Source organism: Megascapheus bottae, unplaced genomic scaffold (genome assembly GCF_031878675.1).
Source record: "Megascapheus bottae isolate mThoBot1 unplaced genomic scaffold, mThoBot2.hap1 HAP1_SCAFFOLD_45, whole genome shotgun sequence".
Lineage (NCBI taxonomy): Eukaryota > Metazoa > Chordata > Mammalia > Rodentia > Geomyidae > Megascapheus > Megascapheus bottae.
In genome coordinates, this window is record NW_028327483.1 from 1,112,077 (window position 1) to 1,184,165 (window position 72,089).

General features: G+C 43.6%; 1 protein-coding gene across 1 annotated transcript; it reads left to right on the forward strand.

Moving 5' to 3' along the window:
• Nucleotides 1–10,031: 10,031 nt before the first annotated feature.
• Nucleotides 10,032–44,901, forward strand: LOC150039740 (uncharacterized). The gene is given in 6 exon segments (XM_090327604.1): nt 10,032–10,200; nt 11,139–11,322; nt 12,128–12,272; nt 35,670–36,877; nt 36,879–36,895; nt 44,693–44,901. Coding segments are annotated over 6 exon segments (1,932 nt in total).
• Nucleotides 44,902–72,089: the final 27,188 nt, after the last annotated feature.

Sequence of the window (72,089 nt, forward strand, 5' to 3'; positions counted from 1 at the left end):
AACATGCAGAAGCTAACACCACTTGGACCTCTGCCCACTCACCTGCCATCTCCCTCTCCTTGAGCTTGCTAGCACCAGCCTGGCATCCCGGTTTCCCCAGGCATGATCGCTAGCACATTTTAGCACCTGACCTCTCCGCAGCACACAATTTAGATTTGTGAGCAGGACTCTATGCAAGGACAGCACCCCAGGGACAGAGAGTCAGAGAGAGGTGGGGGGGGGAGGCGAAAGCGAGACTGACTTACTACTACTCTTGTGATAACCAAAGAAGTTTTAGCTTCATTTTGTTTCTTAGACTCACCAGGTCAGAGTCCCACTTCAGCCTCTGAGAGCTAGGCCTCTGGATGCAGCCCTTGCTGGCTGTTATATCAGTTCTTTTCAAGGCAAGTGCTCTACCACTTGAGCCACAGCACCAGTTCTGGCTTTCTGGTAGTTAACTGGAGATAATAATCTCACAGACTGTGCTGCCTGTGTGGGCTTTGAACTATGATCCTAAGATCTCAGTCTCCTGAGATTACAGGTGCGAGCCACCAGCTCATACTTTCTGGAGGAGGGGTGCCCAGAGCATTCCAGAAAGAAATGCGATTGGGAGTGGCAAGAATGGAATCTAAATGAATGGGTTTCAGCTCACCATGTAGTGGTTGTGGAGCCTGTGGCCTGGGTACGCACCTGTGTGTGGGAAATTCATGTGTGAATATATGAGAATTGTGTGTGTGTGTGTGTGTGTGTGTGTGTGTATACAAGCTAAGGTGTGTGATATACCCATGCATGTATGTGTCAGGTATCAGTGTGTGAGGGCGTTGGTGGTGTATCGCAGGTGATGTGACTGTGTATTGTTATTACCAAGTCAGAAGATAGAGCATAATTTAGCCATTGGCATGAGTGATAAGTGGTGTGTGTGTGTGTGTGTGTGTGTGTGTGTGTGTGTGTGTGTGTGTAAGCCTGTAGATGATACAACCAAAAGGCTGGACATTAACCTGACAGCCATCCAGAGATGCATGATTTCTGGCAGGAAGCAATTAGATTTATGTTCAGCAGGATCTTCCCAGTTGCCAAGGGAAAGTTGACATGAAGGGCCAGGCCGAGTTAGAGCAGGCTGCTTTCATCACTGGGATGGGAGACACCAGCATGCCCTGTAGGTGCAGAGAAATGCATTCATTGAGTGAAAACACAGAAACCCTGACTTCCTGAAAGAAAGGAAGGTGTCTGTGTCTGCTGTCCTTGCTGAGGTGACCAATGCCACGTTCCTGAGCATTCATAATTCAGCACCCAAGCCCTGCTATGCTGGGTTCTTAGTGTTGCCTCACAGGATTTTTTTGTCAGTACTGGAGCTTGAACTCAGGGCCTGGGCACTGTCCTTAGAAACTTTTTGCTCAAGGATAGTGCTCAGCCACTTGAGCCACAGCACCACTTCTGGCTTTTTCTGTGTATGTGGTTCAGAGGAATCAAACCCAGGCCTTCATGCATGGTAGTTTAGGCTATTTTCCTGGTCCCTCACAGGATATTTATGTAGTCACTTCTTTTCTTTTTGTGGGTCATAACAGAAGAAATAAGTGCCAGGATGCAGACCTTGGTGCTTATGGAGCAGATGGAGGTTAAGCCAAGACAGGATCCAAAGTGCAGGATCCCCTGCTCTTCCCCGCCTGAAATCCAACCAGGCTGTCCCTGCCAGAGAGAGGGCTGGGCTGCCACAGACACCACACAGCCATTTCCCGGAACACAGGCTCATTCCCCTGATGAGCCAGGCCTGCCTTCTCCACACACCCTTCAAGGCAGGGGACAGAGGGGCAGGCAGCAGGTAGTGTGGCACAGGAAACCAGGACAGGTGTCCAGGAGACAAGCTCTCCTGGCAGCAGGGACAGTGCCACCAGTCTCCACCTGTCAGGACGTTGGCCTGCTGTCCATCCTCCCCTCCAACCCTCCCCTCCTCTCCTCCCCTCCCCTCCCCTCCTGCTCTCCTTTTCTCTCCTCCTCTGCTCTCTTATCTTCCTCTCCCCTCCACTCTCCTCTCTCCTCCTCTCCTCACCTACTCTCCTCCCCTCCTCTCCTACTCTCCTCCCCTTTCCTCTCCTGCTCTCCTCTCCTGCTCTATTCTACTGCTCTCCTCCCTACTCTCCTCTCCTTTCCCTTCCCCTCCTTCCATCCTCTACCCTCCCTGTGAAAGCAGTGTTGAGCCTGGGGGGTGGACATGGATTAGAGCAGGAAGTCCATCACCTGAATTTATTCCTCATCCCAGACCTCCGGTGCCCTGGGAGGCATGGCAGCCCTCCCCACGCAGGAGCAGCACCCCAGCAGTGGCTCCAGGCAACACACTAACACCTGGAGTGTCCTCGTGCTTAGCGGTCCCATTAAAGACACCGAGGACACTTCACCACAGCCAGGAGAGTCCTCCTCCAGTTCTCCTCCCTCAGGACCTCCTCCTCCTCCTCCTCAAGACCTCCTCCTCCTCCCCCTCAAGACCTCCTCCTCCTCATGACCTCCTACTCCTCATCAACACCTCTTCCTCCTAAGTACCTCTTCCTTCTCCTCAACACCTGCTCCTCCTCCTCAAGACCTCCTCCTCCTCCTCCTCCTCAAGACCTGCTCCTCCTCAGAACCTCTTCTTCCTCCTCAAGACCTCCTCCTCAGAACCTCTTCCTTCTCCTCCTCCTCCTTCTCCTCCTCCTCAGAACCTCTTCCTTCTCCTCAAGAAATCCTCCTTCTCCTCCTCAGGAACTCTTCCTCCCCCTCCTCAAATTTCCGCTCTAAATTTCACTTGCCAGATCAGAGCCGCCCTCACTCACCGGATTTCCACTCAACTTTGGTCCTCCTCAATGTCTGTCCAGACTGCAGAACTTGCCCTGGAGTTCCTTGAGCCAGCTCTGCCCTGGAGCCCTGCCCCACCGTCTCAGCAAGGGCCCCACCCCGCCCCTGGATCCCTGCCCCTCTGCTTGGCCAGGCCCTGCCATCAGCCTGTCTGCTCCCTCCACCACTAGCAAAGCTCCAGCTTGATGCCTCCTACAGGGCTCTGGCTCAAGTAGTAGAACACCAACCTGGGTGAAAATGTTTAGGGACAATGTGTAGGTCCTGTATCCAAGCCCCACACAGGCAGACAGACACACACAATGTCCTGTGTCCAAGCCCTGGGCAGACAGACAGACAGACAGACAGACAGACAGACAGACAGACACACACACACACACACACACACACACTCACACACACACACACACATAATGTCCTGCATCCAAACCCCACAAAGATAGGCCTGAAATCCCTCAAAGGTAGGCTGGGAGGTTCCTCCTCTCTGGTGACAGGGTAGCCTTTCACTAGAGTTCCCACCCTGAGAAGCATCCCCCCTTCTCAGCCACATATCAGAGCCCCCCGGCGGAGGTGAGGGAGCTCTGGGGACTCTGACAGGGGCTTTGGGACTCCAGAGGCTGTGAAAGCCACAGAGCCCCAGGACGGAGGCACCCCAGAATCACAAAATGCTATCCGAATGCCTGTAACCTCAATTCATGTTTCCTAACATTAACTTTACAGAAAAATAATTCACTGCACATCAAATCTCCCACTTAAAAGATACGCTCTAATGACCTTGAGCATATGTAGATGTGTACAAACATCATCACAAATACCAATCACTTCTGTCACTCCAGAAACAAGCATCATGTTTAGCCCTCACCGCTACCCTCCCAGAATCTCCTGTTTTTGTGAATCCACCTATCATAGGTATTTAAGAATGAAGTATTTTATAACTGAGGTATTTTATGGATGGATTCTTTTCCCCCCTGTTGTGGGGCTTGAACTCTGGTCCTGGACCTGGGTGTTGTCCCTGAGATCTTCAGCTCAATGCTAACACTCAATGCTAACACTTGAGCCTCAGAACCACTACTGGTTTTCTGATGATTCACTGGAGATGAGTCTCACAGTCTCTCATGCCTGGGATGGCCTTGAACTTCGATCCTCAGATCTCAGCCTCCTGAGTAGGTAGGATTCCAGGCATGAGCCACCGTACCTGGCAGGATTCTTTCACTTAGCATCACGTTTTTAAGTATTATGCTAGACCTTGACTCAATATTCTTGGCCAGAGTAGGGAGATCTGGGGGCCTTATATCTGCATAATGTTCCATTCTCAAAGTATTTTTAAAGTTCTGTTGCGATTGTTTTCTTTCTGGTTTAGAAACTAGGGTTTGAACTCAGGGACTTGTGCTTGTTAAACAAGCACTGCCAATCCTCTTTTGCCCATGATTTCAGATACAAGGTCTCATATTTTGCCTAGGGAAAGTATTGGATTACCACACAACCCCTACACATATAGCCCCAACTCTGTCCCCCATACAGCTGGGACTCCAGGCACATGCCACCTCACTCTGCTTGTTCTCTGACATAAGATTTCATAAAAGTTTGGCCTAGGCTGGTCTTGAACTGTGATCCTACTACTTCTGCTTTCCAAGTGCTGGAATTCCAGGCATGAGCCACTGTTTCTGGTTCCTGTTGTGATTTTTCATTTGCATTTTTTTGAGTTCCAGGATCAAAAAAAAATGAGATTTTTATACGTAGAGCTGGTGGTTCACACCTGTAATCCTAGCAAGTCAGGAGGCTGAGATCTGAGGATTTTGCTTCAAGCCAGACAGGACAGGAAAGTCTGTGAGTCTCTCCACGTAACCAGTAGAAAGCACAAAGTGGAGCTCAAAGTGATACAGCGAAAGAGCTCAGGGATAGCCGAGAGTTCAAGCCCCAGACCCACAAAGAAGAAGAAAGGATTTCAGCCTCTCCTGAGTATCTGGGGTTACAGGAATGAGCCACCAGTGCAGCCCTAAGGCAGCTCTGATGAACAACTGCCCCTCCTTGCTGTGCTGAACACTCACTCATCTGTAATGTCCGCTGCCCTGTAGCAATTTTCAATTAACTCTATCTTGTATCTTGGTATGGTTATCCAGCATTCTTTTGGTTCCAATTACATAGAATGTATTTTTGTTCTTTTTTACATCAATCCATGTGTGAATTTGGGTCTAAAACTTATGTCCCCATTCTCTGGGTCATGAGTGATTTTTGTGGGGGATGGTTCTTTAGTTGGTTTTATTTTTTCATTGTGCCTTTTGATTGGAAACTTTCATACACATAAAGGAAAAGAGGACAGAAAAAAAGAAAAAACTCATGTTTGTCCTTTGATTTTGTTTTATGGTGGTGACACTGTGCCCAGCCCCCAATCTTGCCAGGCAGATACTTTGCCACTTGAACCATGCCCAACCTTTTATGTCTTATTTATTTCTCAATTTCTCCTTTGCCATGTGAGCCACACCCTGACCTTGTTTGTTTTATGTCTTATTTATTTTTCAGTTTCTCCTTTATTGTCCCCTGTATTTGGCTGATTTAATTCTGCCTTTCTCTGTGGACTTCTACTTTTCCTGTTGTTGTTTTTGGCCAGTCCTGGCACTTGAATTCAGGGCTGGGCATTGTCATTGGACAGGTTTTGCTCAAGGCTAGCACTCTGCCTCTTAGCCACAGCACTACCTCTGGTTCTTTCTGTGCTTGTGGTTCTGAGGAATGGAACCCAGAGCTTTTCGTGTGCTAATCAAGAACTTTACACTTGGCGTGCTCCTGGCCCCACTACTCTGCCACTAGGCACCACTTCCGGCCTAGTGAGGTAGCACTGAGCCACACTCCCTTCCATTTCCTGATGGTTAATTGGAGATAGCTGCCTCACAACTTTCCTGAGCATGCAGGAATACCTGGGTTGGATTCCTCAGTACCACATACATAGAATACACAGAAGTAGGTGGAGCTGTGGCACATGCAGAGCACTAGCCTTGAGAAAGTACAAGAAGAATGCTCAGGCCCTGAGTTGAAGCCCATGAGTTGCAAAAATAAAAACAACCAAAAAAAAACCAACAAGTCACCTCCTCAGTGTCATTGAAAGACATCACTTGGCAGCTTTTTCTCACCTCAGAAAAACTAGAAACAACCTGCAGCAAAACTTCACTCAACTTAAACAGATCATAACATTTTGTAATCTGCTAAAACTTGAAGTCATCTTTATCTGATTTAGGAACATATTCTTGAAGCTCAATGTGTCTTTCTTTTAAGGCTTGGATACCCTTAGTTTCAAATCATGGAAATGTAAAACCAAGTGAGAAATAAAAATCAACTTATCAGAGAGCCATTCTTTTTTCTTTCTCTTTCTTTCTTTCTTTCTTTCTTTCTTTCTTTCTTTCTTTCTTTCTTTGCTGTTGACAATGAACAGGAGGTTCTGGAAGTATGCCTGCAAAAGAAGGAAAAGGAGGTAGTCAGAATCTGTGATTTTGCCCCAGATTTTCTGCTCTAAACATTATACATAGGCTGGAAAAGCATAAAACCTTCTTATGAGAGAATAATCTTTTGTGTCTCAAATAGACTATTAAACTCTCCTCCGGAAAAGAATCCACAGCCCATTAGTTGGTAGATATATACTATAAAGCAATTCATTTCCACGTTAATATACAAGCAGAATTTTAAAATAATTGAAACAAAAAAATCCCCACATCTTCACTAAAAGTAGTTATGACTGAAATACACTTAAGGATGTATGAACTATTTTTCCATTAATGTAAAGGTATCCTAAGGTTGCATTGAGCATTTGTACTCTACTTCATTTATTTACATATTTAAATACCATGTTATAACAATATTTCTCACCCAAAGTTAATGCAGGAAAAAATAATAATAGTTGTCAAGTGGAACATTTGACAGTATTCAAATATTGAGTGTTCGCTTGTTCAATGACTTGCAATGTGTCATTTAACCTTCTTTGGCCAACGGGATATCAATAAAGAGGATATAAACCCTGGTTTGAGAATTCCCTAATGCTTACATTCTTCAATATTCATATGAAGAATTTGATCATCCTGCTAGAGATACAGAACCACATAAAGATGTAACATAAAAAAAAACTGCTCATAGGAGTGGCACAATCCTAAAAAGACATCCTCAGCCAAGGCACCAGAAGATTAAAATTTTATGTGACTTCAATAATCTTGGCCAGGAGTTTGGCCTAGCAGTAGATTGCTTGCCCATATGCAGAAGACCCACATTCGATTCCTTGCTATCACATACATAGGTAAGACAGAAGTGCTGCTGTGGCTGAAGTGGTAGAGCTCTAGCCTTGAGAAAGTCCAAGGACAGTGCTGAGGCCCTGAGTTCAAGCCCAGGACTGGCAAAAAAAAAATGTTAACACAAAAAATACCAAACTGAGGACAACCCAAAATGTAGATGGGTAAAATTTAAAAAACAAAAATTAAGAAGGGATATCAAGGTTTGTTTCCTTTTACTCTGTAGACTTCAGTTACATTGTGTTGGAAAACCCAAATGGAATCATTTTAAAACAAGGTTAACATATTAGTTGTGGGTTTTTGTACATCACAAGAATGGTTTCTGCCAAGTGCTAAAGGCTCATCTCTGGAATCCTAGCTACTGAGGAGGCTGAGATCAGAGGATCATGGTTCAAAGCCAGCCTGGGCAAAGTCCATGAGACTCTTTATCTCCTATGAACAACTAAAATACCAGATGTGGTGCTATGGCTCAAACTGGTGGAGCACTAGCCTTGAGCTGACGAGCACAGGGATAGCACCCAGGTCAAGAGTTCACTAGCACAAGGATGTTCATTGCAGCACTATTTACTAGAGCAAAGATATGGAATCAACCCAGATGACCCTCCATTGATGAGTAGATCAACAAGATATGGTACTTTTAAAAAATGGAATTTTATGCTGCTATCAGAAAGACTGACATCACCCCATTTGTAAGGAAATGGAAAAACTTAGAAAAAATCATATTAAGTGAAGTAAGCTAGACTCTAAGGAACATAGGTTCAATGGTTTCACTCATTTGTCCTAATCAGTAGAAACCGTGGGCTCTCCTAGAAGAGATATACAACAGAACAAAACCTAGATACATAAGGCCATATAGAATTAAAGGACTTCCAGGACATAGAAACAAGAGCCACATAATGAGTGATGGTTGGGTTTTTTTTTTGTTTTGATAATTATTTATTTATATATATATTTTAAAATCACAGTCTTCAGAATACACAAGAGAATTTAAGAAAAATATTTGTCTTATACTGAAGCGAACATTTCTTTGGTATAGAAATTATATCATATATGCCTTTTAGGCGAAAATAAAACAAAAATAAACCAACCAAACAAACAAAAAACCAAGAATTAGGGCCTAACTTGCTAAATAAAACCATTCTTAACTATTCTTTGCCCATCCATTTGTCCCCTATTGCAGCTCCACTGTGTGGATTTTGAATATAGTTCTTTATGCATCAATAGATCTACAAAGACTTAAAATATCACATCAAAGATGCTCAAAAGTCATAAATATATAATGTCAATGTTGACATGATAGATAGCTAAAATGAAACATGGTCAGTGAGGTCAAATCATACAAAACATTACGTCACTTAATTTGACACATTAGAAACAAAGTCTCTTCTGAAGTTATTAAGAAGCAATAACACAGATAATGTAATTCAAACATGAAAACATCAAATGTGAGAAATATTAAGTGTGAAGGCAATCAACCTTAAAAATAAGTTGGGAGCTGGGCATTGGTTATTCATCCTTCTATTCTTAGAAATTCAAGAGGCTGATCTCAGGATCTCTATTGAAGGCCAGCCCAGGCAGGAAAGTCCAAGAGAATCTTATCAAAAAGGTGGAGCTATGGCTCAAATCGTAGAGCTCTAGCCTTGAGCAAAAAAGCTCAGGAATTATAAGTATGGCCAAGTTTAAGTCTCATGACTATCAGGAAAATAAAATGGGGATAAAGGGCATATTTTCTCTAGACATACTTTTATTCCCTAAAGTAAATGCTTTTTCAAAAAGCATCACACAATGGGAAAATTTACTTATCCATTTCAAAAAGTTATCATTAGCCGGCGCAGTGGCTCATGTCTGTAAACCTACTCAGGAGGCTGTGCTCTGAGGATCACAGTACAAAGCCAGCCTGGACATGGAAGTCTAAGAGAATTATTTCCAATTAACCACCAGAAAAGCAGAAGTAGTGCTGTGGCTCCAGAGGTAGGGCAAAAGCCTTGAACTGAAGAGCTCAGCGACATCCCCCAAGCCCAGAGTTCAAGCCCCAAGAACAACAACAGCAACAAAAAGTTATCAAAATTCAATTCAACCTGCTGGGGATGGTGGTATACACCTGCAATCCCAGCACTCACGAAGGCTAAGGCTGGAGAACCTACAGTATGAGGCTAGCCTTGTCTACATAGTGAGATCCTGTTTCAAAACACACACACACACACACACACACACACACACACACACACACACACACACACCTCAAGTCGCATTGGGAGAATTTTTTCCCTTTAGTTCAGATTCACACATTTTTTTTTAAGAAAATGATCTTAGTCTTCATGCGCAAAAAAGAGGAGGGAAGATTTTAATCATATTTGCCAAGTGTTTTAATCAACAAAAAATTGAGGAATGTCATGTGACAGTGTCAGGTGCTGTAGGCCTGGAAGTCATAAACTTGTCTCTGTTTTCATAGAAGTGGGGAGCTTATTTACATAGGCAAATTTAGTCATATCGCTTGGGTTGTAACATGATCTTCTGACATGCACCATCTTTCAAAACATTTATCTCGTCATACTAAGACACTGTTAAAGTTATCTGTTGAGAGAAATCACTTTTGTAAAGGAATCTCAAAACATTTATAGAACAGAAAGTAAGGATAAACACATCTGTGTTAACATAAAAAAATCACATCAATATGCTTTCACAAAGGTCTAGAAAAAGAAGAAAAATTTCATTCTGAGTACATAGAAATGCTGGAGATTGTCCTATATATGTGGGACATGTGCAAATCCATATGAGAAGGTGAATTATACAGTCATAGTTGTCAGGTTTCAGAGAATCATAGCCTTCTTTCAAGAGGTCTCTCCACATCTTAAGGAAGTGTGCATTTTCTATACATTTAAGGGCAATCTCTTCCACTTGAGCTGATACTGCAGATGTGGCCTCAAGAAGTTTGGTTAATGAAAGTGATGCGTCTCCTATATGCCGAGCCACCTCTTCCAGGGGGTCCACCAGTCCAACTTAGAGCCCTCCAGCCCACACTCACGCAGGAGGAAAATTCCTCCAAAGAGGAAGAATAACACGGAGATGGCAGAGGCAGCAAGCAAACCTGAAGCTCCTCAGCTGAAGCTGTGTGGAAAGGGCTGGCACAGTGGAGCGGGACCTGAGCAGCCAAACCGCCACCAATTGTCTTTCTGATGGTTGTCTTTAATCTACTCTCTTTAATCGCCTCTTTTGCTGTCCCTTGGTTATCTCATATTGTGACAGTATTTCACCTTGTAATCTGATATATTGTATATATGAATATTTGGTTATTTGAAGTCGGATAGGTAAGGGAGGAAAACAAGATGGAGGACAGGGTGGGGAAGGGAAATGGGGACCAAGACTTGAGAAAGGGTATCAATGCCTGTGAATATAATGTAACCCTAACATATGAAAAAAAAGACACCCTGCAGATTGAGAGGAGGCTTTTGCACTTATAAATAAGTAAAACAACTAGTATCCTGAATGTACAAAGAAGACAAGAAATTCAAGAGGCTAACAGTTAACTACCCAGTTAATAAAGCCAAGTAGAGACTACTTTGTGTGTGTGTGTGTGTGTGTGTGTGTGTGTGTGTGTGTGTGTGTGTGTGTGTATGTCGCTCATGGGGCTTGAACTCTGGGCATGGGAGCTGTCCCATAAAAAGCAGCACTATGCTCTCCTGTGCCTAGCAAGCACCCATTGCCTCCCAACAACCATACCAGGGCACTTTGTCACCTGGGGTCAGCTGGGGAGGAGTGGCATGCACCATCGCTGCGCAGAAGGTGGGAGATCTGATGTTTGGAGTCCCCAAATCACACCCAGATAGACTGGAACCTTCCACAAGAAGGAGGATGTATAACTTACTAAGTGGAGAAGAAAGAATCCCTAGCACAGTGACTCCACTCTGCCCAACATTGGCGCTGGCCACGGTGATTCCGCATCCTTCCCCCACCCCGCAGGGAGTTGGTGGTAGCATCCAATTCACTGGAAGTGAGCAGCTGAAGTTCAGCTGAAGTGCCTGGGAGTTGGGGCTTGGCTCCTGCTACTTTCTTCATTGTGTTGACCAGCTCCACCCTGTAGCAAGAAAATGCAAGGCCGGAGGGCCCTGACTCAGCAGAAGGAGAAGCAGCTTCTGCAGCTGGTGGCACTGGGACTGGTGGCCCTGGTTTTCCTGCCCTATGTACTACTGTGGACTCTGCAGCAGCAGCCTGACTGGGATTGGGGGCTGGGCTGGTTCCTGTGGCCAGTTAGGTGAGTGACTTGGGGCAGAGGGGCCAGGGACGCTCCATCCACCTCCCCGGCAATGGTTTTACGACTTCGCCTCCTCATGTCTGTGTACTCAGAGAAGACTCTGGAAGGGTCAGTGCTTCCTCCTCCTCCTCCTCCTATTCCTCCACCTCCTCCTCCTCCTCCTCCTCCTCCTCCTCCTCCTCCTCCTCCTCCTCCTCTTCTTCTTCTTCTTCTTCTTCTTCTTCTTCTTCTTCTTCTTCTTCTTCTTCTTCTTCTGCTTCTTCTTCTTCTGCTTCTTCTTCTTCTTCTTCTTCTTCTTCTTCTTCTTCTTCTTCTTCTTCTTCTTCTTCTGCTTCTGCTTCTGCTTCTGCTTCTGCTTCTGCTTCTGCTTCTGCTTCTTCTGCTTCTTCTGCTTCTTCTTCTTCTTCTTCTTCTTCTTCTTATTATTATTATTATTATTATTATTATTGCTGTTATTATTAATGCCAGATGGGGTAAACTGAGGCACCTAGGACAGAGATTTATCCACTCGACAGAGATAGAATTAGAACCCAGGGCCCTTGATAACCAATCCAGAAATGTTGCTTCGAATTACCAGACTTTATTTAGTCTTCTTTTTTCTGTTGCCTACTCCTGTCCCCTGACCTGCTCAAGCATTCTCATTCTGGGAAGCACCCTGTCTGCATGTCTGTATCCAGGGTGTGGTGCCTTGGGTAGGACTGGTTCCCTCTTCACCTCTGCTCCCCACCATCACCCCCAACTGCTGATTCTGGTATTTCTTCTCAGGCAATCTGTTTTACAATTTACCTACTCCCCTCACCCTCAGCAGCTTTACCCTTACTATTTCTTTGTCAAGTCCCGTGGATTCCTTGGGGAGTGAGTGCAATGATCTTCTTGGAGTTTCAGATCCCTTGCATGGAGTGAAAGATGAATTTCTGGTTCCTGTCACTTTTGAATCTTCAGGAGTAGAGGTATCCCATTGGAGGGATTCCCCAAAATGTTCCAGAGTTTCAGTTCCCTGAGGGTAGAATGCCCCATGCCTTCCTTTCCTCCTCTGAACTGATGGGACTTGGTTGGTTTGGTTTTGTTTTGTTGACACTTTTGGTCATTGAACTGAGGCCTGAACACTGTCCTTGAGCTTTCTCAAGGCTAGAGCTCTACCACTTGTGCCACAGCACCACTGCCAGCTTTTTTGTATGTATGTGGTAATGAGGAATTGAATCCCCGTCTTTGTGCATGCTAGGCAAGTACTCTCCAAAACTCCTGGCCCCAGGACATGGTATTTCTTGTACTACAAACTGATCATAATCACAGATCATGGTCAGAATTGTGCCTCTTTGAAACTCACTCATAAACCTGCACAGGTGTACATGCATTTCTACCAAATTAGTATTTTCTTCCTTCATGTGTGTATGAGTATTCAGATCCTGGGTCTTGAGCTCGGGACCTGTGCGCTGACCTTTAGAAATTTTCACTCATGCTGGCACCCAACTTCTGGCTTTTTGGTGGTTCATTGGAGATAGAAGTCTTACCGCATTAACTGCCTGGGTAGGCTTAGAGCCAGGATTCTCAGATCCTAGTCCCTTATGTGAATCACTGGCACCTGGCTTGGACTAGCATTTTCCTGCTCCATCATATTACTTCAAATCTCTCATCTTCTGGCAAGTATATGGCCAGAAGTTTGTATTGCTTTGTATAGTGGGATATTTCAGATTTGTTCATGGGGTTGTGTATCAGAGTCAGACTTCAGTGAGTATTGGCTGTCCTCAAGGGAAGAGGCTGACTTTGAGGTTGATGGTTTTCTTTTCTCCTCAGTATCAGGCTGTTATCTGTTTTGGTATCTTGAGCATAGAGGATTCTTTGTCACAGACCTAATCCATAGGGGAGTAACAATTCTACCAAGTTGTTGCAAACTGCCAGGAGATCTTTATTTATGTATATTTTTGTGAGTCATAGGGCTTGACTTCTGGCCTGGGCAATGTCCCTGAGCTCTTCAGCTCAAGGCTACCACCCTACCCCTGGGCCTGTGGTTGTCCCTGATCTCTTCAACTCAAGGCTACCACCTTACCCCTGGAGCCACAGTCCCACTTTGTTGGGAGCCAGAGTGGAATCAAACTGTTCCTTGATTTGCATCAGACAATGGCTTTATTGTCTTATTGTTTTCTGGCCTTATTCTGTTTAAATGACCTGAGATTTACCATATGAATGTAACACCTGGAAGTTCCCTGGGTTTCAAGAAGGGAGATAAGCCTGGAGGGGAGAATAAATGAGGCGGCAGTTTTTACCTGGGCTGCAGACCTCCCGGACCCCATGTGTTTGTCTCTCTTCTATTTTTTCCAGTCCCTGCCCCCTATTTCAGGAACCCCAATTTGCTGCCGGTAGGCCCCAGCAACTGGGGCCCGAACAGGGACCCTGAAAATCTGGGACGAAGGTGAAGGACTCCCCCCTGTGGTGAGTAACACATCATAGGACTATTAAGAGAGGATCTTAAGAGAGTGTACAGTCAGGAGTAAAAATTATGGGTCAAACTCATAGCCATAGGTCATATGTACCGATCTTAACAGGCCTACTTGAAGCCCACGGAACGTGGGTGGAAAAAGGGGTGCTTCAGAGCTTCCTACAGTTTGTCGAGGAGGCATGCCCGAGGTCTATAGAGGAGGAAATCCTATAAACCTGGCAGCGGATAGGAAAAGGAATTCAAGATTATTATAATGTATATGGCCCCGAAAAGACCCCAGTAGAGGCTATTAATGTATGGGATTTAGTAAGTGAATACATGAATCCTCAACATGAGAATGCTGAACTTAATCTTGAATTCAGGGAAATTTATGAATTAAAGGACCCTTCTGAAAAACCTGGGCTGCAGACCTCCCAGACCCGAAGTGTTTGTCTCTCTTCTATTTTTTCCAGTCCTGGCCCCTTATTTCAGGAACCCCAATTTGCTGCCGGTAGGCCCCGGAACCACTTCCTGTTTTCTAGTGCTTAATTAGAGATAAGAGTCTCACAGACTGTGCCCTAGGGTAGCTTTAAACCTCCATCCTCAGTTCTCCACATCCTGAGCATCTAGGATTACAGGCATGAGCCCCCACACCCAGCTTTATGGTAGATCTTTACTGGTCTGAAACTGAAGAACATTAGAACACTTCTTTCCTCAACCCAAGATTCAAATCTTGATAGCCAGCCTAAGCTTTCTCCTCTCTATATCTTGTGTGTGTGTTTCTTTCTTGAATCTCTTTCCTGAAGTGGTTGGGATGCCAGGACTGGATCCTCAGCTCTGCTGTGGATTTACTGCGTGTGTTCATCATCAACCATCTCTGTCTCTAGACCTTAATTTCTCTATCTGTAGACTATGATTAATGGAGAGAAGAGCCATTAGTGACTTGGCTGCTTTTGAACCTTGATCCTCAGATCTCAGCTTTCTGAGTAGCAAGGATTACAGATGTGAGCCACAGTGCTGACAATTCTTTTTTTTTTGTAGGTCATGGGGCTTGAACTGGCTTGGGTGCTGCCCTTGAGCTCTTCAGATCAAGACTACCCTCGTACCCTTGAGCCAAGCCCCACATATGATTTTCTAGAGATTATCTGGAGTCTCAAGTCCTCAGTCTGGGCTGGCTGAGAACCTAGATCCTCCTATCACAGCCTCGTGAGTGGCTAGGATTACAAATGGGAAGCACCCCACTGACTTTTTTTTAATTCCAGTGATGTGGCTTAGCCTCTTTTTTCCCCGTCAATTTTTCCTCCTGAGCCATAGGACTACTGGAATTTTCTGAGTAATTTATTTGACGTGAGAGTCTCATGGAGTTTTCTGCACATGGTGGCTTGGAACTGCAGTCCTCAGGTGTCAGCCTTCTGAGTAGCAAGGACTATGGGTGCAAGTGTTCTCCCCACTTCATATTTTTTTGCCCGTCCTAGACTTTGAATTTAAGGACTGAGTACTGTCCTTGAACTTTCTCAATGGCTAGAGCTCTATCACTAGAGCCTCAACACCATTTCCAGCTTTTTTCTAGGTGTGTAGTACTGAGGAATTGAACCTAGGTCTTTGTACATGCTAGGCAAGCACTCTACAAATAGGCCAGAATCCTGGTCCCCTAGTTCATATTTTTATTGGCTTTTTTGGCTTACAATTGGAACCGTGTGAGCCACATCTTCTGTTTTGGTTCTCTGTAGTTTTATTTTTCCTGTTAATTGTTGATGAGTCATAGACTGGGCTGGGAATGTGGCTTAGTGATAGAGTGCTTGCCTAGCATACATGAATCCCTGTGTTCAGTTTCCGAGTACCACATAAACAGAAAAACTGGAAGTGACACTGTGACCAAAGAGCCCAGGTCCTGAGTTCAAGACCCAGGAATGGCTCATGCATGTAATCCTACCTACCCAGGAAGCTAAGAGCTGAGGATCACCATTCACAGCCAGCCTGAGCATGGGATCTCACATATAATGGAGGAAAACAAAGGATCTCTTCCACAGGCTAATGGATAAGGTCTGGGAAGACAAGTCTAAGGTCCCCATGAAGAGCAATGGATTGGATGGCGGTGACATACCATGCTCTAAGAAACCCCTGTATGGAAACTTTTCATTAGTTAGCTGAAGAAATTATTAACGGTCTGTGAGCTGTGCTCACAATCAGTGCCCAAGCTCTGAGTTCAAGCCACAGCACCAACAGCACAAAACAATACAACAAGAAAACACAACAACACAAAACAAGAACAACCAAAAACCCTTAGAGGAAAGTCAGAATTCAAACACTAGTCACCAAAAATTCCTTAACATTTTATATATGGATTTTTGGAGTGTCCAAGAAATTCATTGTTAGATTTTGCGAAATCTTAATTGACACAAGGGTTGTGCCTTATGTCTACTTAACAATCCTGTGATTTTATTTCAGTGTATACATTAAGTGTATATGAAAGCAGTGGAAAAAAGACCAAGAATTTAGTTTAGTTGCTGCAAATACTTTTTTTTTCTTCCTCCCTTTGGTCATGGGGCTTGAATTGTGGGCCTGGATGCTGTCCCTGAGCTTTTCAACTTCAGTCTTGTGCAACACCACTTTGAGCCACAGTGCCACTTCTGGGTTTTGGTGGTTAAAAAGGGATGAGTCATGGATTTCCATGCTGAGGATGGCATTGAACTGTGATCCTCATATCTGTTTCCGTCATTAGTAGCTAGAATTACAGATATGAACCATCTCACCTGGCATGCAAAGCATCTTGGTGGGGCAAAGGGAGGATCCTGGAACTTGAACTCAGCCTGGACACAGTCCCTGAGTTCTTCAGCTCAAGGCTACTGCAATACCCTTGAATCAAGCCCCATTTTCTGTTTTCTAGAGATTAATTGGAGATAAGAGTCTCAGGTCCTTTTGTGCCCAGGCTGGATTTGAACCTTGATTCTCAAATCTCAGCCTTCTGAGTAGCTAGGATTTAAAATACCTAAAGTGAGAGTGTGGAGAAGTTCAAAAAGTAAGTAAGTAAGTAAATAAATAAATAAATAAAAACAACGCAGACTTACAACCTCAATTACATTATTAGAACTAAAAATAAAAAACTCAACTCATCTAATGTTCATGAAACATTTTCATTTTCTAGTTGGTCTCACAGTGTTTCAGGAGGCAAACCGAGATTTTTAAAGAAGAACCTCGACTTAGCTCCCAGAGCTGTGAGAGAAAATTCCCCAGGCATCTGCACACTCCTGGACCTAGGGTATGGCATTGGTTTAACCTCTATAACAAGCTTACATTATAGCAAATTGTGGGAATTGTAGTCTACTTTGGAGTACAAATCCTCTAAATGTGCTGGAGTTTTTTTTGGGGGGGGATGGTGAGAAATGTATAGCCTTAACTGTAATTACCAGGGATAGCAGAAGTGCCTCCATTTTGTGTAGCAGCTGGTGTTTAGCTATAAAAAGAAATTGAAAATAACCAGCAAGATGTTCGCGGTCAGGGTCACCGAGAACTGGAATTGTATAAACAGGGAAATTCCAGGATAAGGAGTAGGATAAGGAGTATGTGAAAAACATCTTGTGACCAGAAGAAGGACACGTAAGCCCTTCTCTAGCCAAAAAGGAAAATTCCACTTCTGCCCAGAGTAAACCCCCAGCCTTATTTGAATTAATCAATCCCTACACTGTAACCATGCTTCTGCTTCTGTAACCGTGCTTCTGCTACCCATAAATACTCCCCTTCCCCAAGCTTCGGCGCGCAAGTCTTCTAGGAGACTTTGTCGCCCCGGGCGCCCGTGTACCCCGAATAAACCTCTTGCTGTTTGCATCCGACTGCGTGGTCTCGTTGTTCCTTGGGAAGGGTCTCCTTCCGTAGACGTCCCGTTGAGTCGGGGGTCTTACAATGGCAGGTAGGGGGATCCGTCTCCACTGTTGTTTTTCTCCGTTTACAAGACCTGGTTTCTCTCCGTTTGCCTTGCTGCTGGAAGTGCTCTGAAGTACAGTTTTGCCTTCTGTAGGTCAGAGCTCCAAGCCAAGTGCCCAGGATGTGTTCAGTGGACCTTGGGAGCTGTGACTTGAAGGGATCTCAGGCTACAGAACCAATGTCAGGTATGAACCACAAACTGGGCTCAGGACCAGCATTTACCTTCCATGTGTTCCTCCAATCTGAGGTGGAGGATTTGAGTGGGATTAATAAATTTGTGCTGCTATTAGTCTTAGCCTAAGTGCCTCCAGATGGCAGAAACTGGCTCCTGAAAGTCCTAGAGCATGTTGGGTGGTTCTCTAGACTAGGAGAACAGGAGCTATGCATTTATATTCCATGACTGAGTGATTGTGTTGTTAGCCCACGTGACCTTCTTATTCATTTTACCTAGCTGTATGCTAAGCACTTTAAAATTTGTAGCAAAATTATGAAGTGTGTGCCTGCCTTGAGTATTATTATAATTACTTTTTGGGGGCCAAATTAGTTTCTCCTAGAGGAGTTTCTGCTCTGCTACTCCCATGTTATCCCTCTTGTTTTTTGTTTGTTTGTTTGTTTGTTTTTTCCAGTCCTGGGCTTTCATTAGGCTTTTATAGTTTTCATTGAATAATTCCTTTACTTCTTTGGTTGAGTATATTCCTAAGTATTTTATTCATTGGGGGGCTACTGCGAATGGGATCATTTTCTTGATTTGGCCTTCTGTTTGTTTATTGTTGGTGTACAAGAAGGCTACTGACTTCTGAAAGTTAATTTTGTATCCTGCTACTTTGCTAAAGTAGTTTATTAATTCTAGAAGTTTAGGAGTGGAGTTTGTTGGGTCACTCAAGTAGAGGATCATGCCATCTGCGAATAGGGATAGTTTAATTTCTTCTTTCCCTACGTGTAACCCTTTGATATCCTTTTTTTGCCTTATTGCTCTGGCTAAGGTAACAGCACTGTATTGAAGAGAAGTGGAGAGAGTAGGCATCCTTGTCTATTTCCTGATTTAAAGGTGAATGGATCCAGTCTTTCACCATTTAGTATAATACTGCCTGTAGGTTTTTTCATATATGTCTTTCACTATTTTGAAGAATGTACCTCTTATTCCTATTTTTTCTAGTTCTTTCAACATGAATGGATGTTGTATTTTGTCAAATGCCTTCTTCACTTCCAGAGAGATTATCATATGATTCTTATCCTTAGCTCAATTGATGTGATGTATTACATTGATTGATTTGTGAATGTTAAACCAGCCTTGCATCTGTTCAATGAAGCCTAATTGATCATAGTGTATGATGTTTTAAATTTGTTTCTGGAATCTGTTGGCTAATATTTTAATGAGGAGTTTTGCGTCTGTGTTCATTAGAGACATAGGTTTGTAGTTTTCTTTTTTGTTGGGTCTTTCCCATGGTTTGGGGATGAGAGTGATATTAGCACAATAAAATGAGTTTGGTATTGCTCATTCTGTTTCTATTTCTAGGAAGAGTTTCAAGAGTATAGGTGTTATTTCATCTTTAAACATCTTGTATTATTCTGCAGTGAATCCATCTGGCCCTGGGCTCTTTTTGGTTGACATTTCCCTGATTGCTTCTACAATTTTGTTGTAAGAGATTGGTTTGTTCAGTTTGTTTAACTCATTGTTGTTCAGTGTGGGTAGCCTATATTTTTTTAGAAATCATCCATTTCTACTAGATTTTCTTATTGCTTTGAATATAGGCCCTGGTAGTACCTATTCATTATGGACTGAATTTCCTGGAACTCAATTGTGGTTGTTCCTGCAGGGCCTCTGATCTTGTTTGAGTCTCCCCTTTCCTTTTTTTATTAATCTTGCCAGGGGTCTATTTTGTTGACTCTTTCAAAGAACAACTTTTTGATTTATCAATTTTGTGTATAGTAGATCTTATTTCAATCTCTGATAATTCTGATTTTATTTTTGTTATTTCTGTCCTTCTAGTTGTTTTAGAATTAACTTTTTTTTTGCTCCTCTATGTGTTTCAGATTTTCTTTTTAGATTATTCACATGCTCTTCTTCTGTCTTTTTAATATGCACTCCTAGGGCGATAAGTTTGCCTCTTAGAACTGCCTTTGCTGTGTCCCATAAGTTCCTTTGTGATATTTCTTTATTGTCATTACATTCAAGGAACTTTTTAATTTCATGTCTGATCTGATCTGTTACCCAGGAGTTATTCAGAAGTGTGTTGTTCAGTTTCCAAGTAATTGAATGTTTTTTTACTTTGACTGCGTTGTTTAGAATTAGTCTGACTCCACTGTGGTCTGATTGAATGCATGGGATTATATCAGTCCTCTTGTATCTGCTTAAGTTTTCTGTGTGAACTATTATATGATCTATTTTGGAGTGTGTTTCATTTGCTGCTGGAAAAAATGTAAAAAGTTTCACCGTTGGTTGGAAGACTCTGTGTATATGTATTAAGCCCAACTGGGCTATGGTGTTGTTTAAGTCGATGATATCTTTGCTTAACTTTTGTTGAGTTGACCTGTCATTTGTTGAGAATGGTGTATTGAGGTCTCCCACTATGATTGTGTTTGAGTCTATCTTGTTCTGTAATTCTAAGAGAGTTTGACGAATTTGGGTGCTCCTGTGTTGGGGGAGTAATTGTTTATAACTGTAATATTATGGGCATGGATTGTACCCTTTACTCATATGTCTGCTGAGAGGGTATTGAACTTTGCTTCCACTTCTCTTTTGAATTCGAAGAGTTCCTTGAAAATTTCTTGCTTTCGTTTTGGGAATTAAGCCTTCATTTCTAAAATCAGCTCCTTGATTAGAGTCATATTTCGTGTCTCTTCACGTGTCATTTCTTGGGATGGTGACATCTCTCTTGTCCCTTTTCTCTTGTTTCCCTTTGGGTTTTGTGTGGGACTTTGATTATTTATATATGTCTTAATTCGTCTTTGTGCTCTTCTAGGCATCGAGAACTGTTGTTGTAAGTTCGCTCTGTGGTCGGTAGGTGGTGGTCTTTACTTGGATTGGGGCCGGTGGTTCTCAGCCAAATTGATTCCTCTGCTGACTAGGTCAGTTTGCAGTTTTTGCAGGTGTTTGGCCGGTTCCCACAGGCTGTGTGCCACTGTAGGACTAGTTCTCAGCCCAACCAGTGGCCTCACAGTGGGCCATGGGCTGGGTCTGCGCTCTTCAGTCTCAGCGGGCTGGGCGGATGGTTGGTTTTCCTGCCCTGTTACCAGGGGCTGGCTCCCGGCCAGGGTTCTGGGGTTTGGAAATTTTCAGGTGCTCTCTGGTAGGCCAACTGGTGTCCTCTCTGTTCCCGTGGGCGGGGCCCAGCCAAGGACGTGGGCTCCAAGGGCGGACCCGCCCCTTTCTGGTTCTCAGAAGGCGAGCTTGGCTACTGGACTGCCCTTCAGTTCCCTGCTATGTTTCCACCACTTTGGCCAAGAGTCTGTGACTGTGGGGGGCCCCTTGGTGCTGTTTTGTTGGGGATTCCCAGCTGGACGGTGTCCAAGTCAAAATTTTATTAGACAGATCCTGGCTTCTAGGCTTCTACACACCCCACCCACTGTTGGAAGGTAGGGTCTCAGCACCCCACACTGTCCAGATCCAGTGGCCTGGGAGAGGAACCTGTTGGGTGGGTGAGCTGGGACACCTCTACCCCCTTTGGTGAGGTGCTGGGTCTTAGTGCCCGCTCGTTTTTCAGTCTCTAGTCGAAGGCCTGGGAGAAGAACCTGTTGTGCGGGTGGTAGCAGAGACACCTGCGCCTCCCTTGGTGGAGTGCTGGGTTTTAGCGCCTGCCTACTTGTCAGTCTCCAGTCAATGGCCTGCGGGAGGGGGCTGTTGAGGGAAGGGACAGGATTCTAAATTCCTTGCCCCCCATCCTTCCCAGTCTTTTTAGGGCAGGGTGGAGGGGTCTGAGTTAAGTTCTATAGCTTGGCACCTGCTCTGCTTTCCCGATGGGTTTGGGGACATGCTGGGCTACCCGCTGGGCTAAACACTGTACTACTCACTCCTCTGAGTTTGGCTGTGGGTGCTCCATGGTGGTGGAGAATCATTCACTCCCCTTGGATCTGCACCGCAGCTTGTGGTCCACGTCTGGGTTCTGCTGCTTGCTGTTCTGGTCTGCGCTGGTTCCTGTGTCTGGCTTCTGCCGCCTGCTGGCCCCATCCTATGCTGGTTTCTGAGCTACCCGGCCTGGGCCCTCAGGCCACCAATTTTTCCAGCTTGGAGCCGGCGGTGAAGGGTGTGGGAGGGGTCCTCACGTTTTGAATTCTTTGAGAAGTTGGATGTAAGCTTTATCTGGATTTATTTTTCTGGTTTGAGTCCTTCTCTGTTGCTTCTTGAGTTTGTTGTGGATTTCTGAAGGTAGTTGGCTCATGGGAATTCCTGGTTCTCTCTTTTTTGGGAGAAGCTAGGCAGCTTCCCTATTGTCTCGGCGTGATTTTCCGGTCCCTCTTGTATAATGTTTTGAGCAGGAAAATCTGGGGCAAAATCACACAGGTTCTTTCCTGACTACCTGATTTTCCTTCTCTTGCAGCCATGCTTCCAGAATCTTGTTTTCATTCTAGACAGCAAGAAAGAATGAAAGGATCTCTGGTGAGTTGATTTTTCTCAAGTTGTTTTACATTTCATTTTATTAACCCAGGGGTGTTCGAGTGCAGGTTTGCTTCAATTTCTACATAGTTTTTTTTTTGCTGTAAGAAAAAGTCACGACCGGGAGTTTGGACAAGTGGTAGAGTGCTTGACTAGCATTCACGAAGACCTAGGTTTGATTCCTCGGTACCACATACATAGAAAAAGAAAGTCGAAAGTCGTGCTGAGGCTCAAGTGGTAGAGTTCTAGGCTTGAGAAAGTCCAAGGAAAATGCCCAGGCCCTGAGCTCAAGCCCAGGATTGGCAAAAAAAAAGAAATAAGGAAAAAAAAGTCACATTTGTTATATGATTCAGTGATACTTAGGAGGTGAAATCTCATGGAAGGTGAAGGTACACTAGTAACTGGTCAGAAATCACATACTCATGAGTAACAGCATATTATCTTAATGAAGTCTTAGTGGAGTTGCTAAAATAGGGTGGTCACACATACCTTCTAATGTTCTAGGGAACTGAGTAAGCTATAAGTATTTGCTCTCTAAGATTGCTTCTTGGACTGTTTTGTGGTCTTTGTCTTATGTGAAATTTAGGCTATGTTTGATTATGCAGTTTGTGGTCTTTCTAGAAATCCCTCTTTTTTTTAAGGTCTTCACAAAATTTTTTTTCTCTAATTTCTGTCCTCATTGTCTGTTTCCAGCTCACTAGTTTTCTTCATTTCTCTTTGGTTTGCATCTGTTTTTCTCTGTCTCTTTTTCTTTTACCCAGTCCATCTTCCATCCTTAGGTCTTTCACTTTTTTCGTTTTCTTCAAATGATCTGTCTTGGAGCTAGTTTTCCTGCCAGATTTCCTAATCAATTTTGCTTTGTGGACATGACTTTTCAAATTGATATTTTGCTTTTTCTTTTTTCGTTTTTTTTGGCAGGTGTGGGTCTTGAACTCTGGGCTTGGATGCTGTCCTTGAGCTCTTCAGCTCAAGACTACCACCCTACCCCTTGAGCCACAGAGCCACTCCTGGTTTTCTAAGTGGCTAATTGGAGATGAGAGTCTCATGCCTGGGTTCTATTTGGGCTGGCTTTCAACTTTGAACCGAGATTCTCAGATCTTAGCATCCAGAGTAGCTAGGATGACAAGCGTGAGCCATCCACACCCTGAAAATTGATTCTTTTCTTATCAACGTAGGAAAATGTTAACTGTTATCCTAGACAATGAAGCATCTGTATTAATACTACAATCAGAGCCAAGAAAGAGTTTGGGAGAGACACTTGTTCACTTATTTTTTTGAGTCTGTAAGCTAGAGCCCAAAGAAAGTCCAGATGTGAATTTCACCTTACCTAGACTTAAAGGCCAACAGCAGGGCCATGAGTGTGGCCTAGTGGTAGAATGCTTGCCTAGTATGCAAGAAGACCTAGGTTCAATTCCTCAGGACCACATACACAGAGAAAGCCAGAGTTGCCAAGCGCAGTGGCTCACACTTGTGATCCTAGCTACTCAGGAGGCTGAGATCTGAGGATCACGGTTCAAAGCCAGCCTGGGCACTAAAGACTGTGAAGCTCTTATCTCCAATCAATCAGTAGAAAATGGGAAGTGGTCTGTGACTCAAGGGATAGGGGAGTAGCCTTGAATTGAGGAGCTCAAGGACAGCGCCCAGGTTCAGAGTTCAATCCCCAGGACCCACTAAATCATATAAAGAAAAAGCCAGAAAAGTTGCTCTGGCTCATGTGGAAGATTGCCTGCCTTGAAGAATGCCCAAGAACAGTGCTCAAGCCCTGAGTTCAAGACCAAGGCCTGGCAAAAAACAAAAGTCAACAGCCTCCAGTTTTCAGTTCGCAGCCTTTGCAGCACTCAGGAAGGTGAAGAGGGTTGGGTAGGGTCTCTTAACTCTCTCCAGATTTGTCTATTTTAACCCTTCCTTGTCCAGCTCTCAGAGTGTTGTCAGGGTGGAGTTCCAAACTCTCAGATTTTTTTTACCTTCAGCTCAAATTCAGGGCTCCCTACAAGAAATTTATTTATTTATTTAGCCAATCCTGGTCTTGAACTCAGGGCCTGAGAAGTGTTCTTCAGTTTTCTTAAGGCTAGAGCTTTACCACATGAACCACAGCACCACTTCTGACTTCTTCTATGCATGTAGTACCAATGAGTCCAACCCAGGTTTTCCTACATGCTAAGCAAGCACACTCCTGATTGTATTGCCTTTATGTTGTCTAACCTCATTGGATGTGGTACTGTAGTTTTGTTTTTGCTTTTCACTACTTTTGAAGATTCTCATCCACTGCCAGTGTAAGTTACATGATTGTATTGATATTAAATAATACAGTGAGTAGGGATTTTATAATTGAAATAGCGCTGTTGGCAAAATCTAACACACATTTGCTTTGGAATTGCTTTTTGATTTCTCAAGAAGTTCAGTACAAGCTAACATGTGTGGCATATATCCACTGGGAGAAATGATTCAGGAATATGTGATACATTTGACAGGAGTTAGTGAAAAGATACAAAAACTTAAAGGAGGATACACATATTATAATAATTTTCTCTTTTGTCCATCTGGGTTTGTTATTAATTCCATTTGTAGGTAAAAACTTTAAAATGTTTCCAAACACTTCATTTGTTATTTCAACAGGAAAAGAGACATTTATATGCCTGATAAAGTTCATAGAATTCAGATTTTTCCGTATTTTTGTCGATTTTTTTTGGGTGGGTCATTGAGCTTGAACTCAGCCTGGCACTGACCCTGAGTTCTTCAGCTCAAGGTTACCACCTTACCCTGGAGGCAAGCCCCACTTCCCATTTTCTAAAGGTAAATTTGCAATAAGAGTCTCACGTCTTTTTGTGCCAGGATGGCTTTAAACCTTGATCCTCAGATCTCAGCCTTCTGAGTATCTAGGGTTATAGAAGGGAAGTAAGCTACCACACCCTCTATGCCCAACTTTCTGAGCACTGTCCTTCAGCTTTCCTCAAGCCTAGTGATCTACTACTTGAGCCAGAATGTAGTCTAGGATGGCTAGAAATCCTTCTTGAATTTCCAAAGATCAGGGAGTATAGGTGTGTCCCATCCTGTGTGGCAAAATTAACTATTGTTTAGGGTATAGTTCGCTCTTTCTTCTATCCATCTACAGCAATTTCCATTTTCCACATATAATCGTTAAACATGCAGCTCCTGTTCCTCTCCATTCTCTGGAACCATCATGCTTTTTGGCTCAATAAGTTTGTTGAAAGCTCTGGAAGGGAAGTCATATCCTAGCTGTTCCTTTATGACTGCTGTATTTTACTTAGTTTACTGTATTGAAGATTCATGTGTAATATATAGTAAAATGTTCTTCCTTTTTAATGCACTGTTTTGCATACTTCTATCTTTTGGTTATTATGAATAGTTGTGAAGTAATGCTCCACATATTTGTTCTAGTCTTTGCTTTCTCTTCCGTTAGGTACAAATCTAGCAATAGAAGTGTTGGACCACATTCCTATGTAATTCTATATTTAGTTCTTTTTTAGCACTCTCCACGCAATTTTTGATTGTTTTATATTCCTTGCAGAAATATACCAAAGTTCTCTTTCTTCTCACAATCTTCCCAGCAATAGTTAGACTTTGGAGTTGGTTTTTGTTTGTGTGTGTGTGTCTGTGTATGTGTTTGTGTGTGTGTCTGTGTCTCTGTGTGTTTGTGCTTCTTTTTGTTTAAAACTATGATTATATTAAAATATTTAAAGTAGTTATTTCATTGTAATTCTATTTTTTCTCATGACTATTAATATTGAACTTCCTTCTATATTTTGAACCACTATTTGTATATATCCTTTTTAGAAAAGCCTCTCCAATCTCAAATTTTTTCCCTTTTATTGAGAGGGAGGAGGAAAATCATGGGGCTTGGACTTTAGGCTGCGAGCTCTTCAGTTCAGTGCTACTGTCCTGCCCTTTGTATTGCCCCTGAGTTCTTCAGCTCAATGCTCCCTACCACTCTACCCCTTGAGCCACTTCCCATTATTTACAGAACAAGGGTAATCCTCAGTCTTTTTGAAAAAGTAAAATGTACATTAAACTTGTAGTATAAAACAGCAAGAAATAAATTTCTGGCAAGGTGCAGTGACTTATACCTGTAATCCTTGCTACTCAGATCCAGGGTGATATCAAAGGATTTGGTTCAAAGCCAGGCTGGCCATTAAAAATTCTGCAAGACTCATCTACAGTTGACCACTAGAATATGGTAAGAGGCAGTGTGGCTTCAGAGGTACGGTGATAACCTTGAGCTGAAGAGCTCAAGAACAGAGACCAGGCCCAGAGTTCAAGCCCTACAACCCACAAAAAAAGAAAAAAAGTTTCTTCCCCAACTGATTATTATGCCAGACATAGGAAATTAACATTCTGGATGTACTTCACTGTATTACTACTTGATACCAGAAGAGTTTCCAATATTCTCACAGTACCAGTATATGCCATAATATAATGTAGTTTCTTTTCAAAGGAATAATTCCACTTATAACCTAAATCTACTCCCCCAGCCTTGTTGGTACCACAATTGCTCTACCACGAAATGCCACAAGCTAATGGCTTTGTCAGTACCAAAATTGCTTTACCACAATATGCCACAAACCATTAACCATTTTCTGGTGGGTAATTGGAAATGAGACTCATGGAATTTTGTGCCAGGCTGGCATTGAACCATGGTCCTCAGATCTCAATCTCCTGAATAGCTAGGATGACAGGCGTGAGCCACCAGCACCTGGCTTGTGTTTTTATTTTTGTGGGTCATGGGATTGAACTCTGGGCCTAGGCACCATCCCTAAGCTCTTCAGGTCAATATTTTTTTAAATCTAAAGCATTCATGTAGAAGAATAAAATTACAGACATGGAGTGCCTATAACTCAGGACTAATTACTTGATGGGCATGTGCCATTACAGAAGCTGGTGTCTTTTGATGATGTAGCTGTGGATTTCAGCTGGGAGGAGTGGCAGGATCTGGACAATGCTCACAGGATCCTGTACAGAGATGTAATGCTGGAGACCTACAGCAATCTCGTGTGATTAGGTGAGCAAAAGTCAAATTAACTTGCAAGGTCAAGTGCCTTGGTATTCTGGAGATACGTGAATAATTATCAAACTTTCAATGCTATTTAAATGTAAGATTCCAGTCCCTGAGCAGTATCATTTCTTTCTAAAGTAAACCTAAGATTATTTTGTTCTCATTCTTCAGGATAACTAATCAGCACTTTCACAAAAGTTCTAAATGATGTTCCCACTAATGGAGATGACATTCCAAACTTACGCAGTAATTGTAAGTGGATAAACAATCCAGAATAGAATATATATATATATATCATTATTGGAAATAAGATCTACAAATCACTAAACAATGAGTTTATAATGGAAACCTGACACTAGGTGCAATGTTTCATGCCTGTAATCTTAAAACACTCAGGAGGAAGAAATCTGAGCATTCTAATTTGAAGCCAGCAATGGCAGAAAAGTTCCCATGAAACTCTATAACTCCAATTAACCCCTCAAAAATGTTAGTGGAGGGCCGAAAGTTTGGCCTGTGGTTGAGTGCTTTCCCAGCATGCATGAAAACCCATGTATGTTAGTGGAGCTGGAACACAAACTGGTATTTTTCTAGCCATGAGCAAGACGGATAAGTGTATGCCATACAGAATGAATCCAGAACTGGGGAAAAGTCAACCATGGAGACAGTGAGAAATGAGAAAAAAGATTTAATAGCTACCTTGTGAGTGGGATATCTGTGATCTTACAGCAATGATGACACAGCATAAGCAATAATTTTCCACTGTTTCTAATTTACAGGGCCCTGTGTTCCCAAACCTGTACTGATTGTCAAGTTAGAGCAAGGTGCAGAACCATGGATAGTAAATTCCTCTGACAAGAATATCACAGGTGAGATCATACATCTTCATATTGATGTGGAGTCTGAACCCCATTGGTAAGTTCATGTTGTGATATACTGAGTAATAATGTTCTTTGTTACCCTAAGTCGTGTGTGGAACCTAGGTAATTCTTTGTGAATGAATCAAGAATCATTTTTTTTCCAGTCCAGTGCTTGGGCTCAGGGCCTGAGCACTGTCCTTGGGATTTCCAAAGGCTAGATATCTAACACTTCATCCATAGAACCACTTCTGGCTTTTTTCTTTGTATGTGGTACCATGGAACTGAACCAGGTCTTTGTGCATGCTAGGCTAAGCTCCCGGCAGCAAGCATCATATGGTGATATAATGAATTATATGTGGCAGCAGAGTCGAAGGTAGATTTCTCTGTTGAAATCACTGTGAAGCAAAATAAAATGAGAAATTCGGAGCCGATGGCTCACACCTTTAATCCTAGCTACTTAGGAGGCTGAGATCTGAGCATCAAGGTTCAAAGCCAGACTGATCAAAAAGGCCCTTAGACTCTTCTCTCCAATGAGCCAGTAGATAATGGGAAGTGGGGTGAGGATAAAGAAGTAGGGCAGTAGCCTTTATCTGAAGAGCTCAGGGACAATATCCAGCTCACGAATTCAAGTCCCATGACTACAAAACAAGACAGAAAGAAGGAAGGACATGTAGAAATGAGATTTCATTTTCTTTGAAACTAAGACTATAAAGGATTGAGGAAACCAGGAATAAGTCAGGGCTTTATTCTCTCTTAGTTTAATGGCTTTCCCCTGGCAGGCAGAGACTGTTATTCAGAACAATATCTTTCCAGCCAGGAGTTGAGCCCAGTGGTAGAGTGCTTGCCTTGCATACACAAAGACAAGGGTTCAATTACTGGGTACCACATACACAGAAAAAGCCAGTAGTAGTGAATTAATTGGTAGGGTTCTAGCCTTGAGAAAACCCAAGGACAGTGATCAGGTCCTAAGCTCAAGCCCAGGACTGGAAGGGAAAAAAATGAAGTTTTAGTCTAGAGAAGATAATTAACTAGACAATGAGCTGGAGATTTTCTGGTCTTCCATGGTTCTGAGGGATAGGAGTGTCAGAAAAAGAATGTTGATGAGAATTCAAATGGAAAGAAATAAATTTCAAAATTCCCACAAATACCTTAATTGAGACTTTAGTGAGAAGGTATAACTGAAGGGATATAGGTATAAGTCCTTCCTCTCAAGAACCATTCTTTCTTAGATCAAAGGCAAATGGACATATAAACCACTCTTGTGGCCTCTGGATCTAGAAAATATTCCTCTTCCCTACTTAATGGTGAAGAAGCAAAACAGCATTGGAGCTCGGTAACATAATCCTAGCTGGCACTAAGGATCTGAGTATCAAGTTTCAAAGCCAGCCTGGACACAAAAGGACCTGAGACTCTTATTTCTTGGTAACCTCAAGGAAACAGGAAGTGAGTCTGTAGCTCAAGGATAGGGGCAGTGGCCTTCTGCTGAAGAGTTCAGGGACAGGGCCCAGTCCTATGAAGTAGAAAAAAAAAGAAAGAAAGAAGGAAAAGAAAAAAAAAGAAAGTTTAAAATAAGCAAAGCAGCACAATACATAAATTATTTCACAAAAATAAAAGAAAGGCAGCTATTTCCCAATGTATAAACAAAACAGTATTTCAAAAAACAGCTGCAGGTATACTATACACAGTACTGAGCTTAAAACTGTTGCAATACATAGTTGCATAATATGAATAAATATTTCCTGTGATATAAAAACAAAACTAAAACACAGAAAAATATGATTGGTCATTGTAAAATATCATTTTCTTAGTATGTTAGGAGAAACACATATATTTTTTTCCTTTTTTTTATTAGATTTTTTTATTGTAATTAGTAAAAGGGTTACATGATATTTGCCAGATAGAAGGTGCGTTAATTCACATACACTGATACCCTTTCACATGTCTTGGTACCCATTTCCCTCCCCCCCCACACCCCCCACCCGTCTTGGTTTTCTCCCCTTCCCTATCAAATTTAAAATATCCAAATACAAATAAATTCAATATATCAGATAACAAAGTGAGATACTATACCAATATGAGATAACAAGGGACAGCAAAGGAGATGAGAGACAACATAGTACATTAAGGACAACAATCATTCATTATATGGCTTTGTTTCACTATCCTGGAGTTCCTTTTAATTAGCTTCACATTATATGTCCGTATGTATCAAGATTTTGCTCTATTGCAAATCTCTGCTAGTAGAGCCCAAGGTTTCTACTGATTATGACGAATGAGGGAAACCATTGAGCCTAAGTTCCTTTGAGTCTGGCTTACTTCACTTAATATGATTTTTTCTAAGTCTTTCCATTTCCTAACAAATGGGGCGATGTCATTCTTTCTGACAGCAGCATAGAATTCCATTGTGTACAAATACCACAACTTGTTGATCCACTCATCAACTGAGGGACATCTAGGTTGGTTCCATATCTTTGCTATGGTGAATAGTGCTGCAATGAACATTGTTGTGCTAGTGGGTTTAGTATGTCCTTGTTTCTGGATGGTTGGGTAAATGCCAAGTAGTGGAATTGCTGGGTCATAGGGGAGCTCTATGTTTAGCCTTTTGAGGCACTGCCACACTGCTTTCCATAGTGGTTGAAAGAGTTTGCACTCCCACCAACAGTGTAGTAGTGATCCCTCCTGGCGACATCCCCTCCAGCATCTGTTGTCACTCGTTTTCCTAATCCTGGCCATTCTAGCTGGAGTGAGGTGGAATCTTAGAGTTGTTTTGATTTGCATTTCTTTTATGACCAGAGATGTTGAGCATTTCTTCATGTGTCTATAGGCCATTTTTGTTTCTTCTTCAGAGAAGACTCTCTTTAAGTCTTTGGCCCATTTTTTAATGTGATGGTTGTTACTTTGGAGGTTAGTTTTGGAGTGATTCAATTTTTTGAGTTGTTGATATATTTTAGATATGAGGCCTTTGTCCGTTTTTTGGTTGGTGAAGATCTTCTCCCACTCTGTAGGCTTCCTGATTAGTTTACTAGCTATGTCCTTTGCCATACAAAAGCTCTGCAGTTTAAGGCAGTCCCACTTATCCAGCCTTTCTCTGATTTGTTGTGATTCTTGGTCCTTATTAAGAAAGTTTCGACCTGTGCCAAGGAGGCCTAGTGTATCTCCTATTCCTTCCTGTAGAGTTTTCAGTGTGTCAGCTTTTACCTCCAGGTCTTTGATCCATTTGGAGTTAATTCTAGTGCAAGGTGACAAAGAAGGATCCAGCTTTAGTTTTCTGCAGGTGCTTAACCAGTTCTGCCAGCACAACTTGTTGAAGAGGCTGTCTTTCTTCCATTGTATTTTTTTGGCTCCCTTGTCAAAGATTAGGTGGCCATAGGTCTGTGGTTTAATATCTGGGTCGTCAGTTCTATTCCATTGGTCTTCAGGCCTGTTCCTGTGCCAGTACAAAGCTGTTTTGAGGATTATAGCTCTGTAATAGTGTCTAAAGTTTGGAATTGGAATTCCTCCAGCGCTGTTCTTTCTGCTAAGAAGTGTTTTTGCTATACGGGGTCTTTTATTATTCCATATGAAATTTTGGATTGCCTCTTCTATTTCTTTAAAGAATGACATTGGTATGTTGATGGGTATTGCATTGAATTTGTAGATAGCTCTTGGCAAGGTTGTCATTTTCACAATGTTGATTCTTCCAATCCAGGAGCATGGGAGGTTTTTCCATTTCCTTACTTCTGCTTTAATTTCCTTTTTTAGGGTTTTAAAGTTTTCGTCGAAAAGGTCCTTTACATTCTTAGTTAAGCTAATTCCTAGGTACTTTATTTTCTTTGAGGGTATTGTGAAAGGAGTTTCTTTCCTGATTCTTGCCTCGTTCCTCTCACTGTTGGCATATAGGAAGGCAGTTGATTTTTGAGGGTTGATTTTATGGCCTGCTACCCTTCCAAAGCTTTGAATCAGCTCAAGGAGCTTGGGAGTAGAGTCTATAGGATTCTTTAAATACAGAATCATGTCATCTGCAAAGAGGGATAGTTTTATTTCCTCTTTCCCTACTTGGATCCCCTTTATGCTTGCTTCTTGCCTTATTTCACTGGCTAGGAATTCTAGTACTATGTTAAAGAGTAGTGGAGACAGTGGGCATCCTTTTCTCGTTCCTGATTTTAGAGGGAATGGCTTTAGATTTTCACCATTAAATGTAATACTAGCAGTAGGTTTCTCATACACAGCCCTTATTACATTAAAGAATGTTCCATGGATTCCTAGTTTCTCCAGAGCTTTTAACATGAAGGGGTGTTGGATCTTGTCAAATGCCTTTTCCGCGTCTATTGAGACAATCATGTGATTTTTGTCTTTGCTCCTGTTGATGTGTTGAATTATATTAATTGATTTGCGTATGTTGAACCAGCTTTGCCTCCCTGTGATGAATCCAGTTTGATCATAGTGTATAATTTTTTTGATGAGTTGTTGTAGACGGTTGGCCAGTATTTTGTTGAGAAGTTTTGCATCGATGTTCATCAAATATATAGGTCTATAGTTCTCTTTCTTTGATGAATCTCTGTCTGGTTTGGGGATGAGGGTTATACTGGCTTCATAGAATGAGTTTGGTAAGGAACCTTCATTTTCAAATTCATTGAAGAGCTTGAGGAGTATTGGTGTGAGCTCTGCTTTGAAGATCTTATAGAATTCAGCTGTGAATCCATCTGGCCCTGGGCTTTTCTTGGGTGGAAGTTCTCTAATTGCCATTTCTATTTCAGAGCTTGAAATAGGCCTGTTGAGTTGGCTTAGTTCTTCTTGGTTCAGTGTGGGTATGTTAATATTGTCTAAGAATTCATCCATTTCATCTAGGTTCTCAAATTTGTTGGCATAAAGGTTTGAGAAGTATTCCCTCATGATATTCTGGATCTTGGTAATTTCTGTCGTGATATTACCATTTTCATCTGTGATTTTGTTTATTTTGATATGCTCTCTTCTTTTTTTGGTAAGATTTGCTAAGGGCTTGTCAATTTTGTTAATTCTTTCAAAGAACCAACTCCTTGTTTTGTTGATTCTTTCTATAGTTTTTTTGGATTCCAAATCATTTAATTCCGCTTTGATTTTAATTATTTGCTTTCTTCTACTGCGATTAGGGTTGGTTTGTTGCTCTTTTTCCACGAGCTTAAGGTGGGCCATTAACTTGTTGGTTTGCAATTTTTCCAACTTGTTGTTGTAGGCACTCAGCGCTATAAATTTTCCTCTGAGTACTGCCTTTGCTGTGTCACAAAGGAGTTGGTATTTTGTGTGCTCCTTACTGTTATATTTCATAAACTGTTGGATTTCTGTTCTGATCTCTTCAATGACGCATTGGTGGTTCAACAATGTGTTGTTCAGTCTCCATGAGTTACAGGGTTTTCGTTGGTGGAGGTGTGTGTTCAGTTCCAGTTTGATGCCTTTGTGGTCTGAGAGTGTGCATGGAATAATTTCTGTGTTTCTGAATCTGTCCAGGTTTGTTTTATGGCCTAAGATGTGATCTATTTTGGAAAATATTCCATGTGCTGCTGAGAAAAACGTATATTGTGTTGTTGCTTGGTGGAGTATTCTGCAGATGTCTGTTAGATCTAGTTGGTCTATATAGCTGTTCAGTTCTAAGGTTTCTCTGTTGAGTTTTTGCCTTGTTGATCTGTCCATAGGTGAGAGTGTTGTGTTAAAGTCACCGACAATCACTGTGTTTCGATCTATGTATGGTTTCAGTGCAAGTAAAGTTTGCGTGATGAAGTTTGGAGCTCCAGTATTGGGTGTGTAAATATTTAGGATCGTTATGTCTTCCTGGAGGAAAGATTCCTTTAATAGTATGTAGTACCCTTCTTTGTCTTTTCTTACTAATTTTGGTTTGAAGTCTATTTTATCTGATATGAGGATGGCAACTCCACCCTCTTTATGGGGGCCATTAGATTGATAGAGTTTATTCCAACCTCTCACTTTCAAAAGATATTTGTTTTTTGGGTAAGATGTGTCTCTTGAAGACAGCAGAACGATGGCTCTTGCTTTTTGATCCAACTAGACAGCCTATGCCATTTAATTGGAGAGTTGAGTCCATTGATATTGAGAGTTAGGATTGAGAGATATTTATTAGGTCCTACCATTTTTAAAAGCTTTTATTTGGGCCTGTGTCTTGACAGTTCTTGTGGTCCTTAGATGGTATGCTGTTTAGGTGCCATTTCTTTCCCTGAGTTAAGTTCTATTGCTTGGTACCCGCCCCGCTTTCCCGATGTGTTTGGGAATGCGTTGTATTACTCAGGCCTCTGTGTCCGTCTGCGGGTTCTCCACGGTGGTGGGCAGCCTTTTACTCCCCTCGGGTCTCCGCCACCGCCTGTGTTGTGTGTCTGGGTTCAGCTGCTTGCTGTTCGGGTTCCGCGTCTGGGTTCAGCTGCTTCCGCTGTTCGCTGGCCCAGTTCTGTGCTGGTTTCTGCAGCCGTTGGGCTCCCAGCCTGGTGCCCTCCACTGCCGCTGCTTTTCGTGGATTATAGCTGGTGCCCGCCCCCACTTTCCCCTCGTTGAGCCCGCGCCCACTGAAGCCGCTTTTTGCGGCTTGGTCCGGCGCGGCTTTCCATGGCTTTGGGCGAGAGGTGGGAGAGGGTTCCTCGCGTTCCGAATTCTTTGAGAAAGTTGGATGTGAGCTTTATCTGGATTTCTTTTCTGGTTTGAGTCCTTCTCCATTGCTTTTTGAGTTTGTTGTCGTGGATTTCTTTAGAAAGTTGGCTCGTGAGACTCCCTGGTTCTCTCTTTTTGTCAGAGAAAGCTAAGCAGCGTCCCTATTGTCTCGGCGCCATCTTCCTTCCCTCGAAACACATATATTTCTCACAAATTAATTTCCACTTTTATATTGTAAAATATCTAACACTTAAGATGGAAAAGTAAAGTGCTTACCTTTACATTAAGGAATATTTGTATCTCATGTATTTTTGTGTCTTTTTTTCTATGACTCACTTTAGATGTCCAAGTAATGGAGAATGTGTTTAAGACCTGCCAGGAAATCCACATGAATGTCTTTATGTAGTAGCAGTTGCAAGTAGTATCGAAGTAGAGGAGAACGTGAGATTAGCAACAGTGTTTAAGTTGAGCTCCACACATAAGCCAGAGCTGATCAATAATAGTGGGAACACCTTAGGGATGAGGTCTGAGGAGTTCATTAAGTGTCAGAACATGCTTCTCACTCCTGAGCCTGAGGAGATGCATGCTGCATCGAGGTCTCGTATATCTCCTGTTGTTGAAGAATTCCTCAGATATTCAGAGAATTTTAGTCACAATTGTGACAGTCCAAAAGACCTGAAGAATCATAATACTATTCTCCCTGCCCAAGAAATTCTGCAGGGAAGGAGGAAAAATGCTGAATGTACTGTGTGTCAAAAAATATTGTACTTAACACCGACCATCACTAAACATGCGAAAATGTACACAGGAGAGAATCCTCGTACATGTAGTGAATGTGAGAAATCTTTCAGTAATGAAATACGCCTTACAATACATCAGAGTAAATATCCTGAGATATCTGGTGAGTACATCAAGTGTGAAAATTCCATTTCTGAGAAGTCAGACCTGATGTTCCAACCTCGATGTCCAAGTGAAGAGAAACCTTATGAATATGAGAAACGTAATAAAATTTCTCCCCAGAAGTCAGCTCTCAGCAGGCATCAGAGAACTCTCACAGAAGAGAAACTTTATAAATGTAACAAATGTGGAAAATCTTTCACCCAGAAAGTACACCTTCGAGTTCATCAGAGAATACACACAGGAGAGAAACCTTATGAATGTAGTGAATGTGGAAAGTCTTTCAACGGGAAGACAGGACTCCGTGTTCAACAGAGAATACACACAGGAGAAAAACCTTATGCGTGTAACAGATGTGGAAAATCCTTCACACACAAGTCAGACCTCAACAAACTTAGGACAATTCACACAAGAGAGAAACCTTATGAATGTAGCCAATGTGGAAAGTGTGTGAGACACAAGTCTTCCCTCAATTTGCATCAGAGAACACACATAGGAGAGAAACCATATGAGTGCAACAAATGTGGAAAGACCTACAAGTGTAAGTCAATACTCCGTGTTCATCAGAGAATACACACAAGAGACAAACCTTATGAGTGTAACAAATGTGGAAAATCTTTTAACCAGAAGGCAGGGCTCCATGTTCATCAGAGAATACACACAGGAGAAAAACCTTATGTGTGTAACAGATGTGGAAAGTCCTTCACACAGAATAGAAACCTCGACATGCATACCACAGTGCACACAGGAGAGAAACCTTATGAATGTAACCAATGTGGAACGTGTTTGAGACACAAGTCTTCCCTCAATTTGCATCAGAGAACACACACAGGAGAGAAACCATATGAGTGCAACAAGTGTGGAAAGACCATCAAGTGGAAGTCAACACTCCATGTTCATCAGAGAATACACACAAGAGAGAAACCTTATGAATGTAGCAGATGTGGAAAGTCTTTTAACCAGAAGGCAGGGCTCCATGTTCATCAGAGAATACACACAGGAGAAAAACCTTATGAGTGTAACAGATGTGCAAAGTCCTTCGCACAGAAGATAAACCTCGACATGCATAACACAGTGCACACAGGAGAGGAATCTTATGAATGTAATCAATGTGGAAAGTCTTTCAGATGGAAGTCTTCCCTCAAGTTGCATCAGAGAACACACACAGGATAGAAACCTTATGAGTGCAACAAATGTGGTAAGACCTTCAGGTGGAAGTCAAATCTCGAGAGGCATAACAGAATACACACATGAGGAACCTTATGAATGTAAAAGTCTTTCACGCAATTTTCACAACTCAGGAAGCATAAGAGAGTTCACACACATGAGAAGCCTTAGCAGTATAATAATGGGAAAGACATTTTAGTCTGTAGAAGAAAACTCAGCTTGTATCACAGCACCAACTCAAGGTAAAGCCCTTAATGAATGTAGCAAATTTTCAGTCTTTAACCCAGAAGGTACAACTCAGGATTTATCACTAAACACCCACAGCAGAGAAGCCTATGAATAAAATGAAATGTTTTCAAGAAGTCATACTTGAGTTTGCATGAGACCACACACACAGGATAGAAACCGTATGAATATAAGGAATGTGAAAAGTCCATCACAAAGGCATGGCGAAGTACAGAATGCACATAGGAGAGAAAAACCTTATGAATATTACAAATGTAATATTCATACCTCTGTGAAAGGCATACCTCTGTGTTCATCACAAACCTGATTCCCATAGAAGAAAAGAAAACTAATGAATGTAACAAATGTGCAATGACTTTTTTTGCCAGTCCTGGGCTTCAGCTCAGGGCCTGAGCACTGTCCTTGGACTTTATCAAGGCTAGAGCTCTACTACGTGAGCCTCAGCACCACTTCCAGCTTTTTTTTCTATATGTGGTACCAAGGAATCAAACCCGGGTCTTCATGCATGCTAGGCAAGCACTTTAACCACTAGGACAAACTCCCGGCCCTTGCAATGACTTTTAATCAGAAGTCAGTCTTCAGTACATTTCAGAACATACACAAGAGAGAAATTCTGAGTAATGAAAAACATTTAGCTGTATATAGAATCTCTGCATAAGCATTAGGGGAAGTCTTCAAAACAGAAGTCAACCTTCAGCAAGCATTAAGAGCACTCACAGAAGAAATAAATAGTATAAAGGAAAACCTTTGTCAGAAATCCAAGAGCTGACTATGTGGCTTAGTGGTAGAATGCTTACCTAGCAAGGATGAAGGCCTGGGTTAGATTCCTCAGTACTACATAAAAATAGCAAGCCAGAAGCAGCACTATGGTTCAAGTGGTAGAGTGTTAACCTTGAGCAAAAGAAGCTCAGGCCCTGAGTTCAAGCCTGAGGATTGTCACGAGAGAGAGAGACAGAGAAACTATTGAACTTTACAGAGAGAGAGGGAGAGTGAGAAGGAGAGGGAAACTAACTTCTAAACTCTACAAAGAAATCTTACATGATATAATGGAAATGACTCTACAGTTAACTTTATTAACTCAGTAATAAGAGCTCTGGCTCATTGAGACTGGAATAAGGTAATCTCCACGATGGTCTGAGGAGTGATGGATGGGGAAAGACTGTCACAATTCAGGCCAAGGATCTGAGAGCATCAATTTCTCCACTGCTCCCCTAAAGACTGCTGTGTGTGCGGTCCATGCATTAAAATACAAATGACTTACTGTTTCAAATTCAATTTTTGAATGGAATGTATGATGGAAGATACTACTCCCTGTTTATTGCAAAATTTTCACAATAGGAAAATGTTTCTCATCACTTTTGCCTCAAGTTATTTATGAAACATTCAGAAAACATGTAAGGACACACTTTTGGGGACATACTGTATATGTGTGTATCTGTGTACACAAGTCGTTTAGCTTGAACTTAGAGCATAAGCACTCCTTAAGCATCTCTGCTCAATTCTAATGCTTGCCACTTGAGACACAGGTGTGCTTCTGGTTTTTTTGGTGGGTAAAGACAAGACTCTTAAGTATTTGGTTTTGGATGAGTAAGTCCAAAATGACTTCAGTGCTTTCTTTATATTTAATTACTCACTGATGATGAATCACATGTAACTTAATGACTCTTAGCCTTTTCTTTTGTTCTGCTGAATGAGTTTTAATTAAACACCGGTGTTCAGTAAGTGAAGAACCTGTGTATTCTCACTGTTCTGGAGGTGAAGTTAACAGGAGGATGAATATCTTTCTACCACCACTAATTATTCCTTTAGCCAGCTCCCTTCAGAATTTTGTACCAAAGCACAATTAAGACATAGATTTGTGAAACTTACAGTAGTGAAAAAATTAGAAGCATGGCCAGTAACGTTGGGTCACACCTGTAATCCTAGCTATTCAGGAGGCTGAGATCTGAGGATCAAGGTTCAAAGCCGGCCCAGGTACATAAGAATCTGAGAATCTCATCCGCAGTTAACCTCTAGAAAACGGGAAGGGGTCTTGGCTCCAAGGTAGTGTCTTGAGCTGAAGACCTCAAGGACAGCCCCCAGGCCTAGGGTAGGGTGATAGCCTTGAGCTGAAATGCTCAGGGACAGGGCCCAGGCCATGGCAAAGCTCCATGACCCCCTCCAAAAAAAATTATTAACATGGAAAAGATGCAGAACAGTAGCTATTTAGAAGATGATTATGGAAATCCAAGGGATGTGGTCTGAAAGTTTAATGTAGTGGTAGAGTGCTTTCTAGCATGCACAATTACCTGGGTTCGATTCCTTACTAAGACATACATAGAAAAAGCTGAAAGTGGTGTGGTGGATTAAGTGGTAGAGTTCTGGCCTTGAGAAAGTCCAAGGACAATGCTCAGGCCCTAAGTTCAAGCTCCAGGATTGCCAAAAAAAATCCAAGTATTATATTCCATGTTTTCATTGTACAATGATTGCATATACAAAGCCATATTGCATGTTTCTTTGTCTTGAGGACAGTCTCCTGGATGGTTGTGGACCATAATATATTAAGCTAATGTACAGAACATACTGAGCAATTGTACAACATAACCATGCATTTCTATTTCCTCTTCTTCACTGCTCTCTTATTCAATCCGCCACACATCTCCTATTTTCCTACCACTTCAGCTTCCTTTGTTTTTCCATGTTGAGCCAGTTTCTTCCTCTTCAGTGATATTTTTGTAAGCAACACAGATGAGTGTCCCTAGATAACTCCTCCTATTGTTCTGACTGCTTTGTGTTCTTTGGCTTTCTTAATAGACTGAAATTCATCATCCTCATCTGAGGATTCCATGGGGGCATAATCTGGCTTCTTTTATTTCATACATGTTTATTGTAATTAATAGAAGGGTTATATTCACAAGACAGAAGGTGCATTGCCTCACAAACATTGATACCCTTTCTCTTATCTTGGTCCCAATTTTCCTCCCCCACCCTCATCCCTCATCTTGTCTTCCCTCCTTCACGATCCTATTTCAAATAACCAAAAGCACATATATACATTATATCAGATAACAAGGTGAAACACTGTAAAAATATGAGATAACCAAGGGACAGCAAAAGAGATGAGAGATAATATAGTGTATTAAGGACAACAATCACACCTTATAATGCTTTTATTTCTATATACTGGAGGTCCTTTCATTTAGCATCATTCTATATGGCCTTATGTATCTGGGTTTTGTTCTATTGTAAATTTCTGCTAGGTGAACCCAAGGTTTCTACTGGTTATGGCAAATGAGGGAAACCATTGAGCCTATGTTCCTTTGAGTCTGGCTTACTTCACTTAATATGTTTTTTTTCTAAGTCTTTCCATTTCCTTACAAATGAGTTGATGTCATTTTTCTGACAGAAGCACAGTATTCCATTGTGTATAAATACCGTATCTTGATCTGTTCATCAACTGAGGATCATCTGGGTTGGTTCCATATCTTTGCTATGGTAAATAGTGCTGTGATGAACATTGTTGATCTAGTGAATTTAATATGTCCTTGTTTCTGGATAATTGGGTAAAAGCCAAGAAGTGGAATTGCTGGATCATAGGGGAGCTCTATATTTAGTCTTTTAGAGTCACTGCTATAGTGCTTTCCATAGTGGTTGAATGAGTTTGCACTCCCCACCAGCAGTATAGTAGTGATCCCTCCTGGCCACATTCCCTCCAGCATCTGTTATTAGATTTCTTCATTTTGGCCATTCTACCTGGAGTGAGGTGGAAAGGGGAAAGAGGAATTGAGACTTTTCCTCTTTGCAGATGACAAGGTTCTGTATTTAAAGAACCCTATAGACTCCATTCCCAAGCTGCTTTAGCTGATTCAAAACTTTTGGAATAGCAGGGTATAAAATTAACCCTCAAAAGTCAAGTGCCTTCCTATATGCCAACAAATGAGAGCAACAATGCAACAATCAGGAAAGCAACTCATTTTGAAATAGCCGCAAAGAAAGTAAAATACCTAGGAATTAACTAAGAATGTAAAGGACCTTTTGGATGAAAACTTTAAAACCCTGGAAAAGGAAATTAAAGCAGAACTGAGAAAATTGATAAACCTATGCTCCTGGATTGGAAGAAGTAATATCGTGAAAATGGCAACCTTGCTAAGGGCTATCTACAAATTCAATGCAATACTCATCACTATCCCAATGTCATTCTTTAAAGAAACAGAAGAGGAAATCTAAAATCTCACATGGAATAATAAAAGACCCTGTATAGTCTGGCTTCTTGCATAATACATAATGTTTAATCTCACCTCCATCAAAATCTCATCTTTCTCATTGAGACATGTGTATTTGGAGCAAAGTCTCAAACACTGTTTCAGCTGTCACCACTGCCTCTGTTATTGGGTGGCTTCTCCTCTGTCATCGACTCTGAGGTCTGCCCTAGAAGTCTTGGTCACAAGTTGTTCTGTGGCATGTGCTGTCAGCCTGTGCCTATTTGCTTCCTTTTCCTCCAGCAGCCTACAACAGGGAATGAAGTTCAGGCCCTGATGTTCTCCTTTATATTCAGGCTGGGATAAGCCCAACCCTCCCTTATCTTCCTCTTCCAATTTTTGGGAAAAATGTGCTGGCAGTAGTCCTCAGATGTGGGGCATGGCTGGCCTACAACTTTATTCCAGGCTGGTCGGGAGGCTGAGATCTGAGTATGGAGGTTCCAAGTCACCTGGAATAGGAAAGTCTGATAGATTCTTACTAACAAAAAAAAACAAAACAAAAAGCTGGAAATGGAGCTTGGGCTCAAGTAGTAGAGGTCTAGTCTTGAGTACAAATGCTCAGTGCCAAAGTCCTGAGTTCAGGCTCCAGCACTGGCCCAACCTTACCTTTTATGAGATTTTATCTTTATCCATGTAGGCATATCTCACTGAAATCTTTGCTGGTAGAGATAGTCTTCATAATTTTGTCTCAAGCCAAAAGACCTCCTGGGGTAGTAGACAAAAGGTAATGGCAATTGTTTTACCCCTGGTGGCATGGAGAGAGGAGCCCCACTTGTTCCATGTTTAAAGATGGCCTAGGTCAAGCCAGCATGGAGTTGGCACTTCAGTCTTTTTCCTAGCACCACTGGACTTAGAGATGTTTAGTGAATGGAAGACGACATTAATTGTTGTGGGTTGGTGGGATTGAAATGCCCCATTGAAAGCAGTGTTAGCACATCCAAACTAGGATATCAGGAATTCTGAAATCTCAAAGCTAAGATTTCTGTTGGCTACAGAAATGCAGGTGGATCTGTTATCCACTAAAACGTCACGTGCAAAGATTGTGAAGCTTAATGCCATGTGTTTATTCCATTTAGTAAAATAAATTTAGTGCACTGTACAAGTTAAAACATTTGCATATTATAGCCTATGTTGATAAGACTCAGGGGTAGTGAAAATATTGTTCTTAAATTCAGGTGTCTGGCAGGCGAGAGGGGGGTGTTGGTGGCTGAGAGTATGAAGCTGGAGCTGCTGTCGAACCATGGGTCATGTTCCTCTTTCTCTGGGAGAAATGACTCCAAAGATGAGGTTTGAATGGGGAGGAAAAGAAGATGGTGTGCTCAGGAGATTTCTCCTAAACAAATGCTCATGTGGAAGTGGGATGATGGCTGGGTATATCTGAGGCAGAGCTTACGGGGCTTCTCATGGCGTTGAGAATGTTCCTTGGGACTTCCAACATGCTGCAGGTTGTTTTAGATGGCCCTTGTGAGACGGATACAATAAGTCAAGAGAAGAGGAATGCTGGGATGCTGTAATGCTCTTGCATAATTGGGTGGTGGCTCACCTGAAAGAACAAAATATGTTTAAAAAGAAATAAGCAATTTGTCATTAGATAATACTTGTAATCCAAGGCATACTTAGGAACCTGAGATCTGAGAATTGTGGTTTAAAACCAACCCAACAGGGGAAAAATTCATGAGACTCTTACTTCCAGTTTACAGCAAGAACAAAGATTGAAGTAGAGCTGTGGTTGAAGAGCTAGAGTGCTACCTTGAGCAAAGAAAGCTAAGAGAGAGCTCCAAGTCTTGCGTTCAAGGCCCTGAAGGAAGGAAGGAAGGTAAAAAAGGAATGTATGGGAGAAGGAGGGAAGAAGGGAAAGAAGGAAAGGAAAGAGAGAAGGAACAATACATTTAAAACTAGAGAATATTTAAAAGACATCAGTCATTCTAAGAGAAGTGATGGAGTATGGGTTCTATATGTGGTGAAGTGGAAGCTCCAGCAGTGACTTGTTAACCACAGGGTCACCATAATGAGCAAAGGATAGAAATCTGCATGACTCTCCTAGAGGATGGGGTCCCAGAAGAGAACCTCAGCTCCCATCCTACAGTTAGAAGTATATAGAGATGGAGGGGGTGGCATCACCTTGAGCTCATTTTGGCCCTCGGTTCTAGAAGCCATGGCTCTGTGCAAACACAATGTTCTGGATACTGAGCTGGAAGGCTGAGGAAAGCAAAGTCCTGGCCATGAAGAAATCAAGATGGCAGCAGATCCACTATGCTGCAGTGTGTGCCTGCTTGGCTGTTCCTATTTTGTGGTGGACTAGGCTGGAAGGGGCGAGAGGTACTCTGTTGCATGGACACAAGCCCTTCATCACCAGCTTCCTCTGGGATCCTCATAAGCTACAGGGTGGCTGGTGATGGGATGTGTGTGGGGTAGAAGTGACAGAGGGATGAACACACGGCAAGGTGGGTGAAGAGATGAGAGGAATTATAAGAGCCCAGAGCATTGGTTTCTAGGGTTAATGGGTGGGAGGTAGAGAGGCATGATGAAGGAAAGACGGAGGCAGGGGAAGGTGGTGACAGAGTGAGGCCATCTATAGTGCCAGCCTGGCCATCATCTGAAGCCCATAGGCAGCTTTCTGATCCCTCACTTTGTACTGCTCCTTGTTGAGGTAATGTCACGTGTACCCAGAGCTGGGGGGGGGCATTGGTAGTAGCACCTGGAGAGCCATTGGCATCTACCTGGGTGAGGTTATGGCTCCCCGGCTGGGTGGCCTAATAGCTCTTGAACAGATCTCTCCATAGCTACCACAATGTCAGTGGTTGTTCTCCATCTAGGGTGAGGGCACCTGCTTAGCCACCAGGACACCCCATCCAGGACAGAGGTCTACCATTCAGATGGCAGCACAGGGGTGAAGATGCTCCCACAGAAGCCCTAGTTACATGGTGGTCCCTGTATGCAGGACAGGAAGAGTTGTGGACAGGCGATGAGACATGGTGAAAGCCAGGATGGGGGCAGGTGTTGTCTGTGTTTGTCCACAACCTATCCCGGTCTCCTCTTATGTCTGATTAGACCAAGAGAGTACCAGGTTCCCTCTCAAACTCCTGGTTCATTTTTTCTTTTTGAGTCGTGAGGCTTGAACTCAGGTCCTGGGTACTGTCCCTGAGCTTTTTGCTCAAGGCTGATCCTCTACAATTTGAACCATAGTGCCATTTCAGCTTTTTTCTTTTCATGCAGAACTCTGATATCTCCAGTGCTGTGCCTGCAGGGAGGCACTTACCACACAGACAGATCCATCTGTGTCTTGACTATGACTGCCCCCACCCTTCACTCCTACTCCTTGGACCCCCCTCGACTTCACTCCCTGTTCCTCTGGGACTGGGTGTCCAGCCACCCCTTCCCACATTCACAAGGGTCCTACACTTGTCTTCCCAGGGCTGATTCTTTTACCTAGCCGAGCACAGACTGTGCACACCATTACAATCACAGAGCTCAAAGTCAAAAGCCGAGATGGAGAAGGGGTTGGCCCAGCAGCTGCCCAGGGCCCATCGCCCATCCTGTGCATGCCCCAGCCTGCGACTTACCCCACCCCACCCTTTGCAGGAAATCTCCATGCCCACGTCCTGATCCCTGGTCCCCTTTAATTCCATTCTCCCTTGGATTTTGCAGACAGTCTGCCATCAGGATCTAAAGATTCAATTCATCAATTTATGTCACTGATTAGTTGCTTTAGCAGGCTCTACCCCTGCCATGGAGAGTGGATATGTCATGTATTCTCTGTGGAGAAGTTGCCCCAGGAGAATTATGCACTTCATGTGGGTGCTGGACAGGGTGGGAGGGCTCCACAGGACCACAGGCCACAGGAGGGATGCAGATGGGGGAATTCTAGGGACCCCAGAGGACAGTGGGAGTTAGGGCACTGTTGGCTACTTCTACAGGGTTGACACCTCTTCGCAGACCGCACAGAATGACTTTCACACCACAGATATCAGAGACACTACAGATTGCCTATGGGTGCAGGGGTCTCTGTCAACCCCAGATGTTGGCTGTTTGGTGAGATGGAGGCAAAAGTGTTATCAAGGTCGGATAGTGTGGGTGCTTCAGGGTCTAACTATTCATTTTTACATATGGCTCTTTACCTCTCTTGGGCTTCATCTCTATCTTTGTCTTTCCTTGGCAGTTAATTGGAAATGAGAGTTTCATGGACTTTCCTTTCTGGGCTGGCTTCAAACAGAACCTCAAATGTTAGCTATGCACAGTTTTCAAACCATACCCTACTGAAGATGGGAAGCTTGATCTGCTGCTTATACTTTCTCTCTCTAGTCTATGCCTCATGGGAGGGTGCTCATCATTTGTAGACTAAGATCTCATGACCTCCAAAGCCAAATGCTACCTGAAAGTTCAGGGTCCCTGCCTATGTGTTGGGCCTGAGTGAATACATTCTCTGTGGTGCTGGGTCATCAACACATGTCCTAACCTGGAAGTAGGCAGTGCCATATTTGATAATAAAATCTGCCAGAGATTGTCACCTCATGAAAGCAGATTCTAAATTTATATTCCATTTCCTGTAGTGGAGAAATCCCCTCCAAGTTAGACAGACTCTGATCCACTTGCAGGCCCCACAACTAATCAACCCTCCAGTGTATTATTGGTATGGTTAAGTCTGGAAGGAATGTTGGTTTAGTCCATGAATTAGGTAGACAAGTGAAGACAAAGGTGTTGTGGATTACTACGAGAACAATCTAAGAAGTCCTGGAGGAGCATCAACCTGAGCCTCTGTGGGGCTAGAAATCTGATGGGACCTTACAGACTGAGAAACAATCACATGGCTTTGTGTTTGTCATCTTGACAAGTGAGTGCATTTCTTAGCTGTCAGCAAAGACAGAGGAGGACATGAATAAGTGGGTGGAAAGCATCTATCAGAGCCCTGGCTGGGGGCAGGTGGAGGAAACATAAGAAGGTAGATAACATGGCTGTGGTGGGGCCAAAAAAAAAGGTAAAAGAGGCAAAGGAACCAGGTGCTGGTAGCTCAATCCTGTCATCCTAGCTACTCAGGAGTTTGAGATCTGAGGATCACAATTCAAAGCCTTCACAGGACAGAAACTCAGTGAGACTCCTATCTGCAATAAACTACTAAGTGCAAGAAGCTCACTGACCGAAACCACCCTGAGCGTTCAAACCCCAGGTCTGGCAAAAAAAGTAGCAAAGTACAAGGAGCTGGCCAAAAGTTAGAAGGACTCTATCTTGACAAACAATAGCATGGTAAGTTGCACTCTGAAAAATTGCACAGAATCTGGAATGTCCTGAGACCTATCTATCTATGTATCTTATCTGTTTGTCTAAAACATATGCTTTATGCATTTATACATTAGTATAGAGACAGATCAATGCATATGACTACACAAATATACATAACCAGACACATATGGATGGGTACTATAGTGTGTGTGAGTTTTTGTGTGTGTGTTGTGGTATCTCTGTTTAAGAAAGGTAGAAAATATGTAAATATCTTTACAAACCTTTGATAAACTATAGACATAAGCTCTTGGGGGAATCTGAAAGGACAAGTTTATCCTTATGAAGTTCTCAGCAAGTTTTAATTTTTTCATTATTTTCTTTCTTTTTTTTAACCAATACTAAGGATTCCTCTCAGGGACTAGGTGCTGCCAATTACTATTTTTCTCATGGCTGTTACAAGAGGAACATCCTTATGAAGTTCTCAGCAAGTTTTAATTTTTTCATTATTTTCTTTCTTTTTTTTTAACCAGTACTAAGGATTCCTCTCAGGGACTAGGTGCTGCCAATTACTATTTTTCTCATGGCTGTTACAAGAGGAACTGAGTCACAGTTCCACATTTGCCTTTTTCATGCTTAACTGAAGATAAAGATCTCTATCAGTGACTTTCTTTCCAGGGCTGGCTTCTAACCAGGATCCTCAGATCTCAACCTTCTCTATAGCTACATTTAGCAGTATGAGAACCCAGCACTGGGCATATGAGATATCAGTTCCAATGCACAGGGCAAGAAATTGGGTGAATCTCTCAACTCCATTTAGATACAATAAGCTGGAAATGAAACATCAATACCTTTGAGGAAAAGATGCTGAGGGGTATCACATACACGCTAAGAGTAAGCCTTAAACCCTATACACAAGGGTGCATGCTCACACTGGCAGACATACACACACATGCACACACACACACAATATCTCAGGCTATATTGTATCTTGAATTACTATCCAGAGATTGGACAACAGCATACCAAGGTACGAAATCTGTTTTTCTCATCTACATTGAGGGAAAGGGGTAGGTCACAAGATGCAGAAGCGAAGACTTCAGAAGCAAATGCTGTGACTGAATTAGCTCGTAAAAAAACACTTTTATTTTCTTTCTTCTTTCTGCCAGTCTTGGGGCTTGAATTCAGGGCCTGAGCACTGTCCTCAGGTTTTCTCAAGTCTAGCCCTCTGCCACTTGAGCCACGGTGCCACATCTAGATTTTCTATCTATGTGATACTGAGCAATCAAAACCAGATATTCATGGATGCTAGGCAAGCACTCTACCACTAGGCCAAACTCTCAACCCCGATATAGTAATTATAAAGTCATCATCATCATATCAAAATATCCTTTCCCCTACAAAGAATGAACACTTATCTATGTGTGTAATGCTTTTTTTTAATTTCACCAATACTTCTGTGATTTTCCCACTTGCATGTTTTACAGATGACAGTAAAGATAATCATCAGGAAAAAAAATAGATTAGGATACAGAAACCTAATAACATCCTAATAGATTGAGGTCAAAAATATGTGCAAGATGCCCTGTGTGTTTGGCGTAGTGGTAGAGTCCTTGGCTACCACGCAAAAAGACTCAGATTTGATTGCTCATTACCACATACATAGAAAACGCTGCAAGTGGTGCTGTGGCTCGCTGGGACAGCTATAGCCTAAAGAAACCCCAAGAACAATGTTCAGGCTCTGAGGTCAAGTCCCAGGACTAGGAAAAACAAAAATAAATTCGACAAGGGGCAAAATGCAGGCTGAGATGGCACTGTGAAGCAAATGGTTTGTGAAGGATGAGGGCAATATTGACAGTTAAGTTTGGATCTTACCTAAGAAAGGCTCCTTTAGACGGAGACCAGACTGGTAGTTGGGCATAGTTGAAGACGTTGGGATTTGACAAACAAGGTGTGCTGTTTACTACATCCACATGTATATTGTGAGGTTGAAAGGGAGATTCAGCCTCCAGTATGTCTTTGGTGAGGTCTTCTGTGAGTAAGGAGCTTTGGTCATTGGGCCCTGAAAGGAGACCCTACCTCCCTCACAATGGAACAGAATATGGAACCCACTGTAACTAACAACCAGCTCAAGCCAGCTCACTTGGCCTGTGGCTCAGGAGGAAGAAAGATGTTGCTGTGCTGTTGCCAAAGGTCAGGAAACTCGAGTCTGAGGCATGAAAGATATGGATGTCTCACTCAAAGATTTACATGCTGGATCATTGCCAAGCCACGAATCCAGTATATCAGGCATTTCTCTAGGAAGAAAGCCAGGAAAATCCAGGGCAACCAGATGAGGTATATTCCTGAGAAGACCCCATCATCCTCCTCACACACTACAACCTTCTTGTGTGCTTTCAAGTGTCTATACTGAGATGACACTTTGTGGCATTTTTAATCTATTCTATCCCAATTCATCTGTGTGAAGTGTGCTCCCATTTCTGTGTTTGAAAGATCCATTGTTTTTGCCACTATAGTGTGAGGGTGAGTCAGCTCAGATTCTGAATGAGCATTGTAACCTATGCATCCTGGAGGAAGGCCTGTTGGAGTTGCTGCTGATAAAGCTGATCCCTGCCTACCAGAAAGATGATCTCTTTTATGTGGAAAATTTCCTGCACAATTTCAGACAGTGGAATACAATGGAGCAGTTTCTGGTTGTTCTCTTGAAAAAGTGAGTGTTCCCCCTCTGAACCCAGGCTTGCTCAGCCACTCCTGGCTGAGTCTCGAATACTTGGTACCTCTCTGAGCCTGACTGGTTCACTGGGGTGTTCACAGGAGAGCTTAGCATGCCACAAGTGCACAAACTGGCTACTTTATAAGGATTGGGCCACCATGCCATTTTGTTTCCCTCACAAGCTACTGGAGTCTCAGCAGTGTGCTTACTGAGAAGTTAGATTACAGGCATGAGTGAGTGGCACCCAATTGCAGCCCTCACCTAGGTGAGGTTCTAGGAAATCCCATTTCCCAGTAGGAAATAAGGTTTCAGTAGAAATGGTGGAAGCCTGTGAAGTACTGGAGACAGAGGAAAGGATGGGGGCTGAATCATTTCTAAGCCATCAGGGAGGGATTATGTTAGCTTTGCCTGTTAGAACCTCAAAGCATTTACATTTTGGTGTGTAGTCCAGTCCTGCCACTTGAAGCACTGTTGGCAGTGTTTAGGGGATCCGCAGATTCCGCCGAGAAGAGAGGCTTTGAGGGGGCTGAGGGAGAGGCTGGAGGAGAGTTATGCTTGGCACCAACAGTATCACGGAAGAGGTTGTGAGAGGCTCTGGGAGTCTGTGCTAGTGTCCTCTGTGTGCTGATGGTTGTGGAGGGTGAGAGCAGAGCAATGAAACCCTAGTGGTTGTTTCTTCCTCCTGTGCTGGAGAAAGTCATGTTCCTTCTTCCAGTGGTGGCACTTCCGGTGTGACCCTCAGTGGCCTGACCTCAGCCCCCCTGTGACCCCTCTCTGCTGGTCATCAGGCCTAACACCCCCCGTCTTGCTGAAAGACTTCTCGTGTGCTCTCTGACTAGTTAGGCCTGTCCAGCCTGGTAACACTCTAACACTGCCATTTCAGAAGGTCTCGGGGGGCTTGCAAACCTGTCACATCTCGCCGACAGCACTTCCCTGTGGCCCTTAGTGCCCAAGCATGTGCCACGGGGCCTCAGCCTCCTGATCCAGGCTCACCCTCAGCCAAGCTGTCACTGTATTGCGTCAACTGTTCACTAGATGTGGCCCTAGAGCCCTGGGGCCTGGCCTATTCTGCACGAGACATGAGTTTGAGAACTTGGGTCTTAGCATGCAGAAGCAAACACCTCTTGGGTCTCTGCTCACTCCTCACCATCTCCTTCTTCCTGAGCTTGCTAGTACCAGCCTGGCATCCAGGTTTCCCCAGGCATGATCATAAGCACATTTTAGCACCTGATATCTCTGCAGCACACACTGTAGATGTGAGCAGGACCCAACGCAAGGACAGCACAACTGGGACAGAGAGTTAGAGAGAGGTAGAGAGATGGGGAGGAGAAAAGTGAGACTGATTTACTACTCTTGTGATAACCAAAGAAGCTTTAGCTTCATTTAGTTTCTTAGACTCACCTGGTCAGAGTCCCACTTCAGCCTCTGAAAGCTAGGCCTCTGGATGCAGCCCTTGCTGGCTGTTATATCAGTTCTTTTCAAGGCAAGTGCTCTACCATTAGAGCCACAGCACCAGTTCTGGGTTTCTGGTAGTTAACTGGAGATGATAATCTCACAGAGTATCCTGCCTGCATGGGCTTTGAACTATGATCCTCAGTTCTTAGTTTCCTGAGATTACAGGTGTGAGCCACCAGCTCATACTTTCTGAAGGAGGGGAACCGAGAGAATTCCAGAAATGAATACGATTGGGAGTGGCAAGAATGGAATCTACATGAATGGGTTTCAGCTCACGCTGTGGTGGGTGTGGAGCCTGTGGCCTGGGTACATATTTGTGTGTGGGAAATTCATGTATGAATTTATGGGATGTGTGTGTGTGTGTGTGTGTGTGTGTGTGTGTGTGTGTGTGTGTGTAGGTCTGTAGGTGATACAACCAAAAGCCTGGATTTTAACCTGACAACCACCCAGAGATGCATGATTTCTGGCAGTAAGTAATTACATTTATGTTCAGCAGGATCTTCCCAGCTGCCAAGGCAAAGTTAACTTGAGGGGCAGACCGAGTTAGAGCAGGCTTCTGTCATCACTGGGATGGGAGACACCAGCATGCCCTGCAGGTGCAGAGAAATGCATTAACTGAGTAAAAACACAGAAACCCTGACTTCCTCAAAGGAAGGAAGGTGTCTGTGTCTGCTGTCCTGGCTGAGGTGACAAATGCCACCCATCCTGAGAGTTCATAATTCACCACCCAAGCCCTGCTATCCTGGGTTCTCAGTGTTGCCTCACAGGATTTTTTTTGTCAGTACTGGAGCTTGAACTCAGGGCCTGGGCACTGTCTTTGGAAACTTTTGCCCAAGGCTAGTCCTCAGCCACTTGAGCCACAGCACCACTTCTGGCTTTTTCTGAGTATGTGGTTCAGAGGAATCAACCCCAGGAATTCGTGCATGCTAGTTTAGGCCATTTTCCTGGTCCCTCACAGGATATTTCTGTGGTCACTTCTTTTCTTTTTGTGCATCACAGGCTTGAACTTGGCCTGAGCACTGTCCTGAGTTCTTCAGCTCAAGGCTACCACCCCACCCTTCAGCCAAGCCCCACTTCCCGTTTTCAGGAGGTTTATTGGAGATAAGAGTCTCAGGTACTTTTGTGCCTAGGCTGACCTTGAACCTTGATCATCAGATCTCAGCCTCTTGAATAGATAGGATGACAGGTGTGAGCCACCACGCCTGTCTCTGTGCCCATTTCTTCACCTAGCTTGCACCCCCCAGCTCATTTTTGTGGATGGCCTTTCTCTTGAAGCCAGCCTCTTATTCTGAATTGGCCTCACAAACTCCTCTTTCTAGTGTCAACCTTCCCCCTTGTGCTGGGGTCCAGGGCTTGGACCTAGGCCCATTCAAAAGGACAAATTAAGTGGATACAACTTTGGAAATATAAGCAGAACCACTCCATGTTGGGAAATGCTGACCAGAGGATAGCTCAAGTTGTAGAATGCCCTGGGTTCAATTCCTAGTACCACAAATAAAAGTTAAAAAAAAAAGGTAATGATGGTGACACTTGGGATCAATATCTATAGCTTTGGGAGACAGAACTGAGGAGAGAAAAGGCCATCATAGCTGCAGAGGACATGGAGGCCACAGTTTCAAGATGCCAGAGATTTTAATCTGTTTGTATGTGGAAGGGAGAAACTAGAGGAAAATGGAAATTTAGAAGTGAGAAAGGCCACTGTGTTGGTTGCACCTGCAGAAGGAAGAGCCTCTCTCTCCCCTTTCTGGAGGACAGGAGCCAGGTGGTGTCGGGAGCAAGAGTGGAATCAAACTGTACTTTGATTTCTCCTGTAAAATCCTGGTCAATTTTGCCAGGTGTAATCTGTATCCCTTTAAGGGCTGAGCTACTTCGCCCTAACAGCAATCCAGCCACTCCCGGGGGAAGGGGGCCGAAGACCCCCGTAGGGAAAGCTTGTGTCCCCATCTCTGGGGTCAATACTGAGCAGGTGGAGGAACAGAGGTCCAATCCTGCACTGCCTGGGGTGGCACGGAGGAGGCCGGAGACTGATCTTGGGGGGTTGTTAGAAGATGCACTTGTGGCCGAGAAGAGGGAGGGACTGCCCCATGGTTTTGCGGGGCCAGGGGCTGGCCCCTTCTCCAGTTTCCCGAAAGCGGGCGGCCATTGCGATTTGTTGCTGACTTGCAATCTTTAGCCCAGTGCTTCCCTTTACCACAGCGTGGACATGTGCCAGGTGATTTTTCTCTCTTTTGCCTGGCCTGGCGTGGGCATTGCGTCATCCAATGTCCTATTTGTCCACAAGAAAAGCAACGCCCTGGGGGTCTAGCATCCCGAGAATGCCGCTGATCTCTATATTTTAGAGACTCAGTAACAGTCTTTCCTTGAGGAGCGGCGGCTAAAGTAAGGCCTTGTACATGGGAGGGTCCAATATCAGCACACAGTGAAATAAAGTCCGTGATTCCTCCCTTATTCCTATGGGGTCTGATAGCCGCCTGACAGGCGGCGTTGGCATTTTCATAGGCTATGTGTCTAACTATAATCTTCCTTGCATTCTCATCTTGTACTAGGCAGTCTGCAGTCTCCATTAATCGAGACAAAAATTCTAGATAAGGTTCATTCGGTCCCTGTTTAACTTCTACTAGATTTTTTGTACGATTGGAATTGCGTAACTTTTTCCAAGCCTCTCTAGCCGCAGCATTTATTTGTAAATAGGCCTCCTTTGCATAACCCAATTGATCTTCGGTGTTTTTATAGGTTCCCTCTCCTAACAACTGATCAACAGTGTAAGGCGGGTTCTTAGACCAATTTGTTTCAATTTTAGCCCGACACTGTGCAGTGAACTCTGTCTCCCATAATAAGTACTCTCCTGCACTAAGGCATGCTCTGGCAAGCCGCTTCCAGTCATTTGGGCATGCAATACCAGCACACGCAGCCTCCAATATTACTTGAGTAAAAGGGGCAGTTGGCCCATATTGGGAGCAGGCATTTTTTAAATCCTGTAATAGTTTAACAGGAACAGGTTGATGGTATACTTGTTCATCATGATCAACTAAACTAGGGAAGCATCGAGGCCCTGAAATACCTTCCCTCTCTCTAGCAGCCTGAGTCAGGTTTAATTGCGATGCACTGTGCCTGGTTGTAGTGCCTGTTAAAAGGGACTTGTTGCCAGGGCCTTTAGGCTTGCCTAAAGGTTGAGAAAGGGATTGAGGCCGTAAGGCTGCAGCTGGAGGCGGTGGGTGTGAGGGGTAAGGTTTAGAATCAGACATCATAGTGGCCTGAGGGTCATCTTTCTTTCCTACTTCTGGGGGGGCTCTCTGCTCTGTCCCCATTTTCGATAGAAGATGTAGCATTTCTTCTAACTTCTTCTCTATCGTAGCCACCCGGCCCTCCAATGACTCATCATAACTTTCCTCCTTGGTATTCAAACCTGAATTCTGATACTCAACATCTACTGGTTGTTGTTCCCTTTTCAAGATCTCACTTAGACTCTCTTGGGCTGCGGCATATGGCTCAGCCTCAGGTTCTTCAGAAGGGTCCTTTAACTCATAAAGTTCCCTTAATTCAAGATTAAGTTCAGCATTTTCATGTAGAGGATCTATGTATTCACTTACTAAATTCCATACAGTAGCAGCCTCTACTGGGGTCTTTTCGGGGCCATATACATCATAATAATCTAGAATTCTTTTTCCTATCCGATGCCAGGCTTTTTGGAATTCCTCCTCTATAGACCTCGGGCATGCCTCCTCGACAAACTGTAGGAAGCTCTGAAGCACCCCTTTTTCCACCCACGTTCCGTGGGCTTCAAATAGGCCTGTTAAGATCGGTAGAAATAACCCATGGCTATTAGCTTGACCCATAATTTTTACTCCTGACTATACTCTCTTAATAGTCCTACGATGTGTTACTCACCACAGGGAGGGGTCCTTCACCTTCGTCCCAGATTTTCAGGTCCCTGTTCGGGCGCCAGATGCCGGGGCCTCCTGGCAGCAAATTGGGGTTCCTGAAATAAGGGGCAGGGACTGGAAAAATTAGAAGAGAGACAAACACATTGGGTCCAGGAGGTCTGCAGCCCAAGCAAAAACTGCCGCCTCGTTTATTCTTAACTCAAAGTTTATATCCCTTCTCGAGACCAGGGCACTGCCAGGTGTTACATCCAGATGGTTAATCAGGGAACTGTTGGGGGTTACATTCATATGGTAAATCTCAGATCAATTGAACAGGAGAAGGCCAAAAAGCAATAAGACAATCAAGCAATTATCTGATGCAAATCACAGTACAGTTTGATTCCACTCTTGCTCCCGACAAGGTGGGTGTCAGGTGATGGGAACCCATTCCATGGAATCCCTAGGTTGCATTGTCTCTGTAAAAGGACCTTCAAAGATGGTGGGGAGGGTGGAGGGGGCATAACAGAGTGCCCTGGAGGCGGAATGAGGAGGGGAGCCCGGTGCCTGCTGGATGATACAGTGGGATAACTGGCACTGACAGAGGCAAGAGCCGAGCTGTGGCTTCTCTTGTGGTGTCAGGTGGCCTGGGGCAGACAGTGCAGCAGGTATCGGGGCCTTGAGGGGCTTCGTTTCTCTGCTGGCTGGGAGACATGGAAGCCAGGAAGGCTGTCAGATAGGAAGACAACAGACAGACCTGGAAAGGCTCCAAGACCGGGGGGCTGGCACAGATCTTCCAAGCAAAGCAGAGGTACAACTGGGAATAAGAACCATCAATCTGAGCAGGGGGAATTGACTGAAGAAACAAGAGCCAGGACGCAGACCTTGGTCCTTATGGAGCAGATGGAGGTTAAGCCAAGACAGGATCCAAACTGCAGGACCCCCTGCTCCTCCCCGCCTGGAATCCAACCAGAACCCTACACCAATCTGTCCCTCACAGACCGAGGGCATGATCAGTGAGGCCCTCCCAGCGGAGGATAGGGACCGAGGGTTGTGCTGCCATAGACATCACACAGTCACTGCCCAGAACACAGGCTCCTTCCCCTGACCAGCCAGGCCTGGCTTCTCCACACACCCTTCAAGACGGGGGACAGTGGGGAAGGCAGCATGCAGCATGGCACAGGCAACCAGGACACGTGGCACGAAGACAAGCTGTGCTGGCAGCAGGAACAGCTCTTCCGGACTCCACCTGTCAGGACGATGGCCTGCTGTCCACCCTCCCCTCCAATCCTCCCCTTGTCTCCTCTCCTCCCCTCCCCTCCTGCTCTCCTTTCCTCTCCTCTTCTGCTCTCCTCTCTTCCTCTCCCTTCCACTCTCCACCTCTCTCCTCCTCTCCTCATCTGCTCTCCTCACCTCTCCTCCCCTCCTCTCCTTTCCTGCTCTCCTCCCCTTTCCTCACTTGCTCTCCTCTCCTGCTCTCCTCCCTGCTCTACTCTCCTTTCCCTTCCCTGCTGCCCTCTTCTCCCCTCCCTGTGAAAGGGGTGGAGAGCCTGGAGGGTGGGCATGGATTTCTGCCCTAAATCTGCACTGGCCAGATCAGAGCCACCCTCACTCACCGGGTATCCACTCATCTTTGGTCCTCCTCCATGTCTGTCAGGACTGCAGAACTAGCCCTGGAGTTCCTGGTGCCAGCTCTGCCCTGGAGTCCTGCCCTGCTGCCCCAGCAAGGGCTCAGACCCATCCCCAGATCCCGCCCCTTGGCTTGGCCTGGCCCCGCCCCCAGCCCATCTGCTCCCTCCTCCACCAGTGGAGCTCCACCTTGGTGCCTCCTGCAGGGCTGTGGCTCAATTAGTAGAACACCAATCTGGGTGAAAATGCTTAGGGACAATGTGTAGCTCCTGTGTCCTAGCCCCACACAGACAGACAGACGCACACAAGACCCTGTGACCAAGCAAAAGACAGACAGCCACACAATGTCATGTGTCCAAGCCCCAGACAGACAGACACACACACACAAGGCTCTGTGTCCAAGCCACACACAGACAGACAGACAATGTCCTGCTTCCAATCCCCACACAGAGACAGACAGACAAACACAGAATGTCCTGTGTCCAAGCCCCACACAGAGAGATAGACAAATTGTCCTGTGTCCAAGCCCCAGACAAACAAACAGACAGAAAGACAGACAGACAGACAGACACACACACACACACACACACACACACACAATGCACAATGTCCTGCATCCAAGCCCCACACAGACAGGCCTGAAATCCCTGAAAGGTAGGCTGGGAGGTCCTCCTCCCAGGTGTCAGGGTAGGCTTTCACTAGAGTTCCCACCCTGAGAAGCATCCCCACCTCCCAGCCACAAATTAGAGCCTCTGCAGGGGGGGTGGCGCTCTGGGGACTCTGACAGGGGCTTTGGGCCTCCAGAGGCTTCAGGAGTCCCAGTGTCCCAGGGTGGAGGCACCCCGGACTCACAAAGTAATACCCTAACACCTGTAACCTCAATTCATGTTTCCTGACATTAACTTTACAGAAAAATACTTCACTGCACATCAAATCTCCCACATAACAGATATGCTCTAATGACCTTGAGTATACGTGGATGTGTTCAAACATCATCACAAATACCAATCACTTCCGTCACTCCAGAAACAAGCCTTGTGTTTCGCCCTCACCACTACCCTCCCAGAATCTCCTGATTTTGTGAATCTACCTATCATACGTATTTAAGAACGAAGTGTTTTATAACTGAGATATTTTATGGATGGATTCTTCCCCCCCCATGCCCTTGTGGGGATTAAACTCTGGTCTTGGACCTGGGTGTTGTCCCTGAGCTCTTCAGCTCAATGCTAACACTCAACGCTAACACTTGAGCCTCAGCACAACTACTGGTTTTCTGATGATTCACTAGAGATGAATCTCAGTCTCTCATGCCTGGGCTGGCTTTGAACTTCGATTCTCAGATCTCAGCCTACTGAGTAGGTAGGATTACACACGTAAGCCACCGCACCTTGCAGGATTCTTTCACTTAGCATCAGGTTTTTAAGTATTATGCTAGAGTTTGACTCAGAGTAGAGAGATCTGGGGCCCATATATCTGGATAATGTTCCATTCTCCAAGTATTTTAAAGTTCTATTGTGATTGTTTTTCTTTCTGGTTTAGAAGCTAGGGTTTGAACTCAGGGACTTGTGCTTGTTAAACCAGCAATGCCCATCTCTTTCACCCATGTTTTTCAGATACAAGGTCTCATACTTTGCCTAGGGAAGGTTTTGGATTACCACCTAGCCCCTACGCATGCAGCCCCACCTCTGTCCCCCATACAGATGAGACTCCAGGTACATGTCACCTCACTGTGCTTGTTCTCTGACATAACATTTGATAAAAGTTTGGCCTAGGCTGTTCTTGAACTGCGATCCTACTACTTCTGCTTTCCAAGTGCTGGAATTCCAGGCATGAGCCACTGTTTCTGGTTCCTGTTGTGATTTTTTATTTGCTATTCTTTTTTGAGTTCCAGGACCAAAAAAATCCAAAAATACTAGATTTTAGAGATAGACCTGTAATCCTAGCACGTCAGGAGGCTGAGATCTGAGGAGTGTGGTTTAAAGCCAGACAGGAAATGAAAGTATGTGCGTATCTCTAATTAACCAGTAGAAAACAGAAAGTGGAGCTCAAAGTGATTCAGCAAAAGAGCTCAGGGGTACCCAAGAGTTCAAGCCCCAGACCCACAAAGAAGAAAACATTTCAGCCTCTCCCGAGTATCTGGGGCTACAAACATGAGCCACCAGTGCAGCCCTAAGGCAGCTCTGATGAACAACTGCCCCTCCCTGCTGGGCTGAACAATCACTCATCTGTAATGTCCTCTGCCCTCCATAGCAATCTTCACTTAACTCTATCTTGTATCTTGGAATGGTTATCCAGCATTCTTTTGGTTCCAATTACATAGACTGTATTTTGTTCTATTTTACATCAATCCATGTGTGAATTTGGGACTAAAGCATATGCCCCATTCACTGGGTCATGAGTGATTTTTGCAGGGGATGGTTCTTTAGTTGGTTTTATTTTTTCATTGTACCTTTTGATTGGAAACTTTAATTCACATAAAGGAAAAGAGGACAGAAAAAAAGAAGAAAAAAACTCATGTCTGTCCTTTTGTTTTATTTTGTTTTTTGGTGGTGATGTTGTGCCCAGCCCCTAATCATGCCAAGCAGTTACTTCGCCACTTGAACCATGCCCAACCTTGTATGTTTTATGTCTTATTTATTTCTCAATTTCTCCTTTGCCACGTGATCTATACCCTGACCTTGTATGTTTTATGTCTTACTGATTTCTCAGTTTCTCCTTTATTGTCCCCTGTATTTGGCTGATTTAATTCTGACTTTCTCTATAGACTTCTACAGAGACTTCTACTTTTCCTGTTGTTGTTGTTTTTGGCCAGTCTTGGGGCTTGAACTCAGGGCTTGGGAACTCTCCTTGGACAGGTTTTGCTCAAGGCTAGCACTCTGCCACTTAGCCACAGCACTAACTCTGTTTTTTTCTGTGTATGTGATTCTGAGGAATGGAACCCAGAGCTTTTCATGTGCTAATCAAGCACTCTACCACTCTGCCTCCTCCCAGCCCCCTATCAGCCCAGTGCTCTACCACTAGGCCCCGCTCCGGCCCTAGTGAGGTAGCACTGAGCCACACTCCCTTCCATTTCCTGGTGGTTAATTGGAGATAACAGTCTCTCAGCTTTCCTGTACATGCTGGCTTTGAACGGTGATCCTCAGAGCTTAGCCTCCTACGTAGCGTGGATTGTAGGAATAAGCCACCAGCACCTGGCTTCTGGTTTATTTTTAATGTTTTTGCTGTTTGTGGCTGGATTTCACCATGCAGGCCAGGTTGGCCTCAGCTGCCCACAGGAGGGTTATACAGCCTGCACCCACTCGGTGCCACATAAGATCCCTTGTGCATGATTCATCATTTCTTTCCTGCTTTCAGGATTCTATGTCAGGCTAGGTGCCAGGGGCTTACACTTCTAATTCTTATTATTCTGAAATCTGAGAAATGAGAATTGAAGTTTAAAGCTAAAGCTAGGCAGATACATCTCTAAGACTAATTTCCAATTTACCAGCAAAAAGCTGGAAGTAGAAAGTGGCACTGTGCCTCAAAGTGGTAGAGCAGCACTAGCCTAGAGCAAAAGACTCAGCAATGCCAGGCACGAGCGGGGGGGGGGATGATCACACCTGTAATCCTAGCTATTCAGAAGGGGGGCCGGTGTCACACCTGTAATCCTAGCTATTCAGAAGGGGGGCCGGTGTCACACCTGTAATCCTAGCTATTCAGGAAGTTGGGATCACAGTATTTTAGTTCAAACTAAACTGGGCAAAAAGTCCATGGCTTTTAGCTCCAATTAATTACCAAAAAACCAGATATGGTGCTGTGGCTCAAAGTGGTAGGGCACTTAGGGACAGCACCCAGACCCTGAGTTCAATCCCCATGACCAAAACAAAACAAAACCAAAAAGCTGGAAATGCAGATATGGTTCAAGTGATAAATGTCAGACTTGAGCATAAGGACCTGTGTTTAAGTCCCAGAACTGGCCCTCCAAAAAGAAAGAAAAGTGTAATAAAAAGTACAAGCAAAGTTTTTCATATGCATGTATAAAAATAGAGTAATAGGGCTGGGAGTTTGGCCTGAGGACTGTGGTTCAAAGCTAGCCCGGGCACTAAAGAACATGAGACTTATCTCCAATTAACCACTGGAAAACAGGAAGTGGGGCTGTGGTTCAAGAGGAAGGTAGGGCAGTAACCTGGAGATGAAGAGCTCAGGGACCGGGCAATGACTGACAAAACCAAAAAAGGAAGGAAAAATAGAGAAAGAAAGAAAGAAAGCACTCTTCATTTCCAAGTTCTGTGAAGAAACCTAGGAGTTGGTAGTAGTTTTAGGCCATTTCTTTTCTCAGTCTGGTGATAAAGATCTGTGGCTAACAATCATTGATTTTGCTAAGCTTGATATCTATCTTTGTTGTTTTTTGTTGTTGTTGTTTTGGTGGGTCCTGGGGCTTGAATTTGGCATGGGCCCTGTTCCTAATCTCTTCAGTTCAAGGGTGCCACTCTCCCTTGAACCAATCCCCACTTCTTGAGTAGCTAAGATTACAGGCAAGAGCCAAATTACCCAGCTTGAAATTACTGTTTTTTTTCTTAACGCAAGCAGTTTAAGCACCAATCAGGCTCGGTGGGCATGGTGGCTCTCGCCTATAATCCTAGTTGCTCAGGAGGCTGAGATCTGTGAATGGAGAGACAAAGCTAGCCCAGGCACAAAAAAATCTGAAACTCTTGTCTCCAATTAACCTCTAGAAAGTGGGGCTTGGCTCAAGGGAAGGACAGGATGGTAGTCTTGAACTGTAGAGCTCAGGGACAGCGTCCAGGGCAAGTTCAAGTCCCAAGACCCACAAAAAAGAAAAAAAGAATTTTAAGCACCAGTACCCTACCAAAAATTCCAGGCTTAGCATGTGCCTGTTTTTAAAAACTATCATCAGTTACAAAGTAGCATTGAAGCCAAATTATATCACTGAGGCAAAATTTTTAACCCTCTTTTAAAGTTTCCCAAGGAACAATTTTCAGAAATGCCAATCACATCATCCACATCAGCTTTCCATTGTCAGTCTTCAAGAAAAAGGGACAGGATGAAGTTGGTTCACTCCCCCCATCTCACTATGTTTAGGTGAAGCATCTTTATGCCAGCTTACTTATACTCTTCCACCGTGCATGGACTGCTCCTAGGTTTTCCCTGTTCCTTTCTCTTGATACCTGAATGCCCAAATACTTTTAGACAGAACAAAGCTTCTGAAATTAATGGACCTTTACAGTTCAATTTCTAATACTTGTTCCCAAATTGTAGCCAAGGCAAAGATAAACCAAATGCCCCAATGTCTTTTTTCTGAGCCAATAACCACAGCTTTGTGCTTTAAAATACCAGATCTTAATTTGAAAATTAAAAATATCCTTAAAGCTGGGCAGGGTGGCTCCTGCCAATAATCCTAGCTACTAAGAGGCTGAGATCTGAGGATCACGGTGCAAAGCCAGCCTGGGTACTGAAGACCAAGAGACTCTTATCTCCAATTTCCCACTAGAAAAACAGAAGTACTACTGTGGCTCCAGGTGTAGGGTGGCCTAGAACCGAAGAGCTCAGGGACAAAAATCCAGGCCCAGGAAAAGGGCGATAGTGTTGAGTTGAAGAACTTGACAGTGCCCAAGCCACAGCTCCAGCCCACCACACACACACACACACACACACACACACACATATATATATATATATATATGCCATATATATCATTAAAAAGCAAGTAAGGCCAGGCCCAATGGCTCATGCAGGTAATCCAGGCTTCTCAGGAGATTGAAAACTGAGGATCAAAATTCAAAGCCAGCCTGGGTACACAAAAATCAGACACTCTCATCTACATTTATCCACAAAATAACTGGAGACTCTTATCTCCAATTATCCTCTAGAAAATGGGAATGGGGCTGTGGCTCAAGGGTAGGGTCGTAGCTGGAGGTGAAGAGCTCAGGGACAGGGTCCAGGCTGAGTTCAAGCACCTTGACCCACAAAAAAGAAAAAGCCAGTAAAAGGCTGGGAGTTTGGCTAGCAGTAGGCCTCAGTACCATATACAAAGAAAAAACCCGCAGTGGTGTTGTGGCTCAAGTGGTAGAGCTCTAGTCTTGAGATAGCCCAAGGATAGTACTCAGGCCCTGAGTTCAAGGTCCAGGACTGCCAGGGAAAAAAAAGCCTGTTAAATTCCTGAACCTGAGGATCTTTTAGAGCTTACACTTACCCATCCACCCTTTTGTGGTCCATTGTGTTTTCAGATTGATTTACTAACATGAACCATGAATATCAGCCATTGTCAGGTCTCATTATCAGTGGGAGACAAACTTTGAAACTATCACCTGCAGAAACAGCGTTTTTTTTTATTCTATTTAGTAAAAGGGTTACATGATATTTGCCAGATAGAAGGTGCATTAATTCACATACATTGATATCCTTTCACATATCTCGGTACCCATTTCCCTCCCCCCCACACCCCCCAGCCGTCTTGGTTTTTCTCCCTTCCCTATCAAATTTCAAATAACCAAATACAAATAAATTCAATATATCAGATAACAAAGTGATATACTATAACAATATGAGATAACCAAGGGACAGCAAAGGAGATGAGAGAAAACATAGTACATTGAGGACAGCAATCATTAGTTATATGGCTTTTGAGAAACAGCATTTTTTTTGGACAGTTGTGGGACTTCAATTCTGGGCAAGTATTTATTGCACCTCCTTTGAGGTTCAATTTCTTGAGATTTTTTTTTTGATGCTGCCCCTGAGCTCTCAAGGCTACTGCCCTACCTTGGGCCTGGGCATGGATCAGAGCACACCTGTTGGTGACTGCCAACCCAACCCTGGCACTTTCTCACTCCTGGGTGATTGTGGGGGGGAGGGACCAGCAGAGGAGGAGGAAGCACCATTGAGGCTGGAGGGGGCATCTGATGTTGGAACCACCAGCTTATACCCACATAGACTGGAAATCTCAGAAATAGAATCCAGAACCCCTGGTGGCCCATCCAGAACTGATGCTTCCAATATCCTTCTTTTACAGTCTTTCTTTCTGTTGCTTACTCCTGTCCCTTGACCTTTTCCAGCATTCTTATTCTGGGGAGTACCCTGTCTGCATGTGTGTATCCCAGGGTGTGAGGCCTTGGGTAGGATTGGTTCCCTCTTCACCTCTGCTAACCTCCCACACCTCTACCTGCTGATTCTGGTGTTTCTACTCAGGTCAGTCCCTGCACCCCTCCCAGCTCGACTTTCCCTATTCAGCTTTCCCCATTCTGTTTCTTTGTCGAGTCATGTGGATTTCTTGGGGAGTGAGTGCTATGATCTTCTTGGAGCTTCAGGTTGCTTGGATGGGGTGAAACGTAAATTTCTAGTTCTTGAGGAACTTGCCACTTTTGACTCTCTAGGAGTACAGAGTTGTCCTGGTGGAGTGATCCCCCAAAATGTTGCAGAGCTCAGTTCCCTGAGGCTACGTTTCTCATGCCTTCTCCCTCTAAACTGATGGGACATGGTGTTTCTTGAAGTTATAATTGTTTATGCCTCTTTGAAACTCACTCATATACTGGCATATGTGTACAAACATTTGGACTAAATTATTTTTTCATTGGGTGTGTGTCTGTGTGCTGGTAGCTGGGGGGGGGAGGGGTTTAGATCCTGGGTATTGAATTCAACGTCTGGGCCTTGTCCTTTAGTTTTTTTCAGTCAAGGCTGTCCCACTACTACCGGATCCATAGCTCCAGTTTGGCCTTTCTGGTGATTTATTGGAGATAAGACTTACAGATTTAACGGCCTGAGCTGGCTTAGAACCAGGATTTTTCACATCTCAGCTCCCTTGTGAATCACTGGTAGCTGGCTTGGAAGATCATTTTGCTGCTGAGTCACAGTACTCCAGTTCTCTCATGTCCTGGCAAGTCTCTACATGCTTAAATTGCTTCAGATAGTAACAAGGTCAGATGTGCTTATGAGGTTTTTCTGGGTCCTATAGGAAGTAATTTGTGTATCAGGGTCAAACTTGACTGACTGTTGGCTAGCCGCAAGGGAAGAGGCTGACTTTTTGAGGTTGATGGATTTCCTTTTCCTCAGTATCAGACTGCTGACTGTCTGTTCTGGTATTTTGAGCACAGAGGATTTTTTTGCCACAGGGCTAATCAATTGGAGAGTAGCAAGTCCTCTAGTTAGTTGTTGTAAACTGCCACCAGGAGTAGTCACCTTGATCTTTGTGGTAGATCTTTACTGTTCAGAAACTGAAGAACATTAGAAAGCTTCTTTGCTAAACCCCAGGTTCAAATCCTGATAGCCAGCCTAGCCTTTTCCCCCTTTAGTTCTATATCTTGTATGTGTTTTTTCTTTCTTGAATTCTCTTTCTTCAGTTCCTATCCTGTTTCAATGTCAGGGTTGGGATTTCAGGGTTATATCCTCAGCTCTGCCTCTGACTTGCTGCCTGTGTTCATCATCCACCATCTTTCTCTCTGGAATTTAATTTCTCCATCTGTAGAATATTACTGTTCTTTTGGGAGCTTTCTGTGATGTGGTCAGTGAGTAAATGGGAGGATACTTCCATTTCCTGTGACATTGTTCTTTGCAGCCTTTGTAGGTTCAAGGGTTCTGTGTTGGCAGAGTCCCAGGCAAAGGGGTTGTGTCCTGCCCAAGTGTGGCTCTTCTGTGAAATAGCTGTGGGGAGGTCTATAAGAGCTCTTGATAATGTCCTGTCTAAAGAAAGCCATCATATTTCAGTTGTGGTGCCCCAGAAGTCCTGATTTTCCTTTATTATAGACCCAGATAGGTAGAGAGAAGGTCAAGGTTAACTGTCAGTTTGGTCTGAATTTTCAAGAAAATTATTCAAATGAACAACAAAATATTGATTGAGCAAACCACCCTTTTGGTCAGAAAGAGAGAAGAGTAACACTTGGATGCTCCTGGGAACTCCTACCTGCCATGTGTTGATAGGCTCATGGGGCAGGTTTAATAATTTATTTTCTCTGCAATTGCACAAAGAGGAGGAAGTGGTGGATGGGGTTGGTGCTTCAAGTACTGTCAACTAGCTAGCTGTTCTTCCTTTAAAGAAAATTTCTCCTTCCTCAGTGCAGCAGAAAGTAGCCCTTTTCCAATGATAGGCTTTTCTAGGTGCTACGATATTCAGCCTTCAGCTGCTGCCTTTCAGGAAGATCCTGCCAAATTTTCACACAGCCTTTTGTGTGCTCCCCTCCTGGAGATACAGAGCCCTGGGACTGGCCTTCCTGGTCATTTCCTTTTTTGAATGGCAGCTGGCTCTGAAGGAAGAGTCTGACTTCTTTCTTCCAGTCTTCATTCCATACTATCCCTGAGCATGCATGCCACACATCAGGATGCTGTCTGAGAAATCTGCTCTCTGGAGCAGATTTGAAGTGCTGACCAAGTCAAAGCTCAGTCTAGCACTTATGTCATTGTTGAAAACCTTCCCAGAATACCTCGTTGATCTTCCTGGCAGATGTAACCACAGAGGCTCTAGAGGGAAGTCTTTTTTTTTTTTTGCCAGTCCCGGGACTTGAAATCAGAGCCTGAGCACTGTTCTTGGACTTTATCAAAGCTAGCACTCTATCACTTGAGCTCCCCTTCCATTTCTCTCTATGTATGTAGTACCGAGTAATTGAGCCCAGGGCTTGGTGATGCTAGGAAAGCACTCTATCAGTAGGCCAAACTCCTCCCAGAGAGAAGTCTTGACAGGACTTTTGTCCAAAAGAAAACGAGATTCATTGTACATCTGAGATAAGTTTATCAGAGGGCAGCATACCCACTGTTTGAACAGTCCTCCTTAACTCCTTGATTTCTCCACTGGAGATTAGAAAGAGCACTTATCTATCATCTAATAGAATATAAGTGACAGAACAACCACCCAGTCCCTCCAGCGTGTGCCTCTGGAGGTGGGCAGGACATCTGCTTTATAAAGGACACATAATGCTTCAAGGGTTTCTGTATTCATCTGGTCAGATAGCTTGCTTCTTAGAAAGCTGCAGGTAACTTTATGTGCAGATAATTCTCTTTTTATTTGAGCCATTGTGGGTGTGCAATTCAGGAACTGTGTGTGGCCCCTGAGCTTTTCTACTCAAGGCTAGAGCTCTACAAATTGAACTAGAGCTCCTCTTCTGGCATTTTGATGGTTAAATGGAGATAAGACTCTCATGTACTTCCCTGCCCAGGCTGGCTTCCAATTGCACTACTCAGAAATCAACATCCCGTGTAGCTAGGATGAGAGGCAGCAACCACTGGCTCCCAAAGCTAATATTATCTTTGATTTAGAAACTCACAAGAGTTCACTACAAATTATTAAAGTCAATAACATTTCAGTGTGAAGTAACAGGATATAGTAATTGAACAAAAGTTAAGTGGACATACATATGAGCGAAATTTACAATTTAGAAATAATGTAATGAGAGTCAATTCTGTTTACACTAGTATAAGCAATAAAACACTCAGGAATAAATATAGCCCAAATGTAACCTTGAACAATGAAAATTACACTTCACAGCTAGTCTTGAAAGTATCCCAGTTTTTGCCTTGTCTCTATGCCTGTAAGTATTTTTCTTTTAAGGAAGGAAATGATTAGTTTTTCTTTATATAATTATAGCAGCTGTCAAGTTCAAGTCGATGTATTCAAATATGTCTTATGATATCTTTCCATGTGCAATAGCTCAGCTTCACAAAAAGAGACAATGAGAACCCATATAATCAAGGACTGAATACCATGTATGAAAGTTTCTTACCCAGTATTTCCATATCATGTTGTATGTAAAGAAATTGTCAAAAATCATAATAAGCTAGGCAGGATGGCCCAGGCCTGTAATCATAGATACTCAGGAGGCTGAGATCTGAGGATCAGGGTTCAAAGCCAGCCCAGGAAATAGACTGTAAGTCTCTGATCTCCAGACAACCACTTGAAAACCTGAAGCGGCAGTGCTGTGGCTCAAGGGGTAATGTGATAGCCTTGTGCTGAAGAGCTCAGGGACAGCACCCAGGCCCAGAGTTCAGCCCCAGAACTGACCAAACATAAAAAAATCAATAAGCTTTTCAGAGAAAAGCATAGCATCTCAGATATGAGGGAAGGAGATAAAAGGTTCATTCCACCTAGATTTGGTTGTTCACACTGTAATCCTAGCTGCCCAGAAGGCTGAGATCTGAGAATTAAGGTTCAAAAGTCAGCCTGGGCACTAAAGTCTATGAGACTTATCTCCAGTTAACCAGCAGAAAACCAGAAGTGGCTCAAGTGGTAGAGTGCTAGCTTTGAGCTGAAGTGCTCAGGTACAACACCCTGGCCCACAGTTCAAGTCCCACAACTGAGATTAAAAAAAAAGATTTATTCCACATTGTAATGGATAAGCTTTGGAAAGACAAGTCTTTCTGAGAGCTACTGAGAGGAACTTGTAGGATCAGAGAAGAGGTAGGAATTGAAAACAACATAGGAAATACAAAATGAAAAGAATAAATAGACTGGTTTGAGGCAATCAATCGAGCTTCATATCAGCATAGACCTACCCCAAACTTCATTCTTCTACCCCACCCACATTCACACTGAGTCCCCCAAACCACCGTCTCTTTGAAGCGTAATGAAGGTATTGTGCTATGCACTAGAAAACCCTGTGAGGAAACTTTGCACTAGTTAGCTTAAGAAATTATTAAGGAAAAGGCAAGTCCAGGAGTTTGGCCTAGTGGTAGAGTGCTCATGTAGCATACATGAATACTCGGGTTCTGTTCCGAAGTACTACATACGTAGAAAAAGCCAGAAGTGATGTTGTGGTTGTGGTTCAAATGGTACAGCTCTAGCCTTGAGAAAGCCCAAGGGCAGTGCTCAGGCTATGAGTTCATGCTAAAGGACTCCCAAAATAGAATAAAGAAAGAGAGGGAGGGAGAGAGAGAGAGAGAGAGAGAGAGAGAGAGAGAGAGAGAGAGAGAGAGAGAGAGAGAGGAAAGAAAGAAAGAAAGAAAGAAAGAAAGAAAGAAAGAAAGAAAGAAAGAAAGAAAAAAGGCAAAGTCAAGTAAAACACAGCAAATGCTCAAGGACAATGCCCAAGTTATGAGTTCAAGCCACAGGATCCACAGCATAAACAAATAAATAATTTAAAAATAAGCCAAAAAAACCCTACTTAAGGTTTCATAGGTAGGATTTTGGAATCTCTGGAAAATTTATTGTATATTTTGAGAGATCTAAATTGAGACAGTGAGGCTGAGATATTAGGACCGTGGACTGTGGTTCAAAGCCAGCTTGGGCACTACAGTCCTTGAGAGTCTTTTTTTTTCTTTTGTGGGTCATGGAACTTCAAGTGGGCTGGGGCGCTGTACCTGAGCTCCTCAGCTCAAGGCTACCACCCTATTCTAGAGCCAAGCCCCAGTGCCCATTTTCTAGAAATTAATTGGAGAGAAGAGTCTCAATAAATTCTGTGTATTCCATAGCCATAATAACCCCCAGGAATGGGAAACATCACTATCCAATCATTTTTCTTTTTTCTCTTCTTTTAGTCAGTTGTCAAGCTTGAACACTTCTCTTGGTTGCTGCCCCTGAGCTTCTTTGTGCTCAAGCATAACATTCTATGACTTAAGCCACAGCTCCCTTACGCCTCATTCTGTGATTAATCAGAGTTAAGAGTTTCAGGAGCTAACTTTGAACCATGATTCTCAGATCTCAGGCTCCTAAAGTAGCGAGGATTACAAATGAGAGTCACCATCACCAGGTGTCTGTTAGGCTCTTATCTTCAGTTAACCATGAAGATAGTTCAAAGTGGAGCTGTGGCGCAAGCAGCAGAGCACAGCCTTGAGAAAACTCAGGGACAATGCCAGACCCAGAATTCAAGTTTCTAAGGCTGGCAAAAAAATAAATAAGAAGGCTTTCTGGGTTGAAAGATTTGTCTGGTCAACAGCATTGTGACAGAGCACCCAAAGTCAGCACTAGGAAAGGCAGGGCTTAAAGCAGAGTTTTAACAACTACTCACCCTCCTCCTCCTCTTCCTCCTCCTCTTCTTTGCAAGTCCTAGGGCTTGGACTCAGGGATTGGGTGCTGTTCCTTGGCCTCTTTGTGCTCTACCACTTGAACCACAGCATCTCTTCTGGGATTTTCTGAGTAGTTTATTGGAGGTGAGAATATGGCAGACTTTCCCGCTAGGCTGGAATCAAATCTCGATTTTCAGATCTCAGCCTCCTGAATAGGATTACAGGCATAAGATAGTACTGTCAGGTTTGATTAACACTTGTGTGTCATCTCCAGGAATGTGGCCTCCCTTCCACTCATAGGGACAGCAGACATGGCAGTGGGCACTGACTGCACTTCATTTTACACATCGGTGTGCACCCAGCCAACATCTGAGATCTTAGAAATTTTCTCTCATGGCTGGCATCCAACTTCTGGCTTTTTGGTGCTTCATTGGAGATAAGAGTCTTAAAATATTAACATTCTGGGCTGGCTTAAAACCAGGATTCTCAGATCTCAGTCCCTTGTGTGAACCACTGGCACCTTGCTTGGGCTAGCATTTTCCTGCTCCATCACATCACTCCAAATCTCTCATCTTCTGGCAAGGATATGGCATGCTGGAATTGCTTTGTATAGTGGGACACTTCAGATTTGTTTATGGGGTTGTGTATCAGGATCAGACTTGACTGATATTGGCTGTCCTCAAGGGAAAAGGCTAACTCTGAGGTTGATGGTTTTCATTTCTCCTCTTATCAGGCTGTTACCTGTTTTGGTATCTTGAGCACAGAGAGTTCTTTGTCACAGAGCTAATCAGTAGGAGATTAGCAATTCTTCTACCTAGTTGTTGCAAACTACCAGGAGGTGCCAGCTTGATCTTTAAAGTATATATATATATATATATTTGTGTGTGTGCTGTGTGTGTGTGTGTGTGCGTGTGTGTGTGTGTGTGTGTGTGTGTGTGTGTGTGTGTGTGTGATGGGGCTTGAGCTCTGGGCCTGGGCGTTGTCCATGAGCTCTTTAGCTCAGGTTGTATGTGTATTTCTTGCTTGAAATCTTTTTCCTCAATCCCTATCCTGTATCAATGTCAGGGTCTGGATGTCAGGACTGTCTCCTCAGCTCTGCTGTTGATTTGCTGCCTGTGTTCATCATACACCGTCTCTGTCTCTGGACCTTAATTTCTACATCTGTATAATACGATTAATGGAGATAAGAGTCTTTAGTGCCCAGGCTAGCTTTGAACCTAAATCCTCAGATTTTAGCCCCCTGAGGAGCTAGGATTACAGACATGAGCCACCCCACCGGCTCTTTTTTTTGCCAGTCCTGGGGCTTGAACTAAGGCCTGGGCACTAACTCTGAGGGTTTCCCCCCCCTCAAGGTTTCCTCTTGAGCCACAGTAACATTTCTGTCTTTTTCTGATTAATTTATTCAAGGTAAGAGTCTTATGTTGTTTTCGACACATGCTGGCTCTGACCCGCAGTCCTCAGGTGTCAGCCTCCTGAGTAGCAAGGATTATGGTTGCAGTGTTCTTCTGCAACCCCACCTCCTATTTTTGATGTGCTTTTTTGTCTTACAATTGATACCATGTGAGCCACATCTTACTTCTGATTTGGGTTCTTTTTAGTTTTATTTTTCCTGTTAATTGTAGATGAGTCATAGACTAGACTGGGAATTTAGCTTAGTGATAGGGTGCTTGCCCAGCATACATGAAGCCCTTGGTTCAGTTTCCCAGTATTGTACCCAAATTCCTAGAACCCCGAAAAGACCACCAGAGGCCACAGTCAAAGCTAAAAAGCAGGGTCATTTATTTATGAGTCTAGATTCGGGCCTCCACGTACCAGCAGCCAGCAATGCTGAAAAGGCCCTGAACAAGAACTTTACACTGCTTTTATAGGGAAAGTACAATTACCTGATTGGCTATTTAACTCAAACCACTGGTCGAATCAGAGCTCAGGGGTCTAACCACTGAGCCCAAGCTGTTACCACCTGGGGTTCAAGTACATGGGCCCTAAACAAGGGGGAGAGGAGGTCACTCCCAGCACATGGAACAATCTTGGCACAACATTCCCCCCTTTCCCATGATACTTTTAGAGCCAATCTTGGATCTATCTACTTGAAATCACACAAAGGCCTAAGGGTCAAGTTAAAACAAAAACAGGGTTATCAACGAAGGGGCAAATTTTCTTCACTTTGCTCCCTTTCCAGTTTTAACACCATTAAGTGGAAAGGCACAACTATGAGTATTTACCCACACAAAGTCCCTATCCAAATACTGCCCATAACTATTATTGATTTTGTTGGCATAACTTAATTTTTAAAGGGCTACTTTTGGTCCAATCAATCTTCCAAGCTGTTTTGGACAAGGGTTATATGAAGTCTGGAAATGGATCCACTGGCTTGGCATGGGTGTAATGGATCCAAGAAGTTACTCCGTCTACTTTGAGGGTGGTGGGTGTTGTCAGGATGACCTGAAAGGGTCCTTTCCATCGTGGCTCCAGATTTTCTTGCCAGTGGCATTTCATGAGTACCCAATCACGTGGTCTATAGCAATGAGGCACCAGAGGTGGTTCTGTCTTGTACAGGTCCCTCAGCTTTGGCAAGATTTCTTGGTGAGCCCTTTTCAGGGCTTGTAGTGAAAACAAAATTTCAAAATCACCATCCTCTTCTATTCTAACAAGATTTTCTTTAAGATTGGGTATTACAGGGGAAGGTCTACCAAACATTATTTCATAGGGGGTAAGTCCTAATTTAAAAGAGGAGTTTTGAACCCTGAACAGAGCATAGAGGAGAAGAGCTACCCAGTTTGCGCCAGTCTCCATGGTCAATTTGATCAGGGTCTCTTTTAATGTTCTATTCATTCTACCTGTCCTGAACTTTGGGGTCTATAGGCACAATGTAATTTCCAATCTGCTCCAAGTATGGAAGCCAGTCCCTGACTTACCTTCAAGACAAATGCAGATCCATTGTCTGAACCTGTCATTACTGGAAAGCCATACCTGGGTAAAATGTCCTCAAGTATCTTCTTAGTCACTATCTGTGCAGTTTTCC